This window comes from Nilaparvata lugens, chromosome 4 (genome assembly GCF_014356525.2).
Source record: "Nilaparvata lugens isolate BPH chromosome 4, ASM1435652v1, whole genome shotgun sequence".
NCBI lineage: Eukaryota > Metazoa > Arthropoda > Insecta > Hemiptera > Delphacidae > Nilaparvata > Nilaparvata lugens.
Genome location: NC_052507.1, coordinates 70,488,310 through 70,560,398, shown reverse-complemented (window position 1 = coordinate 70,560,398; position 72,089 = coordinate 70,488,310).

Sequence of the window (72,089 nt, the reverse complement as noted above, 5' to 3'; positions counted from 1 at the left end):
TGCTACCATTTGATTGGTTCATGCAAATTTGTTATAGTATACATGCGCCTACGGACCTCCTACTTCCTTAATACATTAAATTATTTTTATCTTGGGTTTTTAGTACATTTTTTACATGCAATATAATTTTCTAATGATTATAGGTTGTTTCTCACTTCACAACAATCAGCCATGTGCATTTTTGGTCCCTCTAGTTGCATACCATTTAGTTACAATAAATTTCTGCCAAGGTGTCTGGCTAGATTCTACTGTAATAGAACTACATAATTTTTATTATTTGCCATGAATTTTCACAATGAATAGATAAATTGCTGACGACGGTGAAAATTCATGACAAGTAAAATTATGGAAAAAATGAGAGGCTCTAGGCAGTCGGTGGTAAGGACGGGACCTGGAAACATCTACAGCAGATCAACCAGCCCGACTTCTCCCTACTGAGAGGGTCTCCCATTTGGGCAGAGTGAGTGCCAAATTAATTATATTATTTTTATCTGAGGGTATATCTTGTCAATATTATTTGAAATCATATTTTATCTTTTGAAAATAATTCTTTTTAAATTATCAATAAAAATTATATTATTCATTCTACATTTAATTATTTTACAATTAAAACCTTTCTCATGAGATAAAGAGTAAGATCCAAATTTAACCTCTCGTTAGCCAAGCGATATTTAACCCCTCATTTATTTGATCAGTACATCTTATTTATCAATTATAATATAACAGCATTATCTTTTATTAATTTCTGTATCAACTCCTAGAGAATTAGGACCTGTAAATCTTGTTGAATACAATCAATATTAATTATTTTGTTACAATTTTAAATTACATCATAAATCAAATTAGTTCAACCATCAATTTATCAATTCCATTACACTACGTTATGCGACTCAATCGATCATTAGGTCGCCGATCAATAGATATTTTATGCCTAACCTCAAATTTTCAATACTTTATATAATATTATATAAGTAGCAAATTATTTCCATTTCTATTCGGCCGTTATAAATTTAGCCATGATACCTGATATTATCTAATCTTTAAAAACGCTATCGCATTTCGCGATATTAGCCTATTATTCCACTTAGACCTATAAATTTCTTCCAAGTAGGGATTTTTATTTACCCATCAGAATTTGATACGTTACAATCGTTAGAGCTGTTTTCGAGATCCGTTGGACATAAATATATACCCATATAACCACATAACTACCACATAAATATTTTATTATATATATCATATTATTAAATAAATCAATTATTATATAACAATAATTTAATACTAAAAAATTGTTATTATACAGAAATTGCTCGCTTGATATAATAGGATGTCAGAAAACGTCTCCGTCAAGATTTGAGCAAGCTTTGGTTACCACGAATACAAAAAAGGAGCAATCAGAATAGTTCTAATTTGTTTATATGAAAGCATGCTCTACTGATGTACTTATCGTACTCAACATTTCTATTATAAAACCATTCACACTACTTATTCAATAACAAATCTAATATTCATCAACTAATAGCTCTGTGAACAGTAGACTTCACGCAGTATTCTCATCCACAAGAGTACCTGATTGAAACTATAGGCCTTATGGGAAATACAGCGATAGACTGGCTTCTCTACACATCAGTGTAATCACTTGTCAGTTGATTTTGTGATGAATGTTTCTATAGTCTGATTTTTACTCTAATATTGAGGTATGAAGGAGGCTCATACCCTTCTAAAATATCTCGTTGTCACAGTGAGTATTTTCATCATAACTCCTTAGAACACCTTATTAGATACTCTCCATGAATCTTATCCTGTGAATGATGAATCTGCTTTTCAGGATGGTAGATGGGAATTTTTTATAAAACAAATAAATAATACTTGACAAGCGAATACGAGACTTTCTTGTAACGCGCCTTTTTACACTTCAGCCTATACTTTTTAGGGCCCTGTTGCATGACAAACTAGGAACTGATAATAACAGTACAGTACCTAGTCAGCTGGCTATTAGAATAGGAAGTATTGAATTATAAATTTGTATATTTGTATATAAATTATATATTCTACTAGCCGTCAGGCTCGCTTCGCTCGCCATATCCGTCTAGCCAGGGGCTCCGCCCCCTGGACCTCCGACTGGATCGTCAAAGAATGAGATCAGCAGGCTCGCTTCGCTCGCCTGCATTTTTCATTTGTAGGACGATCCAGTCGGGGGTCCAGACTAAACTTCTGGTTAAACGGATATGGCAAGCGAAGCGAGCCTGACGGCTAGTAATATAAAATATTCCCAGGAATAGCTCTGATCGAAGTAGCAGTGCCCAATCAATTTTTCCGCGATAAATGCATTTCAATCTTCAACTTGGTGCCAACCTAACAAAGTCAACTCAACTTAATGCCAACCCTCAAAATTATTAATTTAGTTACCAGTTAACAACTGTTTTGAAAAGGTACTCTCTCTAGATTATAGTTCTATATTATCATATGGTATGGACATTTCAATTAATTATAATAAATTAAGAGATTGGAATAAGAAGAATATACATGCTAAAAGACGAACTTTAAACCATTAAAAACTATCCTTAGAGTTAAAATTTTTCCAAATCCGTTCTTAGTGCGCCTCTAAAGGGCCAACTGAACATAACTACCAAATTTGAAAGTTTTTGGTCCGGTAGATTTTTAGTTCTGCGAGTGAGTGAGTGAGTGAGTGAGTGAGTCAGTCAGTCAGTCAGTGAGTGAGTGCCATTTCGCTTTTATATATATATATAGATATTGCGATAGGGCTCAGGACTGATTCCTTAACCAGGAAGATGGCGGACCTGCCGAAAGATCTCGTTATCATAGTGAGTGATTAATTCATTTTTTGGGAGAAATCTGACTGCTATTAATAGTGAGGTCCACGTTATAATGACAGTATTTGATCAGCTTTGGTTTTGTTATTCTTGTCTATCATTTGACAAAACCGGTGGTAATATCCTTTTCTAGGTCCACAACGATGCCAATTATGTTTTTGACAGTGTAGAAATATAATTAATTAATACAGAGAATCGGCATCGATATACTTTTATTTTTATCCACTGTCATTATAACGTGGACCTCACTATAGCAGTTCTTTTTAATAGCGAAAAGTTATTGAATAATAAGCAGTTTGTAATGGAAAACAACATTGAAGAGCAATCTGTAATCATCTGCACCCAATAGCCCAGTTCATCCAATGTTTGGCTATTGAAGAAGTGGAGTGAACATTGCTAACAGGCCCAAAGCGGATCCGGTAAACTGCCTAAACTGTTAACGTTAACAAGCGATTTACCCATGTCGCAGTAGCTTAGTTTTCCACATCGGATAGCAGCGTTTGAATAAAACCAAGTAGTAGCCATATCAAGATCGACTGCAGAGAAAAAGAGTTTGATAATGGAGCTGAATTGTAAGGGTAAGATTCACTACAGACTCCCAGCATTGGTAGAATGAGAAGCACTGATGTAATAAGTGAGAAATACTGAAAATGTGAAGTGAATGTAGCTGTAGCACATTGGAAGCAGTCCATGGCGGGATAACAATCGCATGTCGAATTGGTGAAATGAGTTGGAAAACGTGGAAAAGCGAGCTGGAAAAAATAGGTAAAGTCGAGAACGATGTCTGGATAAGGATATGGAGTTGTGAAAATGGAGACGTGGAGAAAAAAGGAAAGAGAAGATTCAAAAGAGGAATTGCCAGGATCGCTGAAGACAACGTTTGGTGACGGGTGTGACCGCTCGTACGCGTGTGTGAGTGGCGCAATGCAGTCGGAAGATGTTGTCTTCACCAGATAAGAGTGGAAGAAGGATAAAAGAGTGAGAAGAATGGAGATTTGAAAAGAATTAAAGAGTTGCAACCTATTTATGAGAATCTTACTATTAGGGTAATGTGAGAAGTTAACTTCAATCTTTAAATCTGTCCCATATCTTGTGAACAACATCTTATTTCTAGTGAAAAATTTGAAAAATGTAATATCACTGCAAAGAAATATAATCCAACGACGTTGAATATTGTGGTTATGTTGTTCAGCAGCGTTCCAAGTAATTTCCACGTGAAAATATCTCTCAAACCTGACCCAAATCCATCAATAGATTCCAATCTTGAAGAGAGCTCCAAACAGAGCCTTTAAAGAGGGATTTTAGTTGGAAAATCGAAGTACCCATTATAGAATTCCATTCGAAATGAATTTTTAAAAAAGTTTACTTAATTTCCAATACGAAGTTTTAAAGAAGGATTCTTTGATTTTTCAATATTATTACTTCAAATTCATGTATTAAAAAGCTTTCATATCATATCAATGAACCTATTTATTGAGAGGCAATAGAAACACTGTACTACTTTTTTATCCATTACAATACAAGAATTCCATTATCTTGGAAATTAATATTATCATTCAATAATGAATGAATAAATAATATTAGGCAATTAATACTCTCTGGAAATAATTGTTTGCAGCATTTTAATTGAGTATTTTTCAATTGCATCTTGAAGCCCAAAACATTCACCATTTTATTTTTAAAATATACGCCATTTCGTGTAGGTTATCGAGAACAGCTCAGCCAATCAGGTACTTCAGTCAAAAAATTTAGAACACAAGACCCCTCCAAGAATTCGTATGATTTCTTATCCCGAACATTCACCATTTTGTTTTCAAAATATCCGCCATTTCATGTAGGCTATCGAGAACAGCTCAGCCAATCAGGTACTTAAGTCAAAAAATTGAGAACACAAGAGTCCTCTCCAAGAATTCATATGATTTCTTATTCAGCAAGTACTGGCACCAATTGGCGGAATTCATAGATACATTTCAAACAGTTAACCAATCAGGAGAGAAACGAGGCGGAGTCGAGAGTGAATTTGTCACCCAACTGGTGCTGCCACCTAGTGGCTGAGTTTTGCATTAGATACATTGCAAGCTGTGGAACAATCAGCCCTGGGCCCTAGCGCATGCTAGAATACAAGTTAATAGTTTAATACTTCCTATTCTAATAACCAGTTGACTACTGTTATTATTAGTTTGTAGTTTATCATGCAACAGGACCCTAGGATAAGCGGAAGTGTAAGAAGGCGCGTCACAAGTCTCGTATTCACTTGTTAGGTATTATTAATTTGTTTTTATCAGAATTCCCGTCTACCATCCTGAGAAGCGAATTCATTAATCACAGGATAAGATTCATGGAGAGTTTCTAATAAGGTGTTATATGACGTTCTGATTTCATTCTCAAATTTAACAGATTTAAAACAAATTTACTTGCCAGAGTGTCATTAATCTACAATGCAACTTTATGAAAACACTCGTAATAAATTAATATAATGCTTTTAGAAAAATGAATACTTCATTAATTATGATGTTAACTTTTATGATATTTTTCGTTTGGTTTGCAAAATCAAATATAATTTTTCATATAGTAGCTCGGCTAGTATTGTTGGAAACTTGTGCGCCAGCCAACATTTATTTTATTTATGAACTATAGGACGCAATCCAAGTGTAAATAACGGGCATTCGCCCAAAACTGCTCAGAACCTTAATTAAAAATGAACATTCCAGAGTTTATGATTTGATTTACCTACAAATACAAGTCCAAAACTAGTATCAACTGAAATTATGAATTTATCACCTAATAAAACAAGACACTTTATAACACAATAAAAGAAAAAAAATATTGAAAATTTCACTTTAAGGAAAGATAATGTTTGCCTTATAAGATTCATCTTGTGGATAGTTTTTACCTTTAATTAAATAAAATTAGTAGACACATAGAAAATAATTTAAATTGTATTAAAATTTGAACATTCATTAATATTAATTTCCTGGAAAAGAAAAACTTTCTTCTTCGTCTATTAAGATTTCTATCATAAAAAATTTACTAAATCATTCGAAAGCCTTAATGACATAAGAAAACAGAGTCTGAAAAATATAAATTATAAAATGTCATAAACTCAATATGAACATAATCTTAAAAATGTCATTCCAATTTAAAGGCTATCTTCCTGACTTTCAGCAATACTCTACGATATATATTTCCAGAAACAATAACTCAAATGTAACGTAACTGAAATCTTTCTATACTTCTTTAGAAAAAATTTATAAGTATCTTCCATCACTAATAAAATCAAAAGGATTATTCTCAATCATATTATTAACTTGAAAAATAACAGGCTTAATTAATTCAATACTCTTATGGAAGTTTCAATCAATTAAATTCCCTAAATTATATTTCAACCTTATTTTACGTACCTTAACGGTTATTTGAAGAAACAATTATTCGTACATGATGAAGAAACACAATTAAACCTTTCAGGACATGGCACTACTAGTAAATTTAAACATTAATAAAAATTAAAACTAGCTCCTACATTTACTACTGAAATAAACTTATAAACCTGCCCAAAAAGGGGGAAACATAGTGACTACATCTTTACTCTTGTAGTGCTCCTAGCAAAGTGTCCTCCGGAACGTAATCTGGTCTCTCGACTGGGGAATCCCCACTACTGTATTAGAAACAGTCTCCTATTGGGCGAATGGAATCAATTTGACCAATCGTCGCGTGGCTTCTAGAGCCTTTGGACCAAATAGTAACTGCAAAATCGGTAGTTTGTTATAATTTCAATGCTTGCTGTTTTCCAACTTATCGCACTTTATGTCGCGACAAGAAGGCTAAGTTTTAGAGATAATTCCATATCTACATTCCTCGACGACTCGGAGCCACAATTTTTAAATATCTATCATGGGAAACTCGAAGTCATGGCCGTTCATAATAGAGAGAGAAAATAATTTATTTCGCTAACTCACTTACAATAATGGCTCTAGTCTATTGCGTATTAATTTACTATTATAACTTGGGAAAAGGCCTGAATTAAGAGAGTGCCGGCACAGGCGCGTCACAAGTCTCGCATTCGTTTGTTAGGTATTATTAATTATTTGTTTTTATCAAAATTCCCATCTAACATCCTGAGAGCGAATTCGTCAATAACAGGATAAGATTCATGGAGAGTTTCTAATAAGGAGTTCTATTTTATTTACTGTATTAAATTATTGAAAATAACTATAGTAGCGTGTAATATTTAGTAACACCGTCACAAATGTCACTGTTCCAGTTATTGCTGTAGCAGGTTATTCATAAGTTGTTCCCAACTTACTGCAATAGAGATATTACGAGAGCGGCTTGTATTCAACGCCGTTTTCGTATCCGCTAAAATCCTTCAAATTGAGTTTCACACACTGCAAACTCTAATTACTGGTATCCAACTTGCACGCAGCCAATCTAAGGCCAGCAATAGTAGTAGTGGGTGTAGCAAAATGATGTTCTTTGATTCTGAAAGCTCTAAAAGCATTTCCAATTTTCTACCAGGGCACATCCCTCCTAATCCGTGGACCGTTACAGACCTACTTATGACAGATTAACAAAGTTTGCACTTTGAAACTTTCTGGAAATTTTATCGAGTTGTTTCAGTAAATGTGCGACTTGACTTGTAGGTCATGTCGAAGTTAACTAACGGCTTCCCACGTACAAGCTATTTGCTTGCTCTGCTGTTATTCTATCATAAACTTGAAATTATTTTTCTTCCCTCGTGGTTCATGGAATTTGATCTTGAATGACCGCTTTATTCATTCCAGTTGATATCTTGTTTCTCTTGCCCTCTGTTTTCCTCATTATTTTTTCTTCATTTATCTTGTTTATAAAGATAAACTCATCATGACTCAAATCATTTATTCAAAATATAGACATGTTGTTTACAAAAATCATATAAGCTACCATTATTTACTATGAGTATAAAATACAATAAATTGATTATTTTCTGATTTAAGAAAATGTGAGGCCCCCATTATGTATGAAAATGTGTCGAGATCCCACTAATTTTGCTTTAGTTAAAGATTTTATGCCAAAAAGTAAAAAATTCCAGTCAAGATACATGTTGCAAGTCATTGGAAGTTCAGATTAATCTTCAATTCATTCAGTAATAGGAAATGAAAATTCATGCTCATGCATTACTAATGTAGGGCCGATCATGAATAAATTCATAAAATTAATTATTTTGATATCATTCGAACGATTATTATATATCCACTGGAAAATAGCCAATGATTATTATTCACTCTCAATATCCTATCATATTAAGCAAGCAGTTTCTGTATATCTGTACATATACCTGGTTATTTATATTTATTTGGTTATTCATATTTATTTATGGTTATTTATGTCCAACGGATCTCAAAAACGGCTCTAACGATTTTCACGAAATATGGAACATAGTAGGTCTATGATATAAAAATTCGATTGCACTAGGTCTCATTCTTGGGAAAACTCGCTGAACGACATTAAAAGGATAATTCATCCTTGACTGGAACAGCTGAGACTTTCGTCGTCTGTGGATAGTAGGAAAGTGAGTGAGCGAGTGAGTCTGAGGAAAATATTCTTAAGCTGACTTATAGCCAGCTGTAAAATATAAACGAGATGATTTTAGAGAATTGTCTTCTGTTTATCAATAATTGAAAATAACGAGCGAAGCTCGGTGCCCCGATATTTAAACTACAGTGAGATGTTATGAATCTTATTGTTATTGTTATTTCGTCGTATAAAACCGTATTTGATGAGCACAGCTCAAACGGTGTACGAAATGTCAAAAATATAGTTTCTCTCCATTCGTATAGACTATGTCTGTCTTCCCTGTCTTCGTATATTAAACAAAACTCCCAACCCGTCCTCCCTTTCAGACTACAGACCCATCAGCTTACTATCTGTGCTCTCCAAAGTACTAGAGGTGATTGTCCACAAACAGATGAGTGAATTTATTTGCAGTAGGGGGCTTATTAGCGACTTCCAGTCAGGATTCAGGTCTGGTCACAGCACCAATTCTGCTCTTCTCAAGGTGGCTGATGACGTTCGCAGAGCAATGGATGGCAGGGAGCTCACACTCATTGTCCTTGTTGATTTCAGCAAGGCCTTTGACTGTGTGTTCCATCCCATCCTATTGTACAGACTGGAGGGTATGGGTTTCTCTCGTTCGACGGTGGCATGGGTGCGGTCCTACTTGCAGAATAGACTTCAGTGTGTGAGACTTGGGGTTCCTCTTCGCGCTGGCGACCAGTGGGACGAGGTGTCCCTCAGGGTTCAATCTTGGGTCCTCTGCTATTCAGTGCATACATTGACACTTGACTCATGTACTAAATACTACAGATCATCACTTGTATGCTGACGACTTGCAGCTGTATAAGCATTTCAAGCTTGGTGATGCGGCGACAGCTGTGAGTGACATGAACCATGACCTTGCCCGTGTGATCACCTGGACGGAGAATAATGGTTTAAAAATTATGAGAGCAAATCGCAGGTCATGGTTGTAGGTCACTCAAGACTCTTGACTAGACTAAGCCTTAATGACTTACCCCGCATAAGAATAAACAATGTTCAACTTGACTACAGCACCAGGTGAAGAATCTTGGTTTGACTTTTACAAATACTCTCGACTGGACAGACCATGTAACTCGACCAGTAACAAAGTTGTAGCTGGGATTAACTCTTTGAAAAGGATTGGACACCTTTTACCTTTTCCTACTAAAATCATGTTAGTTAAAACATTGATATTCCCCTTTTTTTCTACTGTGACTTAGTGACTATGGACATGACTGTTCAACTTACTCAGAGATTGCAGCGCGCTCAGAATTACTGTGTGCGCTTCATCTTTGGTTTACGACGTGACGACATATTACTCAATACTTTGGACAGCTCAACTTTTAAGACTGCACGAATACAGGAGTCTCCATGCACTCATGTTCCTCTTGAAATCTCGGTCTCCCAATTGCTTGGCAGCAGGGTTTCGCTTCATGGTTGATGTTGGCAGGGGTGGGACGCATCATGGAGCTTGATCATTGTCCGTTCCAATTCACAGAACTGAGCTATATGATAAGTCATTCCATGTTAGTCGATTAGATTATGGAATTCACTGCCAGCTCATATTAGGCTGCTTGACAGTCAACGCCGGTTCAGTGCGGCTGTCGTGGCGTGGATCAGGGGGGGAGGTCTTAACTAGGCGGTTTTACTCTATGTTCTTTAGAGGTGTGAGTGTAAGTGTGATTGTGTGGTGTGTGTGTGTGAATGTTTTGTGTGAGTGAGATTTATTCACTATTAAGATTTCTTGCTTTAGTTTTCTCTTTTTTTTCCTCTTGATTTATTCAATTTGTAGCAAATTGATTTAGTAGTTTCCTTATAATTTTTAATTATCATTTAATTTCAAATTGTAATGTATATTGTTATTTCTATGTTACTCATCATCGTGGGTTAAATGGAAGAGGGGGCTTCTATTGCCTCAATTTCGCCCACATCACTTTTATTGTAAAGTGTAAATAAAAGTCATATCTATCTATATTGAAGAATAATAATTCTTAGTTCAATTCCACTATTGATCATTCAAATTCCATTATGTTCAATATACTATTTTGAAAATATCCAGATTAGTGAATCTTAAGATGCATCTTAAAAAAAATTAATTCCTTCTTCAACTTTATGATTACATATCTGGCACAATGATCAATAATTCAAGCATTCAGCTCGTTCATGAAATGTTCCATGAGTCTTCAATCTTTAAAATCACAACCTTATATCTATAATCAACTCACTTTCTATGAACGTTTTCTACTATATAAGAATTATAAGTCACCTTCATGGAGACTTTGTCACCTCCATGAAGTGGGTTATCCACGGAGATGACATTTCCTCATTGTTCATTCCAGAGTAACATAACCCTCAAAGAATGTTGATGAGTGAACATACAATTCTCATAATTATGAATTTGTTGAAACTAGATGATTTTATTGAATTCTTAGTCACCTCCATGGAGATTTAGTCACCTCCATGGAATGGGTTATCCACGAAGGTGACATCCATGGAGGTGACATTTCCTCATTGTTCATTCCAGAGAAACATAGCTCTCAAAGTATGTTAATGAGTAAACATACAATTTTGATTATTATAAATTTACTTAAACTTCATGATTTTATTGAATTGTGAGTCACCTCCATGGAGATTTAGTCACCTCCATGGAACAGGTTATCCATGGAGGTGACATTACCTCATTGTTCATTCCAGAGAAACATAACCTTCAGAGTATCTTGAAAAGTAAACATACTATTTCGATTATTATGAATTTGTTGAAACTACATAATTGTATTGAATTCTAAGTCACCTCCATGGGATGGGTTATCAACGGAGTTGATATCCTTGGAGGTGACATTTCCTCATTGTTCATTCCAGAGAAACATAGTCCTCGAAGAATGTTAATGAGTAAACATACAATTTTGATTATTATGAATTTACTAGAACTACATGATTTTATTGAATTATAAGTCACCTCCATGGAGATTTAGTCACCTCTATGAAATAGGTTATCCATGGAGGTGACATTAGCTCATTGTTGATTGTAGAGAAACATTACCCTCAAAGTTTGTTGATAAGTAAACATACAATTTTAAATATTATAAATTTATTAAAACTACATAATTTTATCGAATTATATGTCACCTTCGTGGAGATTAGATACTTTGAGTTTTATGTTTATCTGGAATGAACGCTGAGGAAATGTCACCTCCATGGGTAACACATTTCATGGAGGTGAATAAATCTCTATAGAGGTGACAGATTTCAATAGAATCATGAAGTTTTAATAAATTTAAAATTATCAAAATTGTATGTTTACTTATTAACATACATGGGGGGCTTTGTTTCTCTGGGATGAACAATGAACAAAGAGGAAATTTCACCTCCATGCATGTCATCTTCGTGAATAACCCATTCCATGGAGGTGACTAAATCTCCGTGGAGGTGACTTAGAATTCAATTAAATTATGTACTGTGTGCCGGGCACTCTCTTTAATTCAGGCCTTTTCCCAAGTTATAATAGTAAATTTAATACGCAATAGACTAGAGCCATTATTGTAAGTGAGTTAGCGAAATAAATTATTTTCTCTCTCTATTATGAACGGCCATGACTTCGAGTTTCCCATGATAGATATTTAAAAATTGTGGCTCCGAGTCGTCGAGGAATGTAGATTATGGAATTATCTCTAAAACTTAGCCTTCTTGTCGCGACATAAAATGCGATAAGTTGGAAAACAGCAAGCATTGAAATTATAACAACTACCGATTTTGCAGTTACTATTTGGTCCAAAGGCTGTAGAAGCCACGCGACGATTGGTCAAATTGATTCCATTCGCCCAATAGGACCTGTTTCTAAATACAGTAGTGGGGATTCCCCAGTCGAGAGACCAGATTACGTTTCGGAGGACACTTTGCTAGGAGCACTACGAGAGTAAAGATGTAGTCACTATGTTTCCCCCTTTTTGGGCAGTTTATAAGTTTATTTCTGTAGTTAATGTAGGAGCTAGTTTATTTTTTAATTAAATTTACTAGTCGTGCCATGTCCTGAAAGGTTTAATTGTGTTTCTTCATCATGTACGAATAATTGTTTCTTCAAATAACCGCTAAGGTACGTAAAATAAGGTTAAAATATTTAATTGATTGAAACTTCCATAAGAGTATTGAATTAATTAAGCCTGTTATTTTTCAAGTTAATAATATTGAGTGAGAATAATCCTTTTGATTTTATTAGTGATGGAAGATAATTATAATTTTTTTTTCTACAGAAGTATAGAAAGTTTTCAGTTACGTTACATTTGAGTTATTGTTTCTGGAGATATATTATCGTAGAGTATTGCTGAAAGTCAGGAAGATAGCCTTTAAATTGAAATGAAACTTTTAAGAATTGTTCATATTGAGTTTATGACATTTTTTAATTTATATTTTTCAGACTCTGTTTTCTTATGTCATTAAGGCTTTTGAATGATTTAGTAAATTTTTTATGATAGAAATCTTAATAGATGAAGAAGAAAGTTTTTCTTCTCCAGGAAATTAATATTAATGAATGTTCAAATTTTAATACAATTTAAATTATTTTCTATGTGTCTACTAATTTTATTTAATTAAAGGTGAATCTTATAAGGCAAACATTATCTTTCCTTAAAGTGAAATTTTCAATATTTTTTTCTTTTATTGTGTTATAAAGTGTCTTGTTTTATTAGGTGATAAATTCATAATTTCAGTTGATACTAGTTTTTGGACTTGTATTTGTAGGTAAATCAAATCATAAACTCTGGATGTTCATTTTTAATTAAGGTTCTGAGCAGTTTTGGGCGAATGCCCGTTTTGGCGCACTTGGATTGCGTCCTATAGTTCATAAATAATAAATAAAATAAATGTTGGCTGGCGCACAAGTTTCCAACAATACTAGCCGAGCTACTATATGAAAAATTATATTTGATTTCGCAAACCAAACGAAAAATATCATATAAGTTAGCATCATTTCAATTTGAATTATTTGTGAAGAAAGATCCATTAATTCTGATAAAAGAATCAGTAGTTTAAAGATAAAAATCTATATAAAATGAGGACTCCTGTTTTAGCTTTTGATGAATTGTAGGAAGAGTTAGAAATTAATGCTGTAATACATTTATTTACAGCGGTTCATGTGTGTCCCCAACCAACTTCTTGTACTACCACCCCTTTGGTTCCGCAACTTTATGTAAAACCGCTTCAAGACACCCATTCAGACGACAGGTCTAGGGACGTAAGAGGACGTCGCCGTCAAGCCAAATTCAACCGGTAAAAGCTCACCGCCAAAAACAAGGTACTGTAACCCCGACGATAAAGCAACGTACAAACCAACGAAAGTGCAGTGTAGTGAAACAAAGTTCATTCGAGAATGTCAATAAAAGTGGGGATTCAAATTATTATGAAATGGGTTATATGGGTTACTATCGACGAAATTTGGGTTCAACGGTTTTTTTTCTTTCTTGAGTAATTTCATGTTGAAATGATTGGTTATTTTATGACTGATCTTGTTTGGTTTTGTGACGTATTGCTATCTAAACGGGGATAGTAATGCGCCCCCGAATCAGATGAAGAATGTCAACAAAGTAACATGATATTGTTGTTTCTGTTGTTCGATTTTAGCTGCCAATGTTTATTGAAGCTGTTTGTATTTTTCTATTATTTCAAATTGTAGTGTTATTCTATAGAAAACCTATTAAATCAGGCATGGCAAGATTAATTGAAGTTTTCTTGACTCTAGCCCGTTCACCTGCATGAATTAGGTATAGACTCAGGTATTTTCTAGATGTGTCGGCCTATTTCTAAATTCTAAATTTTTTCAAAATTATCTAATAAGGCACACAACTGCGCCGACTCTGCTGTCTAGAGATATTTAAATCTCTGGAATTCAAATTTTCTAAAAAATTAAATTTTTCATAACTTACTCTAATCATACTAGATCAATTTTTCTGAGTCTATACTTAATAATTCATTCTGTGAACGTGTTAACTGTCAATATTTTGGTTTGGAGTTGAATGAATAATTTATAGTTGCTACTCCAATTTTTCTGAAGTTTAAATAATTGTAGATGAAACAGGAAAGTTATTCAGTTATGTTAAACCATTAAAATGATAATCTTTTGAAGTGCTTAAAGATAAAGTCAAGTATCATTGAGGCTTAAGTTGAAAGTATTCTGAAACTTCATATTGAAATTGATCATTGATATTGAAAGGTTTAACGTTAGAATGAAAATGAGTAGAAGAAACTAGGACATGTGAGAAAAAACTGATTCTAAGTGCTGAATAAATTTTTGTATTCTGTAATTCCGTGAATGATGATAGAAATTATTGTAATGTCAACGTACGTATTCTGGTCTCACGCATCGGGTACTTGAGTATCATCATAGTATAGTAGTAGTGAAAGTGAATTTTGAGATTTTAAAGGTCAACCCAAGTAAATTAGGAAAATTCGGAATTATTATGGGAGAATGTTTGAGGAAAATAGGAAATTTTTTTTTGATAAGTTTAGGTAGATCGAAGGTAATCAGAGAATAAATAGGAAACTGTTTTATTAGTTATTGTTGATATGTAGTTTTGTAAAGTTGATGAGTAGTTTTGGCCTTGAGATGTTTAAACTAAATAATTAGATATTGTAGATTAAAGTTGAAACGATGATCAAATCCTTGGGAATTTGTATAAAAATAAGTTGATTTAGATGAGGTTGTTAAGTCCCTTTATCAGTAATGTTTATTCTCGAAAAGGTGAATCAGTTTTATTATTGGAAATATTTTTTTTAGGGTGTGATTTTTGCGGTAGGCATGCGTAGTGATAGTGTAAAGATCCGTTGTGTTGGTAACGTTTCCTGTAGACTGTGGGGAATTTTTTTTTTGTTTGTTTAGTTGAGACTCAAGATTTAGAGGAGGACAAGGGGATGTCCTGCCTGTGTGTGTTGTTGTTGAATTTAGGTAATCGGCGCGAGTGTAGGTCCGTGTCCAGAGAGAACGGAGCACTGCCCGAAAGTTGTCCATGTAACAAATCAAGGAATTTAGCTGTGACTAACCTTGCAAATTTGTACGGTGGAATTGTATAATTTTAGCGAAAGGCACCGAAGATGGTGTGAGCTAAGATTTTTTTGTATCTAGTAAACGGTCTGGTTCATTCGAGAGTTATGGGGCTCGTCAGTAGAATAACGTAAACCGAAATCTAGAATATTTAGTGAGTCTTCGTAGTGATTGTAAGGAAAACAATCAGCGTAATGCAGTTTAGGGAAGCCCAGTCAAAAGGTTCGTTAATGTTTGGTAGGAAAGTCAGCCGCAAAAACACAAGTAATAATCGAAAAAAAAGGGGTATTATTGAGTTTAAAGTTGCTTAGAAATTTGATACAGTAACGGAAATTGAAGGTTTTAGACAACGAATATTTAAGGTGATTAGTTAAGGTATACAAATAAAATAACAGAGAAACTTTTTCGAGTACCTAGGTAATGTTAAAATGGTTATCAGTGAAAGTAGAAATGAATATTGGAACACTAATGAACGGGTTAAATTAAAATAAAATTAACAGTGAAATTCTTCTAGTTGAATTTGAAATGAAAAGGGAAAATCTCTTGAGTTAAGCATGAGTTTAAATTATTCTGTAGTTGAGAGTTGAAAGGTTGTTAAAAATTTAAATGGGGATATAAGGTAGAAATATGTAGGAAAATTCGTGTCAAAAAGGAAATAGAATTTTGTTGGGAAAATTAAATTGAGGTAATTAACAGTAGTAGGACCTTTAGAGATAAGTAGTCAAAAAGATTAATAATAAAAAAAAAATAGGAAAATCTTTAATGAAATGATAAATTTTTTAATGATGAATAGTAAAATTGCAATCAAGTTTTCCATGTGTATAAGTTGAGATATTTGAGATCTAGTAGAGTAATTGAAACTAGTTGGATATGAAGTTTATTGTTGAGAATATGTGAGGCTCCAGTAAGGTTGGAAATGTCAGTGCCCTTGTAAATCAGTAATAGTGTAATAGTAGTCTATCAATGTGTTGGTAAATTTCATAATGTTGGTAATCAGAAGGCAAGCAGTAGCAGTCCAATGCTAAGATAGTTGTTCCAGCTGAATTTTCATATTATTAAATCATGCCTTGAGAATTATTCTTCCAGTGTTTAGAGAAAATGTCACGTACTTTGAGTTTGCGATAAATAATAGCCTGGCACTCGATCATAGTTTTGTTTTGACTAGCGTTCTGTCGTAAGGTTTCCTACTGGAATATTATAATGCAAAATCACACTCGAGTTATGTTGAAAAAAGATCCGACCAGGATACAGATCAGTCTATTGAAGGCAAGATTTTTTGTCGTGAGTTATAATTGGATAAGTTTTTGTGAGTATGGCGCCACTCTATAGCCTTGTCTCTATACACTCAACGAGATGATTCCTAATGAATGAGAAGGAGAAAAGAGAAAAGGAGTTATGATAAAGATATTTACCGTATTTGTTAGAAGGATTCATTACGGGTTCATGAAGGATTTATTAGTCAAAGATTTTGTTACGTGACAATATAATGTATATAGAAGAAATTCCGGAATGTAAATAACTTGCGCAACTACATTAGTCATTAAATTATGTTATTAACTTCGTAATATTGAATATATTTAGGTAGGTGAATTAGGTTTAATTTTATTTCATAATCGGCTGCATACTCGTGGTAAATGATTGTACAGTTTTCCCACGGTAGTAGATAATTGATTGTTTGGTAAATCGGGTGATGATCAATTTTTGAAGTCATCAACAGTCATAATACTATGTATGTAAATGATGTCTCTAATAATAATAATAATAATAATAAGTTATTTAGCATAAGACGATTTATCATAATATTCTATACTATACCCATTTTCAATAGCTTAATACTCATCCATTCATAGTTAAGAATTATACATTCACATAGTTAGGAGTTAGTACATATAGATAGAATATATTCTCATTCATAAAATAATAAGATAATGTCTAAGGCCTCATATTTTATATTCTATTCGCTTTATATTTCATATTATTTTGTTGATATCCCTATTTTTTATTAGTTTACCTTCCATGATTAATACAATTATAAACTTATCATTGGTGTATTCAGTTTAAACTGATTCCGTTTTAGTTCACTTTAATACAATTCAGTGATAGAGATTTCCTGCTGGAATACAATAATGGATAGAAATTTTCATAGCTACGGAATGTACATCAAGCGTGTGTCATTGCTCTCCGATGACTCGCTAGCGTTGCAGTTTCAATCATTGTTATCTTTGAATCGTAGTCGATGTAGAATAGTATTGCCTACTGAATTGCTTTATATTGTTAAAAATATGTTGCACTCTCAACTCTATAGTAATGATAGTTAGATTTCAATACATTCAGCAGAGTGAAAAAGTTTCATCCTTTACTATTATAATCAATGTGCTTCATATTTTACAACAGCAGAGTAACATAGAACCAATTAAAACTATGATGTCTTTTAAACGTTTTCCCTTGTTAGAGTTTGCCAAGAAAATAACCAGGGACTCTATAAAGTGATTGAAGTATTCAAGATTATTATACTCGGTCCGTCTTTAGTACCTACTTAAAAGGTGGACACGTCCATATTGTTTTGTCCTGACTCTTGCCACAGTTTTAAAGACTCTTGCCACAATCTCATTAGTTATACATTTTGCTGAATTTCGGAATGATTAAAGAGATTTCCTTTGAATAGGGCCCGCTTCAAATTGGATCCTACTATCAATCCAGAAATTCGACTCTCCAAATCATACAGAATGCCTCTATGGTAACATATCCTGATTAGATTTCTTTTTGCGTGTTTCACACCGGAAGGAAGGGGAGTGTGCCGGGCACTCTCTTTAATTCAGGCCTTTTCCCAAGTTATAATAGTAAATTTAATACACAATAGACTAGAGCCATTATTGTAAGTGAGTTAGCGAAATAAATTATTTTCTCTCTCTATTATGAACGGCCATGACTTCGAGTTTCCCATGATAGATATTTAAAAATTGTGGCTCCGAGTCGTCGAGGAATGTAGATTATGGAATTATCTCTAAAACTTAGCCTTCTTGTCGCGACATAAAATGCGATAAGTTGGAAAACAGCAAGCATTGAAATTATAACAAACTACCGATTTTGCAGTTACTATTTGGTCCAAGGCTGTAGAAGCCACGCGACGATTGGTCAAATTGATTCCATTCGCCCAATAGGAGACCTGTTTCTAAATACAGTAGTGGGGATTCCCCAGTCGAGAGACCAGATTACGTTTCGGAGGACACTTTGCTAGGAGCACTACGAGAGTAAAGATGTAGTCACTATGTTTCCCCTTTTTGGGCAGGTTTATAAGTTTATTTCTGTAGTTAATGTAGGAGCTAGTTTTATTTTTATTAATGTTTAAATTTACTAGTCGTGCCATGTCCTGAAAGGTTTAATTGTGTTTCTTCATCATGTACGAATAATTGTTTCTTCAAATAACCGCTAAGGTACGTAAAATAAGGTTAAAATAATTTAATTGATTGAAACTTCCATAAGAGTATTGAATTAATTAAGCCTGTATTTTTCAAGTTAATAATATTGATTGAGAATAATCCTTTTGATTTTATTAGTGATGGAAGATAATTTTTCTACAGAAGTATAGAAAGTTTTCAGTTACGTTACATTTGAGTTATTGTTTCTGGAGATATATTATCGTAGAGTATTGCTGAAAGTCGGAAGATAGCCTTTAAATTGAAATGAAACTTTTAAGAATTGTTCATATTGAGTTTATGACATTTTTTAATTTATATTCTTCAGACTCTGTTTTCTTATGTCATTAAGGCTTTCGAATGATTTAGTAAATTTTTTATGATAGAAATCTTAATAGATGAAGAAGAAAGTTTTTCTTCTCCAGGAAATTAATATTAATGAATGTTCAAATTTTAATACAATTTAAATTATTTTCTATGTGTCTACTAATTTTATTTAATTAAGGTGAATCTTATAAGGCAAACATTATCTTTCCTTAAAGTGAAATTTTCAATATTTTTTTCTTTTATTGTGTTATAAAGTGTCTTGTTTTATTAGGTGATAAATTCATAATTTCAGTTGATACTAGTTTTTGGACTTGTATTTGTAGGTAAATCAATCATAAACTCTGGAATGTTCATTTTTAATTAAGGTTCTGAGCAGTTTTGGCGAATGCCCGTTATTTACACTTGGATTGCGTCCTATAGTTCATAAATAATAAATAAAATAAATGTTGGCTGGCGCACAAGTTTCCAACAATACTAGCCGAGCTACTATATGAAAAATTATATTTGATTTCGCAAACCAAACGAAAAATATCATATAAGTTAGCATCATTTCAATTTGAATTATTTGTGAAGAAAGATCCATTAATTCTGATAAAAAGAATCAGTAGTTACTCCTGTTTTAGCTTTTGATGAATTGTAGGAAGAGTTAGAAATTAATGCTGTAATACATTTATTTACAGCGGTTCATGTGTGTCCCCAAACCAACTTCTTGTACTACCACCCCTTTGGTTCCGCAACTTTATGTAAAACCGCTTCAAGACACCCATTCAGACGACAGGTCTAGGGACGTAAGAGGACGTCGCCGTCAAGCCAAATTCAACCGGTAAAAGCTCACCGCCAAAAACAAGGTACTGTAACCCCGACGATAAAGCAACGTACAAACCAACGAAAGTGCAGTGTAGTGAAACAAAGGTTCATTCGAGAATGTCAATAAAAAGTGGGGATTCAAAATTATTATGAAATGGGTTATATGGGTTACTATCGACGAAATTTGGGTTCAACGGGTTTTTTTCTTTCTTGAGTAATTTCATGTTGAAATTGATTGGTTATTTTATGACTGATCTTGTTTGGTTTTGTGACGTATTGCTATCTAAACGGGGATAGTAATGCGCCCCCGAATCAGATGAAGAATGTCAACAAAGTAACATGATATTGTTGTTTCTGTTGTTCGATTTTAGCTGCCAATGTTTATTGAAGCTGTTTGTATTTTTCTATTATTTCAAATTGTAGTGTTATTCTATAGAAAACCTATTAAATCAGGCATGGCAAGATTAATTGAAGTTTTCTTGACTCTAGCCCGTTCACCTGCATGATTAGGTATAGACTCAGGTATTTTCTAGATGTGTCGGCCTATTTCTAAATTCTAAATTTTTTTCAAAATTATCTTCTAAGGCACACAACTGTTAACAAATTTATAATAATCAACATTGTATGTTTACTTATTGACATACTTTAAGGGTTATGTTTCTCTGGAATCAACAATTAGGAAATGTCACCTCCATGTATGTCACTCCCGTGGATGTCAACTCCATGGATAATTCATCCCATGGAGGTGACCAAATATCCATGAAGATGACTTATAATTCAATAAAATTATATATTTAGTGTCACGGTGAGATTCGCTAAACAGCTTTGATAAGAAACTTTCTATAATAATAAGCTAAAAATTACAACTACCCACCTTTATTGGCTGTTGAAATGACAACAAAATCTATGATATATTCATTTATTGAGATCCAGATTCACAAACAATTGTAAATGGTTTTCAAATAACCTATAACAGCATAATGAATGTTTGTTTACAATAAGGGTTAGTTTCTCGATGCAAACTGAGCTGGCTATCTTATCAGTCAGCTGATAACCGGCGTGTCTGTTTCTGGTTGTTGACTGCTTGCTTGGATTTTCAATTTTATTATATTGTTTATTGTACATTCTGACCTGCTGGAAAATCTGCTCATTGTTCCCCTATATTTGTTTCGCTTGTTTTCTCGTTTTTATTTGTAAAATTATTATTTATTCTATATGGCACACCTGATCTCATTTTCTTCATTTGTAGCCATCCTTTTGGTAGATTTGTTTTTCTGACCAGTGATTGGTCATTAACTGGTCATGTGACCTTTTCTTTCCCAAACCTAGCTTCTCAATTTCGGAGAAGAAGGAAGAAAGGAGAGATCAACTGAGCACACTAATGGAGAGTCGTTTGTAACTCCTATTTGTTATTTTTTGTCGTTTTAAACGTTTCATTGTTAAATTTATGTAAGAGTGCTAAATTCAATTAATGTAGAGTTCCCGTAACGTTAGAATTTTATTTGATTGCCCAGTCTCAGTTAAAAAGGAGTTATCAATTATTAAAATCTCGAGCCAAATAATGAAGCCTAATATGATGCCATGCAGCCTGACGAAAGATGCCAGCCATGCAGTGAACAAATCTTCATGAGTGAGTGCGCGTATATTATGGGCCCATATAAATGTGAGTGATTTATAATATTATTATTTCAAAATCTCTTTGACTCAATTTTTCATAGACAAACTGGTATATCGTTTGTAAAAATTCTGACGTTACACTGTCCAAACTTGAGTCGGGCAACCCTTGGGTGAAAGCACTACATGCTCATCCTTAATAAATTTATAAGTTTGAAAAAACTCTTTGAAATTCGAATTGTATTGTTTATGGGCTTAACCATTCATTATCAAATTCATTTATTAATTATTGAACAAACAATATTCTTATATGATTTAGTAAATTTAAATAAATGCAACTTGTCATCACATGTTGTTCCTTAGTGACCCTGTGTTCGATCTTGCTTATAGCTTATTTATTTGCTAATATCATTTCATTTCAGAGGTCAATAGTAACCCATCATCGAGTTACTTCATCCTGAGGAAATATAGTACAATTAATCCTTTGATTAATTGTCAGGAAAATAATCTAGTATACTCTAGACATTTTTTCCTATTTCGTGTGACAAGGGTACTTCCCAAAACAGGAGTTAACCCTCGGATAAGTGCCGTCACCGACAGGAGACTGGTATAACCATCACAGTAGTTTCAACAAATTTATAATAATCATAATTGTATGTTTAATTATTAACATACTTCAAGGGTCATGTTTCTCTGGAATCAACAATGAGGAAATGTCACCTCCATGGATGTCAACTCCATGGATAACTCATTCCGTGGAGGTCACTAAATCTCCATGGAGGTGACTTAGAATTCAATAGAATCATGCAGTTCTCTGGAATCATCAATTAGGGAATGTCACCTCCATGGATAACTCATTCCGTGGAGGTCACTAGATCTCCATGAAGGTGACTTATAATTCAATAAAATTTTGTTGTTCTCTGGAATCAACAATTAGGGAATGTCACCTCCATGGATAACTCATTCCGTGGAGGTTACTAAATTTCCATGAAGGTGACTTATAATTCAATAAGATTATGTAGTTTTAACAATCAAAGTTGTATGTTTACTCTTCAACATACTTCAAGGGTAATGTTTCTCTGGAATCAACAATGAGGAAATGTCACCTCCATGGATAACTCATTCCATGGAGGTGACTGAATCTTCTCCTATTACCTTGAAGGTTGTTGAAATCTTTATCTGTCTAAATTATATTGGGTCTTGTTCAGTGGCATTCTTTTTCACAGTCTAAACTACTTTTCATCAGTTTATTGTCAATCCACATTCCACACTGATTTATTGTTGTTTTGAAAGGATTAAGAAGCTTTCCGATTGATTATGATATAGAGAAAAGCGATCATCAGTAAGATCATTAACAGACAGGTTTGTTCTGAGCGGATAGGAAGTAAGTTGCTGTATAGTATATCGGTCAAGGATAACGAAGATTTGATGATGCGTACTGTGGCAGATAAAGATCCTCGATAGAATTGTCTGGAAGAGTGAAGAAGGAGAGAAGATCAGTCCCAAAGATAGGGAATGGAAACGGCAAGAATCAGCAAAACGAGCTGAAGAACCGTGAAAATGTGTTTGGCAGATAAGGCCAACAGTTGTGATGGGAATGGAACGAAATAAAAAGGCTTAAAGGGAGATGAAAGACAGGAAGAAGAGGAGGAAGGGAAAGAAAAGGAGGAAGAATGGGAAATCGACTGATGATGTCCCAGTAGACTGATACCCGAAAACTCTTGGCAGAACATTAGGATGGCCTCTGTGTGATTCAAAGATCTTATCAAATGATTCAACAATCTTCTATGGAATCATGATCCAGGCTAATCTTTCTACCGATGCCTCACTATCACTTCAAATGAAGATATCATCAATGATATACAGTTGTTATACAATTAACTTCATTATTTTTTCTTTATTATCTTTTTGATGCTAATCATGTCTCAAATCATTGATTACTCTACAATAAATTCATTCAGTAATAGGAAATTGAAATTCATGTTCATGCTAGTGTCTAGGGTCAGATCACTCCCGTGTTATCGGATGGGCACGTTAAATTGTCGGTCCCGGCTGAAGTATGACAGTTGTAAGGCCCATTTGACGGCTTAAATTATATATTCAGGCGGTGGGATCTTCCCGCAAGGGACTCCCCACCAACAAAAGCCATACGAATTTACTTTTACTGTATAATTACTGTCCCGTACTACCCTTTAGAAAAAAAAACTTTAAAAAAGTTCAACAACTTGGGTCATTTTCAAGTTGATTTCTTCTATTTCAAAGTTTTTTAAAAAATAAAGGGTACAACAAGATTTTTATATTGTTTTTATTAATTTGTTCAAAAGTAGCCCATGTGAGTAGTGTTTTTAATTACTGTCCCATACATGGTGAAGTATATAGAGCTCCAGAAATATATTGAAATATCCTAAATTTTCGTGTCCGCTTTATATTCTGTGACTGTCTGGAGTAAGTTGATCGTTGATGTGAATCGTCATGTTGTAACTGAATTGTATTGAGTGAATTCAATTTCTAACTTTGGAAAGTGAATCTTCCTTTCAATTTCGAATTATTATGAAAATAAACAGATCAAAGCGAGCAAAGTTCGTCCAAATCTAGTAGTATAACAGAGGTTATAGTTAGAGTTAACAGAGTTATACAAAGGTTTTCCTAGTACATGGATATCAACACTTGGAAAAACCCTTCAATCTTCCATCCTTTTTTACACCTCTTTTTATTTTGTTTTAATGTGTATTCTTTTTGTTAATCTCTGTATTGAACTTGTATGTATGTGTTAAAAGAAATAAATTGAAATTGAAATTTGAATCACTATCCAAGTCACCAACCACTTAACCACAAGTCCAAATGCATTATATCCTGTATAGCAGAACGTACTTCGGAATCAGCAAATCTATCGCCAAACTTGAAAAAATAATTTCTCTCTTTGTAATTCTAATTGTGAATGATTCAGGGGATGGGACTTGCCAGAAAGGTTGCCAAAACTATTCAAGCTAAGTCTTCATACCAAAGAGCTCTGACTCAGACATCAAAGCAAATCCGCTTTGGAACTCAATCTCCAAACTATAGAGACGTTTTTCTCCATACGAATAAGTGATATTTCACATTGTAAATGATAACAAGCATGATTATACAAAGGGTGCCAAAATCTAGTATTCCTTTCTAGTATGTAAAATTGTATACTTCATAGCTTGATCTCCAACAAGCTATGAAGTATACAATTTTACATACTAGAAAGGAATACTAGATTTTGGCAATTTTATGGGGAAATTGCAGTCTTCCTGAGTGACTACATACTAGAAAGGATCTTGTCCAAGATTCTAGATCTACATACTAAAGGATCTGAAAAGATCTTGGCACCCTTTGTGTAATCAACCAAGATCTAGTATTCCTTTCTAGTATGTAGCCACTCTGGAAAACTGCAATTTCCACATGAAATTGTACTTCGTAGCTTGATCTCCAAGCTAATGAAATGTGTCTCAACCATCAAATATATTTATTGTTGATTGTGAGAATGTATAAATCAAGGTCGAGATCAAGTACCCTTATAGAACCAACCACTCCGGAAAACTCACCAATTGTCTGTATAGCAAATCCTACTCCGGAACTTAATCTCGCGCTTCAAGAACTTACACGCTAGCATTTCAGTTCCCACTTGGTTTCTTGTCGACCACAACCTAATTCAGTTATCGACTTCGAGGCCTCTCTATAGTACTCGCTTCTCTAAGCTCTTTGGGCGATCATCACTTCGAGTGCTGACTGTCTCCATCTCTTCCTCCATCTATTTCTATCTCTTTCCCCAATTTTCTGCTCTTTTCGCCACGGCTCCAAAACATAATCCGATTAGCTGGCAACGAAATGAGCTCTAGAATTGAGCCTACAAAGAGGATTGATTTCAATTAGTTACATTAATTAAATGCGGATATTGCAAACCATTTCAGAGAACTGATGTGTGTGTGTGTGTGTTGTGGCCCACTGAAATAATTGTAATAACGATAGGCTCCCGCTCTTTGTTAAAAGCCGGTGTGATCTTCTTATATAAATCGTCGATGCCGTCATGAATGGTGACGACCTGAAAAAGAGGCGATTAATTATTCCCGAGCTCTTAGTGCGACCGAAAATAAATTGGTAGGCCAAGAGTGGTGGAAATGTTTCGCTACACTTACGGTATGGTATCTGTGGAGTTATATTCTTGAATCATCCAGGTGACAATTTTGGTGACAGAGAGTGAAATTAACACTTTTAATTATTAGGACAGTAGATTAAATTTCACGAAATGAAAACTATAATTTCTAATTAAAATTAAACGAATAAATACCATGAGGTACAATTCTTGGTTGAGGAACATAAGGCTGGCAACTAATGGTAGATAATCAATGATAAACATGCATGACATGGCATATTATACACATGTTCATCATACATGTTCAACATCAGCGCGAGGCTTCTAACATAAAATACAGTGCAATACTTCACTGAGTAACACTGATAAACTTTTTCTCTTCGAAATCTTGAACAATGTTTCTTTCCAGAATCAGATAAACGTATTATGGATGTAATCCTCGTATTCATAATATATGTTTTCATGTATTATAAATCATTACGAACAAACCTCATGAACTACAAAAAAATTGATGACCGTTATTTGTAAAGGAAGTTACAGATATGAGAAAAGTAATATAGAGAATGCAAATTCTGGATGAGAGATACTTGAATTATTCATGACAAATGCAAGGCTATTTATGATATTTATGATACGAGCATTTGCCTGACAAACGGTTGTATTCGGTGTTGGTGAAGTATTTCGCAAGATTCTTCCGAGCAACTACAGGCTTTATGAGATTGTGTGGCTACTTGGAAATGAAAAGATCAATCGACCATTATTTGGTCTGAATAATGAAAATAGATAGTCAATATTGGTCAAACTAGATCCGATATAAGCTCAAACAACCACGTTGTTGGTACGTCAAATACTCTGGATTCTACTGTGTCATATTGTTCTTGCTGATGAATTTGTAATGCTGATTTGCTGAATGAAAAGGTAATGAGTTAATTGGTTCAGGAACATGGAATAAATACTTGCCATACATGGACAAATACATGAAAAAACACACAAAATGAATTTTACATTCGAATACTTTACTGTTGTAATCAACTTGCAGTAGTGATTGGTGACTGTAAATTTGATTTGACTTGTATGGTGGGGTAGCATTATGCTATATTTTCTCCATGGTTGTATACAATAATTGTTAAGTTGTATGTATTCAGTGTCATGTTTTCAGATTTCGTTATGTATTCAAATAAAGCACCTATCAAAATCTAGATTTATCAGATTTATTTATTTATTTGTTGATATAATTACAAATCATATAAATATGATCGGGATAGAACAACAGGCATAGCCCAAAACTATTCTGTTCCCAAATTTTGATAAATAATAAAATATGTCCGAAAAAAATAGGTTATGATCTTACTGAGGAAAGTTAAAGTTCAAAGTTCTATATATGAGTTAAAATTCGTAAATTATTAAGGTTTTATCTTGAGGTTTTTAACAGTATATTGTTGTCGAAAGGTAAGCCCCACTCTCTGGTTAAACAGGACGTTTAATGTTACCTGAAACTACAGTACAGTACTCTCCTTTGACACCTCTGCATAAGAAAGGCGTACATCTATACATATCTATTCAATATTAGTAAGAAAAGATTTGGCTTACACACGTACGGTAAAGGATATACACGAATGACGCATCATCAAGTCTAATGTACTGGACTGATTAACTTGAAATTTCTAGATTTCTAATTTACCGAGGATGATTATAGACCTATTTTGACATCTCAAAGATATCAGTACTTCAAGTTTTCAATAAGACACTTGCACAGCAGAGGTTGCCTTCCAGTTCTTAATATTCAATTTTAGTTCATTTATCCCACCAAATTTATTCTCAGAAGCATAACAAACTCAAGATCTGTATAACCGGATTCAAACTGGAATACTATTTCCAATTTGGAACTGTTCTATAACAATCAAGTAGTGTCATCACCATGGTTATTAATACCAAGAGCTTCAATCACGGGGAGTCAGGCTCTCTGAGTCGACTCCGACTCAGTTCCATTGCCGAATCCTATCTACGTCTGTGTCAAACTTGGCAAACAATGCCCGCCTAATTTAGTTCCGTTCTGTTGTATCGCTGAGGTTTATGATTGTTGAACAGCAAGCGACAGTACAAGAAGCATCGCGCTGCAAGCTACAAAGTAGTAGAGCTACTCGCTACTTTGTGTAGCTCTAGAAGTATCTCCAGTGATAGAACTACAAGATGTGGTAGTAGACTCCTACATCCTGCGAGACACATGCGAGACAAGAATAAGAATCATGCTAAGCCTCAATAGAACTGATTCTGTAAAATTAGCTTTCTCAGACCTAGGAATTTTTCACAATATATGGACAATATATGATGTTATAGTATTTTTCAATGATTATAATACATTTTATAAAAAATTATAATTTTTTTTTTCAAAATTTAGTGACACAAACTTGAGAAATAACACTCACGGTTATAATACAAGGTTTGGTCGTATAAAGAGAGGCACAGATTAGATCTTTTTACGAAAAAACTATATACTATATAGTTTTATATATATAGTATATACTAGATCTATATACTATATAAAACTATATAGAGGTAAGAGGTGTTTTGTAAAGTTATCAAGCAGTCTCCAAATATTAGAGGATCCAAGAATGTTTACAAATAATTTAAAGGAATATTTGGTCAAATTATTGCTGTATTCTTTTCTAGATTTCTAATTTACCGAGGATGATTATAGACCTATTTTGACATCTCAAAGATATCAGTACTTCAAGTTTTCAATAAGACACTTGCACAGCACAGGTTGCCTTCCAGTTCTTAATATTCAATTTTAGTTCATTTATCCCACCAAATTTATTCTCAGAAGCATAACAAACTCAAGATCTGTATAACCGGATTCAAACTGGAATACTATTTCCAATTTGGAACTGTTCTATAACAATCAAGTAGTGTCATCACCATGGTTATTAATACCAAGAGCTTCAATCACGGGGAGTCAGGCTCTCTGAGTCGACTCCGACTCAGTTCCATTGCCGAATCCTATCTACGTCTGTGTCAAACTTGGCAAACAATGCCCGCCTAATTTAGTTCCGTTCTGTTGTATCGCTGAGGTTTATGATTGTTGAACAGCAAGCGACAGTACAAGAAGCATCGCGCTGCAAGCTACAAAGTAGTAGAGCTACTCGCTACTTTGTGTAGCTCTAGAAGTATCTCCAGTGATAGAACTACAAGATGTGGTAGTAGACTCCTACATCCTGCGAGACACATGCGAGACAAGAATAAGAATCATGCTAAGCCTCAATAGAACTGATTCTGTAAAATTAGCTTTCTCAGACCTAGGAATTTTTCACAATATATGGACAATATATGATGTTATAGTATTTTTCAATGATTATAATACATTTTATAAAAAATTATAATTTTTTTTTTCAAAATTTAGTGACACAAACTTGAGAAATAACACTCACGGTTATAATACAAGGTTTGGTCGTATAAAGAGAGGCACAGATTAGATCTTTTTACGAAAAAACTATATACTATATAGTTTTATATATATAGTATATACTAGATCTATATACTATATAAAACTATATAGAGGTAAGAGGTGTTTTGTAAAGTTATCAAGCAGTCTCCAAATATTAGAGGATCCAAGAATGTTTACAAATAATTTAAAGGAATATTTGGTCAAATTATTGCTGTATTCTTTTCAAGAGTTCAACATTGATTTTTGATTAGACTTTTTTGTCTATATACGATACTAGGCTAGCCTAGTTATTTATATTGTAATTTATTGACACTGTTCTAATGTTATTTATATTGTAATTTATTGATACTGTTCTAATGTATTTCTTACATCTGATGGATAAAGTATTTTTAAAGTATTGTATTCTATTCTAGATTGGATTGATTGCCATGTTAGCAGGTTACGAGTAGTCAAGAATTGCCGAATACAATCGAGCATAGTCGAGTATCTTCCAGGCCCAAAATATGAGCAAGCATTGTCGAATATGTTCGAGCAAAGTCGATTATGATCGAGCATAGTCGAGTATCTTCCAGGCCCCAAATATAAGCAAAGATTGTCGAATATGTTCGAGCGAAGTCGATTATGATCGAGCATAGTCGAGTATCTTCGAGGCCCCAAATATAAGCAAGCATAGTCGAATATGTTCGAGCAAAGTCGAGCATGATGGAGAATAGTCGAGTACGATCGAGCACAGTCGAGCTAAGTAACTCCCGTTTATAAGGCACTTGATTCCATTGTATGCAATCAGTAGCAACAGTCAAAAGCCTGCGGCTATTGTGGATTTGCTTGAAACTATGAAACTCATTTATCAACTATGGTGAAATCCTCTCCAAACTGTCAGCATTCCTTGTGTATAACATTCATGCTTCTCATTCAATCAATGCTGACAATTGTCAACTGAAACATAAGAACACTAATTTCGCTCCAAGTGAGTGCTCTATACACTTCATCCACCTATGTGAGTACCTTTATACACTGTCATATACCGTATTACCCTTCATTGTTCCTGTGAGCTTTGTTGTTTGATTCGTAATCCCAAAACTTGCATAATTTGAAAGCTTATTGAGCGTTTGATGTGTCAATCACAGAATCTCTGAGTTTTATTTGTTATAAATTAATTATTATTATAATTAATTGAACAATACAATTATTACAATGAGATGTCATAATTAATACAGTAGAAGATGTCATAGTCTAAAAGAAGGAAACTAAGCTCAGCTTGGGCTAGTCTATCATTATTTTCTGCATTAAGCATGTTACATGAAAATACATAAGACAAACACAGGATAGATGATAATCTGTACTGTGATTATCCTTCATGATGAATGATTTAGTCACATATATGTATTCAGTTTAGAGTTAACCATATTCTCAAGTTCATTGATCGAAAATTGTACGTGATGAATGTATTTTTTGTTGTATACTCTTATAATTAACAAAATAATGTAAAATGGAAAATGGAGCACTTGAGTATCAAATTCCCAATTGAATATTCCACAGTACTTACTACTGTGTTTCTAGGGTGAGAAAATTGATTACTGGAATAAAAACTGATCTTTTCAATCGATTGTTTTTAGTTATCAATTATAGTCCAGGCAATGAATGCTCAAAAAAGGGTATAGAGGGAAATGTTGGGGAGACAATTTTTTACCCCACAGTTCTGTTTAGGGTAGTAAGGAGGTAAACATATCAAAAGTGGTTCAAAGGTGATTCCATTGTATGCAATCAGTAGCAACAGTCAAAAGCCTGCGGCTATTGTGGATTTGCTTGAAACTATGAAACTCATTTATCAACTATGGTGAAATCCTCTCCAAACTGTCAGCATTCCTTGTGTATAACATTCATGCTTCTCATTCAATCAATGCTGACAATTGTCAACTGAAACATAAGAACACTAATTTCGCTCCAAGTGAGTGCTCTATACACTTCATCCACCTATGTAGGTACCTTTATACACTGTCATATACCGTATTACCCTTCATTGTTCCTGTGAGCTTTGTTGTTTGATTCGTAATCCCAAAACTTGCATAATTTGAAAGCTTATTGAGCGTTTGATGTGTCAATCACAGAATCTCTGAGTTTTATTTGTTATAAATTAATTATTATTATAATTAATTGAACAATACAATTATTACAATGAGATGTCATAATTAATACAGTAGAAGATGTCATAGTCTAAAAGAAGGAAACTAAGCTTAGCTTGGGCTAGTCTATCATTATTTTCTGCATTAAGCATGATACATGAAAATACATAAGACAACACAGGATAGATGATAATCTGTACTGTGATTATCCTTCATGATGAATGATTTAGTCACATATATGTATTCAGTATAAAGACACACAACGAATACTCCGTGCAAAGATTAGAGAAGCAAAGGAAGAGTATTACAAACAAAAGTGTGAGGAAATTGAGGAGTTACAAGCAAAGCACGATAGTTTCAACATACACAAAAAAGTTAAGGAACTCACTGGTACTGGTAAACAGAAGCAACTCAATGTATTATATGATAACAAGGGGAAAATAGTGGCAGAAATAGAACAAAAGCTAGAAATATGGAAAAGCTACGTTGCACAACTCTTCAAAGACGAGAGAAAACAAATTGATCTTGAAAATATGGAAGGAGAGTTGGGCCCTGACATAATTAAAGATGAAGTGGTATATGCAATTAACACAATGAAACCCAGAAAGGCATCAGGTCCCGACCAACTGCCAGTAGAAATCCTTAAATTGATAGAGGAGGATCAGATTCATATCCTGTTAGAACTAATGAACGAAGTATATAGGACAGGAAGGATACCAAAAGAATGGTTGTTATCAACTTTTGTAGCCCTTCCAAAAAAGAAGAGTGCCAAGCATTGCAATGACTACCGAACCATAAGCCTTATGTGTCACATATTAAAAATCATGTTGAAGGTTATCCATAATAGAATATACAAGAAATTGGATGAATGCATCAGCAATACGCAGTTTGGATTCCGTAAAGGACTAGGAACAAGGGAAGCTCTGTTTGCACTCAATGTCTTATCACAAAGATGTCTGGATATGAATCAAGACCTACACGTATGCTTCATAGACTACCACAAAGCTTTTGATAGAGTTAGGCATGACCAACTCATGGAAACCCTAATAAAGAGGAGAATAGACCACAGAGACATAAGAATTATTTCCAACCTCTACTATAGTCAAAAAGCAGCAGTACGAGTAGAGAATGTAACATCGGAAGAAATTGAAATACAGAGAGGGGTTCGTCAAGGATGTATACTGTCACCAATCCTCTTCAATCTCTACTCTGAAGATATAGTAGATAAAGCACTTGGTGATCAAGACATAGGCATTAAAATCAATGGTACGGCAATAAATAATCTGCGATATGCTGACGATACAGTTATTTTAGCTGGAACACATGAAGAACTACAGACACTACTTGATAGAATTGTCGCAGTAAGTAAAGAATATGGGCTGTCACTGAACATAAACAAAACAAAGTACATGCTAATCACAAAAGCAACGCAAGACAATCCTATGGTATATGTAGAAAACCAACCTATTGAGAGAGTAAGAGAATATAAATACCTAGGAACAACCCTCAATGCAAACAATGACAGTACCCAAGAAATACGAATCAGAGTCGAACAGGCCAGAAGTGTATTTACAAGAATGAAGAAGCTTTTCTGTTGCCGAGATCTAAACCTTGATTTGAAGATAAGAATGATGAGGTGCTATGTGTTATCTGTTTTGTACTATGGCATGGAAGCCTGGACGCTGAAGGAGATTGATGTGAGGAGATTGGAGGCATTTGAGCTATGGATGTATCGAAGAATACTACGGATTTCATGGGTGGAGAGAGTGACCAATGTAGAAGTGATGAGACGCATACGCAAGGAAAAAGAAGTAATCATGACAATTAAGAGAAGAAAACTGCTATACATGGGACATGTTATGAGAGGAGAAAAATATCAATTGCTTCAAGTTATTATGCAGGGGAAAGTCCAAGGAAGGAGATCCGTAGGAAGGAGACGAAACTCATGGCTGAAGAACCTTCGGGATTGGTTTGGATGCAGCAATAATGACCTATTTCGATCTGCGGTCTCAAAAGTAAAAATCGCCTTGATGATTGCCAACCTTCGAAACGGAGACGGCACCTAAAGAAGAAGAAGATAATATACCAGGAAAATGTAGAGTGTAAATAGACACTTGAAATGCCCATTCCCTGATTTCCTCTCCACTGAAGTCTATACTCTGATTCACCCGCCAGATTCATTCAACTACATCTTGCAGCAGTAGCGTAGTGGCTAGCTGTTTAAATTGTAAATTCTCAAACAGAGGGTTCAGTTTTTGTTTGTGTTGGGAGAAAGAGACCATGCATCTGAGTTGAGGGGCTTACCACCTATGTAATGTATAACTATATATACTCTTTACTATGTATATACGGTCAGGGGCTATCTATCCTGACAGTAGGGTTGTTTAGAGAGAAAGGAAGAAAGAGAGAGATGGAGAGGAGAGAGAATCAGACATCCCTGGTCCAACATTTCTGAATCGCATCTACTTTTTATGTGGCCTTTCTCACGAGTTGTTACAGTGGCGAAACAGACCTCAGCGCCGCGTGAGAGGCCCCATGTTGCAAGCCTAATACTGGTTTTAGACTCGACAAGAGTGGCCCAACTTTAATTAGAGCCTCTAACCCCCCCAACAACATTCCCGGCCTAAATCTGTTTTCGGAATTCGATCCGTTCATTAGTCGACGCGAAAAAGTTTGAACGGATTTACGAGGTGTTAACGAAGTTAATGCTGTGATAAGACGGTGTTAAACCTTGTAGAAGGCCCACTCAATACTTGAAATAAAGCTTGATTCAATAGGATTGCAACACAGCTCATTAATACAATGGAAACTAGTTTTAGTTGGAAATTTTAGAGAGATAAATGTTTGTTTACAATTCGCACATCTTTTATGTTGATCCGTCCTTCCAAGAATATCAATAAATAACTGAATTTTGCATTGTGATGCATTTTTTGAAGAAGATTATCATTCACCATAGAGAAGTGAGGCTAGCTACACACACATCGATTTTTGTTCGTACGGTATTTTGCCGTCCTTACAAACTCTATTAGATTAAACAGATGATGTTTGTCAAGCTCCTTAATCTGATAGAATTCATAAGGACGGCAAAATATCGTACGAACAAAAATCGATGTGTATGTGTATGTGTGTGTGTGTGTGTGTGTGTGTGTGTGTGTGTGTGTGTGTGTGTGTGTGTGTGGTGTGTGTGTGTGTAAAGGGCTTGAGGTATTACTATTGTATTGCTATCATTATCAAACGAAATTCCAATTAAATGCTGTAAATCACCCCGAAGACTTCTGCTACTGCAAAAGTAGAATTTCCATCTAGCTATTTAACCTGTTGTCAATATTTGCAGTACCAAAAGTCTTCAGGGTGATTCACAGTATTTAACCCCTTTGGAATTTCGTTTAATAATAATAATTCATCAATTAGCATTTGAACAAATGCAGCTTCTAATTTATTTCCATCTATTACTATTGTTTGTGCTTGACAAACGAAACTATGTCATTCATGTAGCGATCATGACATATCTGTCAACAATGAAATAGAACTTTCTGTAGTTTTCGGTGCTAAATTTTATGTTCACAATATTTTAATATGAATTGAGAGGACCTGATATATTTATTCAATTCTGAAAAAATTCAATGGATCAACCTCGATATTGTCTTTGATAGGACAGGCTATAAATAATTTCAAATTCAATTGATTTCAAAACATAAAAAGCATTTGACTCTTGAAAGCCTAGACTCCATCGCCATGCACCATTGTTGTGCTTCATTTTCATAATTCAGATGGATATATATATGTATATCAAAATAAATGTCTCTTTGTTTGTTTGTATGTTTGTTTATTCGTTTGTTTGTTCCCTATAGACACGAAACTACTCAAAAGAACAGCATGAAACTTTGGGAATATGTTGTGTGAATATTGGGGATGGTTCCAGAAATTTCAATAGGGAGGCTAGTAATAATTATTTATTAATCCATTTCACATACCTATGTTTTCGAAATTTTCGGCCGAGCGGCTACCGAAGAACAGAAAGATGATAATGATACAAGATCATCATTGTGATAATATGATTTAGCATCTAAAGCTACCAGCTGTATAATAAACACGTCATCCTATGATATTGTGTACTGGTATTAAAACGGAAGTTTGGAGTTGAAGTTAGTGTAGTTGATTGGTACCAGCTGTAGATAATGGTTCCTTAGAAGACCGTTTATACAAATAATAAATTATAACTCCCCTATCATTGAGAAACTGGGAAATGTTGGGAAAAATTATACACCTCATGAAAGAGAGTTGCTCATATTGCATTCATTAATAATTACTGAAGGATGACATACTAATTTACATTTTTTTTCAAATTTAGCTTACCTTATATTCATAGTATAATGGAAGATGGAAAGAATATGGAATTTTGTGTAATTCATCGTACATCGCATATCTCCTCGACCATCTATTGGCAATCAAAAACTATGAAAACATTAAATTCATCTTATAAACACTAATTTAACCTATCTATTTTTTTCTGATCCAATACTTTACTGATAGATATTACTACCAATTGATTGAGAAGAATAATATGCTTTCGGAATAATAAATGCTGCATGACTAAGCACATAGGAAGTCCGTATTGAGATGAAAATGAAGTATTGATTGTCGGACAAATTTAATGATTGTGTGACATGATAGAAATTGGATTTTTGGCGGTACGAAGTTCGCCGGGTAAGCTAGTTCAAACTATAAATCGTTCTATCGTTTATCGTTCTATAGCTACACATTCCGAAAGGCTTGTTACTCCTACACTCAATTCGAATTATAACTACATGATCTCAATTTAATATGTCAGTTTGGTTGTCAACTAGATTATCACAATGTACTAGACGTATAATCAAAACTCATTGAACATTGAACTTATATACAAATAACTTGATGGGATTAGGAGGCTGAAGGCCATCAACACGTGGGTAGTTCAATCCGAAAATCAAATTGTTGCCAGATCCTTGATGATAGAATTCGTTCATTTCGATAGTCGATCTAACACGATGTCGATAGCCGATCCAAAGCGATTCCGATAGTCGCGCCGTTATCATCGCGTCTATTGAATTATGGCGCTGTTTTGTCGCTGGTAAATCGCCGATAACGATGCGCGTTTCAAGTTGGACGTCATCAGAACGCTGAAAAGGTTTTCCTTTGGAAGCGATTCCGTTTCGGCAAACAACAGAACTCTGTTCCAATTAAAACAGATCCCGATTGAATGGCTGGCCTAATTGGACGCGACGCGGCGCGATTCCTAGCATCGACGTTTGTTTATGACGTTGCAAAAATGAGAGAACATCCTCTATTTTCTATGTTCTCCTCGGTTCTTAGTTACTAGACAACAACTCGCTCTCATCAGCTGCACTTCGGCCGAGTTTTTCAGGGCGTTTGTTAGTTGGACTCGTTCCGCCCAATTTCACGATCTAGTCTGTAAAGATGTTTAAAAACGAGAAATCTATTGATTGTCCCATAGAATATTGAAAGTACATCAGTTCTGTTCATTAACACAAACATAACATGAACAGGAAACGGTGGAAATTATAATTGTAGGAGTGGAATCGATTGATTCGACATGAAAAGTTCCATAAAAGTTTTGTTCATAAATAAATGTCAATCTTCAAAAACAGAGTAGATCAAATATACAATTTTGGTTAGGAACTGCAATCTCAAAATAACAAACTTTTGACCTACACCAAGACCAAATTAACGCTCATATACTTTTTGAAATTATTTTTATTGTTAAATTTCATCAGTAAATGAAAACAGTCGGAAACGGAGATTATGCTATCTAGACATACGTCTATATATCTACGACTAGCCTACTGTATTATCTATTATCATTAGGGGTTCTCGACTATTATCCTGGATTATCTGGGTGAGTGTTAGGTGTCTGTTCACATTGACACAGCTTCAGTTGTATGATTAGTAGCTTCTTTTCCCAAATGGGATCTTCAATAATCTGCAGTTTAATATCTCTATTCAATTGTGCAGTATGATCCAGTGAATTTCTCTATTACATACAACATAAGAACGCGTGAGAATAGGTGAATAGTAGAGCCAGAATAGAGGTTATGGAGTGAAGTATTAGATTTTTTTCGATTTGCTGGAGAGTGAAAGTACCTACTCGATGTCGTATCCACACATATCCTCAAATGCTGACATAGTGACCCAGAATTTTAATGGTTGACTGGTTAGGTCAGTACCTGCTAGAATGATGTGTCACGGTCATAAGTTCATAGATGGATTTGTCATGAGACCTGAACTCGCTCACCCCAACTCACACTCTTAACTCACGGAGAGCGGTCAAGGGTTGTCAACGCTAGGAAATGTAGGAAATCTAGGAAATATTCAGAAGCGGAGAGCGGTGCTTTTTCTCGCGTCACGTGAATTGATGATGAGGGATTGGATAAGTTGACCGCAATAGAACTGACTAAAAAGCTGTGAGCTGGAAGAAACGCTGATAAAGATGGGTGGAGGGGGCGGCGGTTTGAGTAGGGGAGAGGGAGAAATGAATATTGTTCTAGGTTTAGGAAGAGAACAGCGGTGAGTTGGCAACAATGAAGATTGATTCTGTCCGAATGAGATGCTTGCAGCTGATTGACTGGACACCACATGAACGGGAAACAGCTTCAATTTTCCGGCGAAAAATAGGGTGAAACTCATTGGGATACTGTTCTCTTGTTCCCGGCGTAGTTGGGAATGGATGTTGCCTACCGATCTTTTGTGGCCTTCTTCTATATTTGGAAAATTAAGGACAAAATTATGAAATTGAAGAATTGTGAACAATAGCCTGTTCTTTTGTTTTCAAACTACTGTATTGTTTACTCTATACAATAAATAAATATTGTATAGAAGTGTATTTTGAGACTCTAAAGACTCCTAGAGAGTCTTTTTCTATAAATGTAGTGTCTCGGAAACGTATGACCCCAGCTCCACCAATGTGTCTCTCCACTTGACACTAACAAAGCATGTCCTTGAAAAAATGAGAATATTTTCAAATTCGTAGACTCGTTTTGATGTTCTATGACTTCTCCATAATAATTAAAACAGTTGAAAATTGCACTGCAACCAATGATGTGTTAGTTTCAACATGAAAGTTCCATTGTTCTGAAAGTTGAAGCTTCTAGAAATTTGAATTTACTTTTATTTTATCAACAACATTCATAATTATGGATTTTTTTGAAATCTGTTCATTACCCTGTATATCGCGTCAGAATCATCCACGCAACCACATGTTCCATAGTTCTGGATAGGGGGAAATATTAAAAATAATAGCATTATAGGTCTCTGTTACTATGAAGTGAGTATTTTTACTTTCCTTGCTCTATTACCATAGGTAAGGTAAAAAATTAAATTGCTTTCCGGAAAAAATTAAGGTACACCAATCTCTAAATTTCTATACGTTTCAAGGACCCCAGAGTCCAAAAATGTGGTTTCTGGGTATTGGTGTGTGTGTGGTGTGTGTGTGTGTGTGTGTGTGTGTGTGTGTGTGTGTGTGTGTGTGTGTACACACGATATCTCATCTACCAATTAACGGAATGACTTGAAATTTGGAACTTGAGGTCCTTCCCCTATAAGGATCCGACAAGTACAATTTGGATCAATTGCAATTCAAGTGCGGCTGAAATGGCGTGAATGATGTCAAAGACAGGGTTTTTCGCGATTTCCTCAAAAACGGTTCCAACGATTTCGATCAAACTCATACCTAAAATAGTTATTGGTAAGCTCTATCAAATGCTACAATTCCCATATCTGTAAAAATTTACGTAGCTCCGCCTAATCTATGCAAGATTTGTTTGATTTTAGATTCCCAATTATCAGGCCTCAGATACAATATATTAAACAAAAAATTTCAAGTGGAATAGATTGAGCTTAAAAATCTCTACACTTAATATTCAGTAACATTTTTCACCTAAAATTGAAAATAAGCTCGAAATTCGAGAAAATGTGATTATTCAATTGCAAACTGTTGGAAACTGTTGATTCTATTAAATAGTTCACTATGAAGAGATAGCAGACCTCGTGTGTTGAGGCCGATCTCCTGGTGACAAATGATTTTGTCGGAGAAGGCTTAGTTGTTGAAATTGTGCTTGGCCCTGAGGTCTGCCGATTTGAATCTTGTTAATAATGTGATCCTAATTCTAGTGGTTTGAGGGTCTTGGAAATAAGAACATAGATATGCGGTTGACTGACTGCTCTTATAATAATGCAAATATTATTAAATACATCTTTACATGAATATGCGGTTGACTGACTGCTCTTATAATAATGCAAATATTATTAAATACATCTTTACATGAAAATCAAATAATCAATCTGTCTTTAAGAGACCAACACAACATGTCTTTAAGAGACCAAATACTCATATCTTTAAGAGACCAAATTTACGGGGGGCACATGTGATATTGTAGTGGGGGGTATCAAGTACTTATCTAAGATATGTCGTCCTCGACCTCGAGTCCGGTGTCCAAAGGGTGATGGATGAGGATGAAGGGTGATGGCCTCCAGGCGATGTCAGGATCGATGGTGGTGTCAGATCGAAGATCGTCTTTCAGCCCCGCACGGCAAGGTCAGATGTCCGATATCACCGGCCATCTCGGTCGGCGAATTCGTCAGCCCTCGTTCGACAGCAAGGCATATTTACAGCTCGATCCTCGAATGAGTATTCAAGAATACACACACACAAACAAAAAAACCTGCAACACAAGTAGGGATGTCAATCCCGGGACTGTTTTCCAATCCTGGTATTTCGGGATTATCCAATATCAATCACGGGATCCCGGGATTGGCAAAAATCAGTTTAGTGCATTTTAACCAATTGTTCCTCCTCAATTACATGTTCAATAACAGTGTGTGGAGATGAAAAAGGGCCCATTAAAAAGGGAGAGGCTATTATTAACCTTTGAGTCGTGACCCTGGGTCCCAGTGACCCGAGCGTTTCTATTGTAGTTCATAACATCACCACTAGTCGCTTGAGGCGCTAGTCACTGGCATGTAAATTCATTTCAGTGCAGCCTTGACTGCGGTGTAAGACGGTAGATTCGTATTTGTCTCATTACCGGAGTTATTGCGTTTTCGGGTCCTAAGGACCCAGGGTTCACGACTTATGCTACATTTTTGCAGTACGTTTTTTCGAGTGTTTTGTTGAGTTACACGTTAATTTCCATTACAATGAATGTTAATGACAGAGACTTTGAAGCAACGACAGAGCAACTTTTAAATGAAGATCTTAGTGATTTGGAAGATGGTTTAGAAGAAGATGACTTTGACAGTAATTCCGAACAAGATCAGACTGAAGTTGTAGCTACTGTTGAAAATTTCAATGCGGAATCTAGTGATGAAGAATCAAATGAATACAACCGAATACAGGAGCTACGAAATGTTCTGCAACAAGTACGTGATGAAGACTATTTAGAAGAACGCCCAGAAGAAGACATCCCAGGAGAAGACAACCCAGGAGAAGACAACCCAGGAGAAGACAACTCAAACAAGGACAATACAAAAGAAGACAGCTCAGAAGAAGACAGCTCAGAAGAAGACAACCCAGAAGAGGATGTCAGACCGCTCTACTTCTATGGAAAACCTGTGGGGAAGAATAAAATACGAATCAAATGGAGTTCAAAGGAACCATCTAGAAGAGGTAGGCCAGATGCTCATAACATCATCAAAATTCCTCATAACCGAGGTAATATGAGAGTCATGGGGAATTCTGCTACTTCAATTGACATTTTTGATGCTTTATTCACTCCTGGGACATTGAATGAGATTCTTGTTCATACGAATATCAAATTATCAAAAATTAGACCAAAATATGCAGATCAAAATCGACCAGAGATTAGGGATACGAACTTGATTGAACTACGAGCTCTTTTAGGTCTTTTGTTCTATGGAGCGGCATTCAAAGCCAACAAAGAAGATTTGCGTAGCCTGTATGCTACAGATGGTAGTGGTAGGGAAATATTTCGATTTGTTATGTCACAGAAACGTCTTGAAGTTTTATTGTATTGTTTGAGGTTTGATGATGCAACCACCAGGGCTACAAGGAAAGAGAATGATCCAGCTGCAGCAGTCTCTAAGTTGTTCTATGAACTAATTGATAACTTTCAGGTTAACTTCTCTTTGGGATCAAACACTTGTGTTGTTGAAATGCTTGCCAATTTTAGGGGAAGATGTAGGTTCAAAATGTACATGCCAAGAAAACCAGCCAGATTTGGTATAAAAATTATGATGCTTTGTGATGCTCGCAGCTCATATTGCTACAATGTGTATATTTATACTGGCAAGAATTCTGATGGACATGGACTGGATAATGAATACAATAGTTGTAGTGCTCCAACTAAGTCAGTAGTTCGTCTGAGTAAATGTATTTTCAATACCAACCGCAATGTGACGGGGGACAATTGGTTTTCATCAGTTCCTTTGGCAAATATTCTGATGAAAAAAGGTTTTACATACCTGGGAACTCTTAAAAAGAATAAAACTGAAATACCAACATCATTTCAAGCAAGCCGAGATAGGGAAGTAGGCTCTTCATTGTATGGATTTTCAGGACAAATGACACTTTTGTCTCATGTACCAAAACCTCAAAAGGCAGTCATTCTGTTATCAACGATGCATCATGATAAAAGTATAGATGAAAACACAAAGAAGCCAACCATGATATCAGATTACAACCTTACTAAAGGTGGGGTTGACAACCTTGATAGAATGATTGCTAACTTTTCAACTGCACGAAAAACTTTGCGCTGGCCAATGCGGATTTTTTATGCCATGCTTGACATCACTGGAGTGAATACGTTCATAATTTATAATTCATTCAGGGATAATCCAGTCTACAAAGCAAGAGGAGCATTTTTGAAAGACCTAGCTATGGGTCTTGTCAAACCACATATGCAGAACCGGTTGGCAAACATTGCACTTCAACAAGAGCTGAAGATGGGTATAGGTCGAGTTTTGAAGGTTGAAATGTTGAAAAATACCCCACCAGTCGAGCAAAATCCAAAGGAAAAGAGTAAAAGGAAGAGATGTTACACTTGCCCTTCAAAATATGACAGGAAAACATACATTTATTGTGAAAATTGCAAACAACCTATTTGTAATAAGTGCTCTCATGAAATTTGTTCAAACTGCATGGACTAATTTTCAAGGGTAGAAAAAAACTCACATTTTTGTGTTTTATTTTGCATACAATATTTTTCTGAGTTCTTTATATCATATGAGTTTGAAAAAAACATTGAGTGTATCTTGAAATAATCATCTTTCATATATTTCTTTATATTTAAAAATGCACTACAATTCTAACCTAAAATTTTGTACTTTTTTGAATTTCATATTACATGCACAAATAAAGTAATTATATTCACATTAACTATTGTAGCTGTCTTTGAATACCCAAAACTTGTATACTGGGTTAAAATTGCAATGAAAGTTAACCTCTAAGTCATATTTTTAGAGTAGTTTCAGAATGGGTCCCTGGGACCCACAATCACGACTTATGTGATTTTTTGAGGGGGTCACGACTCAAAGGTTAAAATGAAAAAAAAATACTTGGGAATAATGTTAAAATTGAACATTCTATTTCTATAAATGTTTTCAAGATTAGGAGTAACTGTTTCATTTCATGTCCTACCTCAAATAATGTGCTGTATCCCAGATGATAGTGAGAACTGAGGGAAGCAAGATAACTCATCAGAGTATTATTTATGTAGAACAAAAGCATTCCTATCCTACGGGATAGAGCTCACACTTGAATTACGTCAAATACTGTAAAGTTAATTAATATCAATTGAATTAATAATGAAATAGAATACTTTTTGTAAGACCGTAACGCCATACCAACCAAACAACGCGAAAGCTGAACCACTACACTACTAAATGAAATTTCGTAGAGCCAACTATAATATTCACTTCAACTAGATATACTACTTATGATAGAGAAAGAGAAGAGGTGGGGAATAATTAGACAGAGAGTGAATCGTTAGTGCTTTTTTATTTCTGATTTCTGAAGTCTTTTCAAAGTTCGGAATGCAATTCAAGGAAATGCCATCAGCAATATTGCAAATATTGCGCCGTCTAGACTGTTAATTGTGGTGCTGTGTGAACAGAAACAAGTGTAGAGACATAACAACCGATCAACAACCATTCTGCCAATTATGCGAACTGATAATGCGAATTCTATTATAATGTGTTTCAATTTACTTCGAACTTGGATGGATACGGTGAGTAGTGAAAAGGTGGGATGCAGCTGCCGCGGTGTTGCCATATTTACACGGTCATTCACGAGTGAGAATAATGTTGCCTATAAGCTCTTATAAGCCTAATGTTGCTCTTATAAGCCTACAGACGGGGAAAGAAGAGGCGGTCAGTAGGTACTTTCCATCAAATCAATTTTGGGTACAAGAAAACTCTATAATAATGATGACGGTTCCTTGCTCCATTCCGAGCTGCGATGTATTAAAACACTTTTTCTATATGTATTTAACACGACATGCAGTCGAAAGATAAATTTTGACTGCATGTCGTGTTAAATACATAGAGAAAAAGTGTGTCTGTAATGAAGAATCAACTGATTTACATAACACAAATGGACACAATATGAGCCTACATAGTCGACATTACTTATTTTGACCTTAATGAGTATAAATAATATTCATAGCTGAAGTAGGCCTATACGTCTGTGAGACGTCTTAATAAGACGTCTCACATAATATGTGAGTATTTCCCTTCAACCACGGAGTAATGAAGAGATTAATAAGTAATAGTTTGTGAGTCAAGAGATGGAATTTAATAAAAAAAAATGCATTTGCCAATGCTAATTAAGTAAGTAATGCTAAGTAATGAGCAATAAGCACTTCTTTATTCCGTGCTTCTATGAAACTTACTATAAAAACTAGCTGAAGTACTCGCTCGTGAGCTATATCATTCTGATTTTAAAGTCTGCAGCTTGTTGGCTATTCTGAGAAAGATTTTTAAAAACCTATAGAAAATGTTTTGCAGAAATAACACAATTGATGTGGAGAAGTACACAACATGCAAAGGCCAAGAGCCCCCCAGCAGATGAATCCAACTGCCGTATTAACTGCTTAACAGGCAGGGGTCGCATTGGCGCCAGCCAACTCATTGTAGCTCCTTTCTTGTCTTGCTTGTACACCATTGATTATACGTTGACAATTCAATGGCTTCTGAGGTGATCATGAAACAATACAAAAAACTAATCTATAACCATCAACCTGCGTTTTGTTTTACCTAATGACTAATACTGTGACAAATCTAGGACGTTCTGGTATGTGGATGTCGATGTCGACGGCAGTGGATTTATTCCATCAAAGGCATCATCATCATCATCATCATCATTTGCTTCATCTTCAACACAGCTTTGGTTGATGTAGATTTCGTGTGTTTCTTTGATGGTTTCAACATTGCATTCATCAGCCAAATCGTCGAGGTCACTAGTTTCACTGTCACTGTCATTTTCATTCAAGTGAATTATTAGCTCTTCGACAGCGGCTTCATTCAGACCATCTTGTGTACTAGCGTTCAATATTGTCTCTCTAGTATGTTTTACTACCTGAGCCCATTCTCTACCTGTCACCTTCCCAATGCCTTCTTCAGTTAACCTTCTAACTCCAGTCAGGTTGAATGCCTTATTGTTTTGAGCAACGTGTCCCTTCACTTGAGCCCAAACCAGTTCTATCGCATTGAAATGACAATGGTAGGGTGGGAGCCTAACAACTTTATGCCCTTTCGCCCTAGCCATCTCATCAATGAAATACTTGGGGACTGGCGTTCTATGAATTTCACAAAGTTGCAACAACTCCGCTTTTGACATGCATTCTTCGAACTGTATGCTATGCTCACTAAGCCATACCTTCATTTCTTGTTTGTTGTTTGCAATTAATTGTTGGAACCTTATCCAATATCTTTGAATGATATGGGGCGTTGTCCATAATAATAGTGGAAGGCCTAGAAAGATTGGGTAAAAGGGCTCCACTAAAACATTTTGAAAAAGTTTCATGATTCATTTCTTTGTGGTAATCGGTTGTTTTTTTTTTTTTTTTTTTTTTGAAGAAAACAATAAACAACAATTGGGATTTACCCATGTTTCATCCAACCACACTATTTCATCAAAATTTAAGTCCTTCACCTCCCGAAGAAACCGACTACGCCAAGCTACAATGTCATTGTGCTCCAGTAGAAGTTTTCGTTGATTTAAACGTTTGTACTCAAACCCCAATGCATAAAGTACTATTTTCAGTGAAGAGCGGCTTCCCTTAAATAGATCTGAGTCTTTCAGAGAAATCAGCAGTTTGTTAATTGTAGGATGAACTTTCCTATGCATATAATCATACATGTGACGTCGGATTGCTTCCTGTTGAAAACCATCAATTTCAGTTACACGTTTTCGGCCCCTTCTCTTCTTAACTGGTGTTTCCAATGTTGTCTCAGTATTAGGAGTCTCATCAATTTGCTTCTCCTTTTCCTTACAAATAGAATTTACAGTACTTCTACTTATGCCTAACGCAGCTACAGTTCTGTCTAATACTCTTTCAACTGGTATTAATATACCCCCATTTTCCTTTTCATGCTGGAAAAAACGTCTCACTTTCACTACAAGTTCACGTGTTTGACTTCGTAGAGCAGTTCCTTGGCCGATTTTAGAATAAGGAGGTGTTTTAGCTGGCTGAACACTAGAGTGACCTCTCTTTCTCCTAGCTTCTCCACTTTCCATCATGGATAAATATATTGAATACACAATAAAATGATTTGTACACTTTAAAAATTTTAGTTGTAACTTATATTTAAAAAAACACACTCACGCACACTGTACAATCAAAAGACACACTCACAACTCTATAAATCTAATAATAGTGATTCTTTTACGCAGAACACTGACCATACGCAAGACAAACGCAAAGCAAACCTTCTCTGGCGAAGTTATGGTTCAGAATGCACGTGTGCGATACTGTGCGTGTGGGTGAAACAATCTGGCATCTATGCCTGTTGCCATGACTACCGCGTGGTTCTATTCCCGTTCCAATTGGCTGAACTGGTTTGTCAGCTCCCACCAACGTTAGTTCGCCCCTCCAGGCGAAGTATGAAGTAGTTTTAAACAAACTATAAGCCAGTACAGAGTACAGTTTACAATCAATATTATGTATAATATGCAACTGTAGGCTGTGCCTGTAGAATAAATTAGTCAAACACTTAGAACAATAAATTAGTTATAAAAACTCATATTCATCACCGTAAATGAATTGTTTTTGGAGAAAAATGATTCACAATTTCAGGTTTACAATCCCGAAAATCCCGGGATTTTTAGGTATCAAAAATGGACCGGGACTCGGGATCCCGGGGATCCCGGAATTGACATCCCTAAACACAAGTCACAACTACTTAGTAATGCTAGAATCAATAACATACTAAATATTGTATTCAATGAATGATTTCTCATGGAATCATCTAATGAATACAATAAATACAATTTGCAAAAAAAAATTGAATGACAAACGAAATAACTATTATAGGTTTTAATTGTAGAATTTGGAATCTAAGTTACAGAGTTGCAGTTGATGTACAACCAGTGAGTATTTCAAACTTTACTCACAATTACAAAATGCCAGAGATCTAAATGACTGTACCAATAAAATAAAGAGTAGGAAGATGCTCCATTTAGTATCACTTTCTTGTACATTAGGATATCGTCATACATCTCAGATGTAAGGTGCGATGCACTCCAGAGAAACGCATTTCGTGAAGCCCTCTTTCATGAAACTTGTTTCATGCAATCCGTTTCACTCGCGCACGCATACAAAAGAAACGTTCCCTGCTTAATCTTATCAGTCGATTTCAAGCAACTTCCGTTCCACGTTTCCTGAAACTTTTTCCACAAAACGCGTTTCTCCGGTGTACATCCCGCCAAAGACTACAAAATTGAGTAAAATTTGAACATTAAATAATTGATTAATCCATTAAAAAATAAAAGATAACAAAAACTGTTATCACATGATACATACAAGTAAAATTATCAAAATAAAGACAATACAACAATACTATAAATTATTCATTACTCACCCTTGAATGGGTTTTCGAATGTTACTAATCCATATAGCCTAATATAAGTATATATTACAGCAGTCAACCGCTCAGAATGAAGTCAAATTACGTCATTAATAAGTCAATGGTAGAATAAGCTATTACAAAACTGACGGGATATATGATTCCCAATAATAATAAATAACTTTAGTCTCCAGGAGAGAATGAAAAACTGTCTGGAAAAGACATGATTCAATCAGGTCAATAAATAATTAAACTCAGAAAACATGTCTGTACTCTACAGAATCTAGAAGCGGTATCTCGTTCAGCTCTTCAAGTCGACCGAATCAGGCTCAACAAATAGGTATCAGGCTGAGCAATGAAGCCAATAAAACAAAGCATGTGGTGAGGACGCCAATAATTCCCCTCAATAGAACGAGAAAGGAATACAACTAACAAGGACAGAATACAGGAAAACTCCCTCAATCGAAGTAGAAGACTCAGCAATAGAATGGATGTTCAACTGATTTCTTATGATGATTATGCGTCTACAACAATTTTAATTACTCAAGGAAAACGTTGGAAAACAATAGAGGAAATATTAGAATTTAATTAAGTAATGTGCTGAATTACATTATGAAACTACTCCGATACTGTGAAAATCATAACGTTAATCCAGCACTCTAATAACATTTTATCTTGGAGGAGTTATAATTTTGAAAAAAAATTAATTTCGGCACAGTGTCTCCAGCGTTATTGTCCTGTCACTAGCTGACTCAGATCTTTGAATAGTAGACTTGAGATGCGCGTGAACACTAGCGTCAGGTGATCAATTTTCATAACGGCAAGGAAAGTTGTGTGAGTGCGCCACACCAGATTTTTTTAGGAAGATTATAGAAACTATGTGCAAGATATTTTATTTCCTTAAAAGTTAATTTTAAATCAATCTCTGAAAGGATAATATCCTTTATGTTAGTTGGGTTGCAAACTGTGTATTTCGACACATTTATGCCAAATAATATAGAATACTTGGATATTTTGTTCTATAGAAAATTATATCCTCTCCAGGAATGATCCCAATTGTTTTCAAAATTTGAGATATCATTCTCTGGGGAAAAATACATTGAAATACAACATAATAATTATGATATACGTCAGCTTGAAGGGATATCTCAACTCATTTCTCAAGAATTGCCAAATTGAATATAGTGAACAAAGCATCAGTAATGTTGTATTCTGTATCCTTGAATCTTCATGCTATATTCAAAGAGATATCCAATTGGCAACGTCATCCAAGGAATTACATAATTCAATAACAGTGTTGCTGTTGGGAACTAAGTTTTTGTTCAAGAAATTCAACTCCGCCTCTGTTTTAAATGAAAAAAGAAGATGAGATATGATACTCATTGAAATAATGATATTAATGTTATAGAAATGCAAATCAGTGACAACATTTCTTCAAGTAACATTCTCGTGTCTTGAAGACGAGAAATGTGTAGTTACTTTCCACCACAAGAAGCAAACAAAAGTTTGGAAAGAAAAATGAGCTTTAGTCCAAAAATGTGTCAATTACCAGTACATTTGTCATAGAAGTGTATGCTTTATTGTTCGAAACGAATGCAAATAAAGTGAATAATCTAATTGTTTATTCTTCTATGCTATAAAATTGGCATTGAACTCTTCTTGGTTGCGCACTCCATATCCGCAATAAAAAGTTTGGCGAGTTATCAATCTTCACTTTTATGATATTATGCTTCCTCTTCTATAGAAAATATTCAACAAAGAGGATGTTTCCACATTTATTCTCTCAAGTACTTTGTGTATTCATGAGACATTCCGTTTATAGCTTTATATTCTTCCATTGGAGAGAATTGTTTATAATGTGTTGAAGTGAGAATAAATGGACATGATTATGATGAGATTCACGTTATGAAGTTAGTGAAAAAGATAGAAACACATTGTTGCTACTTTTCCATTTTCAACGCCTTCTATAGCAGTGATTCAATTATATTGTTATCTATAATGTTTAGCTTATATATATTTTTAGACGAAAATTGAACTTGAACGTTTCACAGTAGAAACATAACCTATTTTTTGGACATTTTATTAATTTATCAAAATTTGGGAATGGAATAGATTTTGGCCAAGCCTGTTGTTCCTTCCTAATCATATTTACATGATTTGTGATTCTGTCCACGAATAAATAAATAAATAAATAATATGATAAAGGGAAGAATTATTGGCTTATACACGTAAGCGATAGGAAATTCACGAATCATAAGAATAAATAAAAAGGTAAATAAATACCTTCGTAAATCATCACGTCTGAACTACTGAACTGATTAACTTGAAATTTCAAATATAAACTCTTGATTTACTTGAAATTTTGAATATAAATTCTTAATTTACCGAGGATGGTCATAACCCTGTCTTGAATTCATTGAGATTACAGTTGGTCGAGAGGTCGAGTTTTCAGTTTATCGAGTTTTTAATTAGGCCCTTGCGGAGCACAGGATACCTGCCAGTTACCAATAAAATATATCCTTTCATGATTTGATAATATTATCTTGTTGTTATTGAAATAATATATTTTGTTGGATTATTACACTCATCCATACCCAAAAACAGTTTGGCAGAGTTGGAAAAGAATAGAACTACCTGCTTTGCATAATTACAGATAAGGATAACCAATGTTTATAAGGTTCTGACTTTATAACATGAGTATAACTATAAGTGAATGTGATATTATTGGATTATGACCAGATGATATTTTGAGATTGTCTTCCTGGGTGACATTCTATCCTTATAAACAGAATTTTATTTACAAACGCGTGTATCAGGATGAAATATATCATTTTCTGAAGTAAATTGTTATATTATTATTTTTATTTGATTTAAGTGAATTATAAATATTATTCCTTCTTCAAGTACAACTACTATTGTATCTGAAAAGCCTCACTCGAGGTAACCGAATTCTCAATTACAATAGTGAGGTTCTCTCTGGAGACTCCTCATTATTTATTTCATAATTTTTTCCAAAAATCCCTCTCTTGAAACTCCAGAGCACATAATATTATCGAGAAGTATTTCACTGATTGAGTTTTCCCTACAGCACAAATAGAACTGGCTCAGGGAATCGGGCTGAGCTCTCAGATTTGAGATGGGCTAGTCTATTTGCTATTTCTTAAGAAATCTCAAGATAATCATTGAATAAGTAAGAGGCTCATCGTGGATTCTTTTGAGCTGGATGAAGAGCTCGAGTAGTTCTAGTGATTGAATTGATTGATTCCTCAGGTTGGAAATCCTCAGTTGACGAGAGGGTGGACTTGAGAATTTGAAGTGGTTAGTTGAGGGAATGGCAATATCAATGAATGACCTATTTGTCTATCATGACAGAAGAAGGAGAATATAAGAAATTATAAGGATGAAAAAGGATAATTTTCCATTGATTACTTTGTTGATTCAATTGAGACTGTACAGCTGTGCTGATAGTGAACGTTTTTGTGATTTTTCCAGCTTCAAATTTGTTAACTTTTCAAACGTTTTTCAATTTATTATACATTTTCAACTGTATTGATAATTTTATATAATCTTCCTGATGATCAACCCAGATACAAAATATATAGTATAATGTATATTAAGACTGAATTTTTTTGTGAATTTTATAAAAGTGTTCTATAACCTCATTTTTGGACAATTTTCATCAGAATTAGGAACAGAAACAGTTTTGAGTTCATCCTGTTGATTCTCTCCCAATCATCAATTTATGATCATCATCTAATTTGATATTCTGATTGTGGAATGTTATAAATAAATAAATAGAAATGCTTATAGAATGGATCTTTTTAATTTTATATTCTGATTGTGAAATGTAATAAATGAATAAATAAATAAAAAAGCTAATAGAATGGATCTTTTTTTATTTCATATGATTATGTTATTTGAATAGAAGTTGGAAGAAATTAAGAGAGAAAATCATAGAAAGAAATGAAAGTAGAAGGATTGAACAAGAATAGAATAAATAAAACAGTCAAGAGATCCGCTAATCCAACTAAATTGATCATTTTCTGAAGGTGTGTTGCTAAGATCTTTTTGTGAAAGAATGTTCATAATCAAGTTCACGAATAAATGAAGTTTTCTGATATCTAAAGGTGCGTACAGACTTTCGCTCTGCTCCGCAACCGAACGTCACTCGAGCAAAGCGTTTAATGATCGACCGGTGAGCAAGTGTGGAACGCGAGAAGAGCTAACATCTCCCGTAACGTTCATGATCGGTGTGACTGCGGAGCGATGGCGGAACGAGGGCGGAGCGTACGCGGAGCGGGTTGGAGGCGCGTATATCTGTACGCACCTTAAAACTTCACGTTTCCGTTTCTCTTCCTGGTGAGTGTTTGCCTCTTTTTACAGTATCATTGTTATGTTCATCAGGGATTATGACAGATATAATGCAAGATTGTTGGATATAATGTTTTGAATTTGTAAAATCGTCATTTAAACTGTAGTACAGGATTATGACAGATATAATGCATGATTGTTGGAGATGTTGTTTTGAATTTGAAAATCGTCATTTAAACAGTACATAGTACAGTAATTTTATATTATGGAGAGTTGGGGGTGAGTAGAAAATGAGCAGAGTTGAGAAGAATAGGATGGGAATGGAGCTACACAGAATAAATTGCAAGAGGTAGTGGATGCGTAGCGAGGTATAATAGTAGAAGGATTACTGATAAAAATGGCGTAATTTGTGTCGGATGAATAGAGCAGTCAAAGCGAGAGAGAAAGAGAAGGATGATAACTTCAAAAGCTAAATTAATTGGAAAGCAGTGGAATAGGAAAGCGAATGTAAATAGAGAGAAATTGCCCCTTCTGCTTTATAATGGTTAAGAATGAGATGGGAAAACAAAAAGGGGATTTCTGTTAGCAGCGGTGGAAGGGAAAGTACAAAAAGAGGAAATACGCGGATACGCGTGCGTGAACGTGTGGGTGTGTTTGAGTGGCATGTGTGGTGCAGCTATTACCCAAAAGAACAGCCAGTCTACATGTGCACACATGCACACTATCACACTATCCACCATCAAAAGATTTAGTAGCTAGTGGCTTGAATAATGTCTGAAATCTGCAGTCAAAATTAGAATCCTAAATTGCCCGCATCGCACTGTAAATAAGCTCTTTGAAAGTGTCTGCACATTTTCGAAGCGTCCAGTGGTGGCTTTTCTGCTCCTCCTTCATGAGAACGGAGCCGCTTCCTCTCAATAGATCTCGTTTCTGTACAAGGGAGAGAGCCACACTACAAGAAAAAGGATCTAATTCTACGTGAATTGAACGGGTTGAGCGGTTTTGTACAACATTCCAAGACGTTACTGTTAGAAGTGGCTCGGTAAATTAACTGGTGTTGATTAACTGATCTGTTCAACCCAAGGAACTCAATGAAAGTTTCATGATTAACAGTTGAATCTATTCTTACTACTGTAAGTTTGTTTGTCTTCTTCAGTTTCTATCATACAATCAATTGGAGTATCTCTAGATTTATTGTAAGTCTGTATTCAGAATGTTTACATCGTCTACCGAACAAGAGTGAACATAAACAACATATAAATTATCATTCATAACAGAGAAATAATAGAAGAATTTTGAAAATTATTTCTATGAATGAAAATCACAATAGTATAGATGCATTTTATCAATAATTCCGTCCTTCGGAGGAGACGAGGAGACGAACGGTCCCGACAACCTAAAAAGTAGTCATCTCTCATCATCATCATCAATCTCAATCATTACCCACCACGCACAAGCCTATGCGCTTATGTGGGCATCACCCTCAGGATAATAATAATAACTCTTATTATTATGTATCAAAAATTATATCTGCTACTCAAGATTTACAATTATTTTTCTTTTGATATGATTTGAATCAAATATAATTATTTCGAGATCACTGATCAATTATATCAATGTATTATTTCTATTTTTTTCTTATAAAAATGTAATGTGAAACTTGACCCCTCCATTCAAACCTCCTTTAGAAAGTTTTGGAGAATTCATATTTTTTTTCTTATAAGAATGTAAAGTGAAACTTGACCCCTCCATTCAAACCTTCTTCAGAAGGTTTTGGAGAATCCATATTTCGTCTGGTATATAATTTTTTTGAAATTTTCCACTGAAAAAGAAATTGCTTTGTTTATTAGCCTATTCTTCATTTTTTATTTGTAAGATTTCTCTTCATAAGTGTATTTTCCATTTTTGTTTGTTATATTTTCTTTCATAAACTCCCATCTTCTGGGAGTACCAGGACAAAAAAAAAGGAAAAAAATGTTATTATTTTTATCCGATACAGTGATGCTTCTTTGCAATTTGGACACAAATTTTGTTGAATAGCACATGACCTAATCAAAAACGAGCACCTTGGATAATTAATCAAATTCCCAACTATCGTGACACAACAATTAATTAATAGCAACAGCATACGAGCAGCAAAAGACCATATTTCACATGCAACCGGCACTGATCCAGTTATCACAGCGTAGCAAGTGTGACGAGTTGGTCATATATATAGGTTGTGACATTTGCGGTGTGATTTAATGTTATTGCGGTGTGTGATTTTTAATCATCACACACCAATCAACATTAGAACATGTCCCGACCTGGCTGTGATCTGTCTGTGGTCTGCATACGATCTGTCGATGATGATAGTAATTTATGTCGACCATTATGACTTCATTGTTGGAATGTTATCTATGATTTATTGGCTGGAGTGGGACAAATTTCGGTCGCATATCTCTCAGTTTATTGATCGAGTGTAGTGAGATTCAATTCACCCTGTCATCATTAATTGAATGAGAAGCATTGATATTGTTCACAATTGATACTGACAGTTCTAAGTGTTATCTAAGCAGAGTTGGCGGTGACTAGCTTTGCTAGCAAAATGAATTTCGTATTAATTTGACTACGGGCTAGGTTCTGGGCAGATGCATTATTTGCTTTATGCAGATTGTGTGTTTTCAGTTGCTGCATACATATTCTTGACCTCCCCAATCTCAGGGTGCATGGGAAATGCATTATGAATTGGATGGAATGTATCCGGATATCAATTGAATTTGACCAGTGCTTAAGTGGAGTATTTCATAAATCGACAATATTTGATAGTAATACATCCATATTCACTGCCAAATACAAGAAATATTTTTACAATAAAATAATCATAAAATTACGATAGTTTTTGTCGTAACTGAAAAAAAAGCCTTGAGCTCCAGCCACGAGCTCTAAAGATAAGAAATACATTTTTTAATGTAATAACATCAGTACAAATTATACGATTCTGTTGATGGATGATAATCTATGGATGTTGAATTTTATAAATTGATTCCGTAGACTTGATCATAAGAAAAACAATGAACAATACGCTGTATTGCAATTGAAATTTTGAGTTGTCAATTCCACTTTACGGATCTAATTTACATTAATAATGGATAGAATTCAAATGGTGATGCACAACTGGTTCTACAAATCTCATTGAAGTAGAATTTGGAAAACTGGCAACTCAGTCAACTTGATATCTTTAAATACCCTAGAATAGTAAAGCACTGTAAATGATTGAAAAAAAACACAGTTTTATTTTGTCACATCCACATTTATTAGATATTAATACAGGACTGAAGTTTTGTGTTGAAACCAACAGATCTTCAGCTGTAGTGGAGGTGAAGATGAGTGATGCTGAACGTGAGTTGCATTCAACAAGAAACTGCAGTCCTATATTGATGTCTAATAAATGTGGATGTGGCTGAATAAAACAGTGTTTCTTCAATTATGGAAAAATTCCACAATATCAATTATCATTCAAATTTTATCACTCTGAATGAGATGTGATTGATCTAGAACCTCTGTAAATTTGACTAATTGGAAAATAACTAAACAACTATTACAATAAGTGAGTTCTTCCCTTGCTTATATTCTCAAATTAGTTAAGAGAAAAGTTACATTCTTTATTTCTTACAACTACATAATTGAAAAACTATAGGGAAAGAAAAAGTAAAATCAACTTCCATTCAAATAAAAGTTGAACAACATTAAGGAAAAAGTCGTTTCTATTTTTCTTTGGTACTCGATTACTCCCAAATGGCCCGAACAAGCTGGAATTGGAACAAACAATAAAGTGTATATTTTCATTGTTTGGTGGTTGAGAATGGAGTCGATGATGGTCTAAGGTAATGTTGGTATTGATGAGAAATAGATGGGAGACTGGAGAACGTGTATTAGGATTGGACGACGCACTTTGAGGGTGGAACTCAACCAGGCAAATGCGGCAATTTTCCCCACCAGGTGCTTCTTCTCACAATAAAACTCAGAAACGGTCAAGCATACAATTTTCTCCTAGACGGAATGTTATTGTAGAAAATTCCAAAAAGTTTTGTCTCTTAGAAGCTGACAAAATAGTAATGTAAAATGTGATGTGGTTTCATTTTGCAATATTGGATTAAACTTTTATTCATTTTGTATAGGCCAACTAAGGACCACAGTGTTTCACCATTAACCATTATCATAAACGCTATCATTATTATTATTCACGTTGGACTCCCGCTTCCGCCTTTGAATATGTTAAACATATTTTAAATATGTTCCGATTTAAATATATCATTAGACCTTTAGTGATTATTAATTAGTATTTGGTGATGATAACATTATAAGGTCATCATTATTCATTCAATTGGAAAGAATTGCATAAGATTTCAGGAACTTTTTCAATTGATTAGGAGTCAAACTATGACAGAAATGAGAGATCAAGTTTCAGATCCATCATTATCACATCACACTGGATAGTTCTTCAGATTTAGAATGAATCCACTCTTCAAATGAATCATTTAAGAATTCGAAAGTATCATTACAAATTGAAAAAAACCACGCTTGGTCAAAGTGCTCCAAATTTGGAACAGCTTGAAAGCTTTTTTCTGTACAATTGAAATTCGCATGAATCATTTTCAACGTTTACAAAAATTACGATGCCACAGATGCCACCACTTCGGTGGTTACAATCAGCCATGATCTCTCACAATTTGCCTCTCTCTCATGAAACTCTTCTTTTCTTTTAATATTTCTCTCTCACTCCTCCTTTTCCTTCCCATCTCATTTCTTACTCACACACTAGCTCCCCTCTCTCTTCCATTCTACACTTCCATTCATCCTCTCTCCCTTTCAACATAGGATAAATTCAGTTACAATCGTTGGATTCAACAGTCAAAGTTATGTATCTCACTCTTTATTCTTTCCTTTTCTCACTCTTTCACTCTCTTTGTTTCTTTCTCGAACACTCTTCTCACACTGTCTCCCTTGCACGTAGAATCTCTCTCACTCTCTATCAATATAATAATGTTCGTATAGCATGTACCACTATACCTTACTTTTTCCCTCTTCCTTCTCACTCTATCGGTTAACATAGATTTGATTCAGTTCCAATGGATTGGTTCCAGTTCAACATTCTCTCTCACACACTCTCTCTCTCTCTTCCATTTTCTCTCTTTCTTATTCTCCTCCGTAGCTCTAACCCTCTCCTCTTCTCCAATTCCCAAGTTTTCTCACTCTATTACGTGGTTTTCCAGTTCAACATTCTCTCGCACACACTCTCTCTCTTTCATTTTATCTTTAAGTTCAATATTATTATCAACATTTTTATAGTTTTTGCTTTTTAAATGTGATTTTGTGTTTGAAAATAGTTTTCTTGATTTTAAAATTTACAAAATAGTAACTCAGGAAGTGAAAGTGCAAATTTTTATTGAGAAAAATGAAGAACCCAAGACATAACCTATAAACTTGAGTGTTGATAGGAAATGACATTGGGTAATATACGGCAAGGCAGAACATCCGAAAGGATCTCTCTGCCGATAAAAGCCATAAGAGTAAATAAATAAATAAATAAATAAATTTTCTCTTTTCCTTCATCTCCTCTACAGCTCTGACCGTCTCCTCTTCTCCAATTCCCACGTTTTCTCTCTCTATTCAGTGGTTTTCCCACTATTTCTGTCTCTCCCACTCTCTCCCCGACAGCAAAATCAGTTCCAGTGCATAGGTTGTGTTGGTCGGGAGAGTATTTATATGTAGCGCTAGGTGTTCCAGGGTTAAAGGATGTGTGTATTTGAAACGCGCGGTTTTTTCGGCAGTTGGCGAGTCTGTTGGCAAAAAGCGCCCGAAAAACATTTCTCATAGGTCAATTAGCGGTCGGCAAATTGTTGTTGCTACTCTGCCTGCAGCCTGAGGACCACCGACATTGGAAAAGCCTGTTGGCCAGGTTATTTTAGTACGGTCCTGACAGCTGGAGAGTTTTCCTGGAGTTTGGGGGACAGGGTAACAAGGGAGAGGCGTGACCAGGTTTTAGGGGAAGTGAATACCCCCTATTTGGGGCAGGGGTACAACCGACTCGGCCCATTAAACCCTCACGTAGCTGTGAAAAATTCAGTCGGCCTGGAATGCTAAGTCCACTTTGTATTCACTGCGACGTAGCAATACGTCTCCCCGTCATCCCCCCCCCCACAACCAACAACCCCTCATATCCCCTACAAAACACTTCTGAATTAAAGCAGGTTCGAGATTTTCCACTACGCTCCTCTCCTGGATGCTCAATATTGGACTGGATTTATTTTGGGAATAAAATACACAAAATACATTACTTCAATTTATTAAATTGACAAAGAATAACTGTAACAAATTGAAAACAATATCGTAGACCAATCACAACAAGCTGCTCATGCATTCTGGTTTCCTTTTCTTCCATGATATGAAGTGTTGGAATGGATTTTTTTGAAATTAATTCACAAAATACAGTGTATCAGTTCAAAGTGACAAATTACTGTAACCTAAACTCTATTAAAGATCTATCACAACAAGCTGTTAAGGCATTCATGCTCTTTCCTCTTATCTTATGAGGTATTGGCTCAATTCATTGTAGATTTATCAACTAAAATGATCACAATTTTGTACTGTACCAGCTGCGGGAGCATTTTATACTTTCTCTCTCTAACTCTCTCACTCTCTCTCTCTTTCTCTCTCTCTCTCTCTCTCTCTCTCTCTCTCTCTCTCTTCTGATCAATTTTTCAATTTTTTATTCATGTTTATTATAGACAAAAGACGTTGATTGAGTCGATAACAATATTATCAACTGAGCATTTCTGACAAATTAATCAATAGTAGAACCTACAATATTATTTTTTATATAAATATACCATCTTAATATGACTCTATTGTGATGTGGATCAAATAAAACTTTCTCGTACCATATTGAGCATTTCTCACAGCATTACAACGGAAGATGTCCGATATTCTTATTATTCGATACCATCGTTGTATCATATCAATTCACGAGTTCTGTATCAATAATATTCAATTATACTGTCCTCATCAAGGTTATGCTAATATATTAAATCCCATGATCACTGCAAAATTCCATGTTAGAGTCATATTGATACGCATAATCTTTAGAATCAATCATGATGTCAATATTTTGAGTTCTAATTGACGTATGAAACCTCTTAATCAGACACTTAACCAGACAGAGATGTGATTAAGACACACTTCTTAATCAGGACAGTCATCAATGCAGGAATAGTATATTTGAATATCTCCTAACATGGAAATGTGGCATTTTCCGAAATTCTCAATAATATTATCAAATGTAGTCCATTCCCCAAATTAATAGAAACAATATGAAGACTTGTAGTACCCTTTATTAAAAACTTCAAAATATTTTAACGACTTGTTTCGACCATTGGTCATTTTCTTGAACTGAATAACGAACCATCTCATATTATAGGGATATATGTCATTACACAGAAAAAACAAACTAAACCATAGGATATAGCAATATACATAGAATAATCAATAATTTATTGAAAATGAAAATGACCCATGGTCAAAATTAGTCGTTAATAGTATACTTCGCACCTAGGGCCGAAAATGAGACTTTTCCGGCTCGAAATCGATATTCAAGTCCGAGGCCGTAGGCCGAGGACTAGAAAATATTGAGAGCCGGAAACACATTTTTGCCCGTGGTGCGAACGCTTTTGGAAGTGCCTAATAAACAATTATTCCAAAAGCAAAACTTCAAGGTCATAGCTCTAGCAAATCTGAGGTAATCTGAATATCAGGAAATTCACCAAGTATTTTCATTTTTTTTAATTTTCAGTTAATACAATTACAAATTATATAAATATGATCGGGAAAGAACAATAGGCATGGCCCAAACTATTCTGTTCCCAAATTTTGATAATGAATAACATGTCCGAAAAAAGAAGTTGGTTTTAGTAGTTTCAAGTAGTTCCAAAATTATCCACCAGGTTTAGTGGTAAACGCAGTACTTAAGCTGGGTAGATTTTAATTTGTCTAAATAACCTAAAATATTATGTTTAATTATGTTTTAATGTGGGAGGTTGAGTTTATTCTTTTTTATTCTTTCAAATTGTAATAAGATGATATTTTATGAATGTTATGATTCTTGAATAATAAACACGAATAATGATAATTTTTTGGATCAGCTGTTTTAGCGCACTTGAAATTTGGACAATCTGGATGTCAACAATGCTTGTTATCAGAAGTTGAGGTTAGAAGTTCTATCCTACTCTGAAAATCGAATTTGAATAGTTTATAATGTATCTTATTTGTATTTCATTCATACAAATAGAATGATAGTATCTTTTTGCAAAATACTTTATTCAATCCTAGTTGCATAAACTGATTCCGTTTCATAAATTATTTTGTGAAAACGTACACATCAAATCAGAATCAGCTGACTTCAAGGTTATTTTACAGCCCTAGGGCCGTAAAACTTTTACCGGCCTGGTCAGAAAACAATCACTTTCGGCCTCCATATGACGCACGTAAACCAGCTCATTACATCCAAGTGGGGCGAAAAATATTTTAAAGCTTTTAATAGATTTTACTACAAGTTTTTATATTGTTTTTATTAATTTGAAAAAAATTAGCCCATATAAGTGAAGTGATTTCATTCCTCAAGTTTACTTTATTTACCAAGGAACAACATCTATCGCTACGCAACCATCATCTCATTTTAATCATTATATAAGATGATGTTCCAAGGAAATTGATGAGCTACTCGTCAATATCTCCTCCACTTTCAAAGTATCTTCATCCTCCAATCGATATATCGCAATTGAGTATCAATACTGAATTCGACGGAAGACTGAGTTTGACATGGAATTACACCCATCTCAAGCCGCATACAGTTCTCTGCATTAATCCAGCATCCATGTGTCATTCGAACGCTGGTTTGGTCTTCCACAACATGTCCCGTATTGAACCATATATCAGTTATTATCACATGCATTGGAGAACCAAGGAGGCGAAGAACAGAATTGCATCCATATGTGACATTCTAAGACAGGCTGGCGGATTGTGGTTGGGCTATTCAGGGGTGAGAGGGTATCTTTGAAGGAGTGAAGGGGGATTTCATGGGAGTTGTCAAGGGGTGAGACAGATTTATCATTGTGGGGAGGGGTAAAGAGTAAGCGAGAGGTATTGATTGATTGATTATTCGTCTTTATTAGGGCGGAGTTAGGACTCCTGGTCCTCTCTGCCACACAATCCTTTACAAAATAAAAAAATTACATAAGAATACAAAAATAATAGATTATAATATTACATATGTAATAATATTAAAAAAGATCAATAGGAAGAAATAAAAATATAATCACATCACAATCAGAGATTGATTGATTGATTGATTGATTGATTGATTGATTGATTGGTATTTTATTTATGTAGATTACAATATATACTGGCTTATACGCTTATATACAATAGCTTACAATACAGCAAAAATATAGATGAATTTACATAATATAGACTAAGAAAATTATTATTGAACTGTATATGATATGAAAAAGTATTTTGTAATATAATAACTATAGATAATGTAAAGTATTAAATCTGGGTAGATAAAAAGCCCTAACAGAAACAGTAATAGGTCTGAAAATAAAGTAACTGGCTAATATCGCCAAATAGATAATAACTAAGATTAGATAGCATCAGCTTGTTCTGGCTAAATGGTACAAAAACCTAAAAAGGATTTGAAGGAATTTTATTGCTCATAAATAGATTATTATATAAAATATTTGAAGATTGAGGTTATGTACATGTATTCACGGATCGGTGACCTAGAGATCGATCAAACCGAGAAACGTAGAATCTGACCAAAACCCCTTGGCAGAGCTTTATTGCAATCAGATGGTGTGCAATGTGAAAAAACATCTGATCACGTGGCTAATTATTAAGTAGCATGGAATTAATATTAATGTATAGAATATTAGCTAGCATGTAAAGAGCATAAATAAAAAACCAAATAAAAATAATTTAATGTATTCAGGAAATAAGAGGTACCAGGCGCATGAATACCGAATAAAATTTGCATGCACCAATAGTAAAACGGCAGTTAATAGGCGGCAACTGTAGGCCAATTCAAAAATATTTCTATATATTTATATAAATGTACTAGATTTTATGTTAAATTGTTGTATAGTCTATGTTATCGATATGGCTCGAAAGCAAAGAAATTATTAATCATACAATCTAAGCAATATTTTGGTATTTTTTGTAAGATCTATTGAACCTAAATGGCGGAGGACTAAGATATTTAAATTTTATGCTAATTTGAAAGTCGGAAATAGGATCTGTAAAACTTGAGAAAGGAGAACCAGCACTCGCCAACCAAATGCCACCAGGAGAGGACCCCAAATATTTTAGAGCGTAGTACCTTGATAATGATTTTGTAAAAGTTAAAGTTAAAGTAAATTATTAAATTTCTTAAAAGACTTCGTGATGCTATTGTGAAGCAGAAGTCATTTTCATTTTTAATTAAATTTATAACCCCTTGGAGGAGACGATTCCGGCTACCATATTCCCGGACCACATGGAGTTGGATCGACATCGGCGGATTACAAGAAGATTTTCGACACGTGAGTGATAAATTTGAATTAGTGATGGGCGCCCTAGTGCTTCGAATTAATCTGATGATCAAAGCTAGCTCGCCGAAAGGGTTTTTAATATAAATTAAGAAATTAATAAGAGTAATACTTGCGCAAGTAAAAATTAGTATTAAAGGTATTTTATTGAAAGAAAAATATAGATCAATATTTCAGAAATTTCTATTAAATCAAAGAAGTATAAAATCTAGGCTATTAAAACATATGCATATGATATTTAATTTTGGCAATATAATTTGCGATAGTTTATTATAGCTCTAATTCACTAGATGAATGGCTCTACCTATTCCGTCAGGTGCCGAATCTTGCACCCTGAGATAAAAATATATATTCGATACAAAGAAATCTGCTAAGCACCAGAGATTTTAATATATATATATTTGGATTATTAGTGGCTAATTTATCAAGCTGATCTTAAAGCACACATTTTTAATTGAATTGTCCAAGTCGACAAGTATTAGCAAGCGCATATCGCAGCTACATGCAAAAGAATGCATATGATTTTAAGATAAAGGCACATGGTAATGATTCGTGCCATAAATCTAGAATATAAAGTTTAGCCTGTGATATTTTATTGATTTCAATTATTGTTCTATTTTTATATTATATTTTTTATCGCTCTATATATATTTTTGCCTCGATTTATTTTTTTTGCATTATTTGTGTAATATATGTATGAAACGTTTATGGTGTGCAATTATTTATTATTCCTCAACACTATTGTATAAGTATCATATTTATATATATTTATTTTTTATTGAATTACAAGAGTTATAGGAGAAGCCATACCTAGGCCTAGGAAGATTATGAGACTGAATACTATTAGAAAACCACGACCTAATTATATAATTATATCAAATCTCATGCTTTACCGACTGATGCCAAGCAGGAGGCTAATCGTTATTTAAATATAAAGAATAACGTGACAATAATTATTTTTGAGAGATAGATAGAGTGATATTGATTGATTAAATGCGGAGTTATATTCATAAAGGCGAAGTTGGGACTCTATGTTCTCTCTGTCACAAAACACTCAGAGAGTAAAAGAGAGCAAGTCGAAGTGGGTAAAAGGGAAAGAGAGAAAAATTAAGAGAGATTGAAAGAGGGAGAAAAAAGATAGGGAGAGGATGAGATAAGAAAGAAAAAGGTAAGGGAGAGCGATAGATTGATTGATTGAGTGCTTTATTTATGTAGATTACAATATATATTGGCTTATACACTTATATACAATAGATTACAATACAGCAAAACTATAGATGAATTTACAAAATATAAATTGAGAAAATAATTATTGAGCTGTATATGATATGAAAAAAAACAATTTGTAATAACCATAGATAAAATAGATAATATTGTTATACATCTACATAAATTGGCGGAGCTTTGGACATATCAATGTCCATTCTTCGGAAAGAATATTCGGAGTATCCTTCCCACTAACTCTCTACCAATAGAGTGAGAGAGACACGGAGAGTGATGATAGATAGATGGATAGAGTGAGAGAAGAAAGAGAGATTTTAGTGAGAGTACAAAAGAGAGAAAGTGAGGGAGATACATAGAGAGAGTTAGATCAATTCATGAAAGCAGTCGAAGATTGTTATGTATAAACTTTGCCAACGATTAGAAAAATAATTGTCTGATAGTATTCATTTTGCAACAATATGCCTTCATTAAGGGCAAGCGAATAAGAGTGTGAGAGAGAGAAAACGTAAGAGAGAGTGAGAGATTTTGAATGAGAGTGAGAGCTAGATACAATGAGATAGAGAAATGAAAGAGAGCTAGTGATTGAGTGTAAAAGAGCGTAAAAGTGGGTGAGAGTGATATTGATTAAATGCGAAGTCATATTCATTAAGGGCGAAGCTAGGACTCCATGTCCTCTCTCCCACAAAACCCTCAGTGAGTAAGAGAGAACAAGAGGAAGTGGGTAGAAGGGAAAGAGGGAGAATTCAAGAGAGATATAGTAAGAGGTAGAAAAAGAAGAAAAGATAAGAGATGCAAAGTAAGAGAGAGGATGAGAGGTCCAGACTTGTCCAGTCCTGTCCCCTGTGTGTTGTAACCGATATCGACCTACCTCGTACTACGTATGCCAAACCGCTGGATGTGTCACATGTCAAGACACGTGTTCATATCATGTGATAGCAGCCGGCCGGCAACTGTATGTGATATCTATTTTGCAGATGCATGTTAACATGCCGACAAGGTGTCTGGCCGCTGTTCCTTTTCAGTGCATCGCGTGTCGCATCATATTAGTCAACATTTTGTCTGTAATACTTCCTCGATATTCCTACATTGATACGGGAATATAAATAGTATTTCTGATTCAATATATCGTGCTTGGATGTTTTGAGATATCCAGGGAAAATCCCTTTTTTCCTAGGAAACTGGAATTCTCTAATAGAAAAATTCGGTCAAGTCATTTTTGAGAAAATCGTGATAGAAATTCAAAAAAATTTATTCTTCTCAGGAATATTACGGAGCTCCTGCAATTTTTTCAGAGATGAGACTCATTTCAGTTGATAGGGCTTATAAATAGCTATCTAGGGTATAAATTTGAAGAAAATCGTTTGAGCCGTTTTTGAGAAAACCGTGAAAAACATGGTTTTTTAGCTATTATCCGCCATTTTGAATTGAATTTTATTGAATTTCTTATTGTCGGATCCTCATTGTATAAGGACCTTTTGTTTGAAATTTCAAATCAATCGGTTAATTAGGAATGGAGTTATTGTGTTCACAGACACACACACAAACCAACACCCAAAAATCATGTTTTTGGACTCAGGGGACATTGAAACGTATAGAAAACATGAAATTAGGGTTCCTTAAATTTTTTTGGAAAGCAATACTTTCCTTACCTATGGTAATAGGACAAGGAAAGTAAAAACTAAATTTCGATTCAAATCAGTATGAACTTACTCAACTTGGATTTTATTTCGCAAAGATAATATGTTGTGTATCATTTCTTTCGAATCAAGTACAAGGTATACTGCATACTGTATACATACTGTATTTGTTCGCTGTGTATTTTAATTGAGAAAAGCCAAGTCAAATCAAAGGAAATTTTCTACCACTTTCTTATCACATACCCATTTTTCTATAACCTTCCCTCAATCTCACTCCATCCTTCTCGACTTAATTCATCTTCTGGCTCCCTCTGAAATCATATCCTATGAACCACATGCCTTCAAATTCCAAGATATATGTCCTGATTCATTCATTCTCAAATCAGCTGTGCTGAATAGTTAGTTGTGTTTTTTCTGGCTCTAAATTTTGAAAAATTGCTCAAAAATTTTCCAATCAATGGTGATTTGAGTGTGATTTTTTTGTTTTTTATTCTGTTTTCAACCATCAAAATTTAAAAATTTTAGTATTCGTTGTTTTTTGAGTGAAAATGAGCTAAATTTTAGTAGAGTGAAATAATAACCCTATTTTGGACTTTAAAAATGTTATCCAAATTTGGGAGAGAAATAGTACAAGAAGTATTCTTAGTTTTTCTCTCCCAATCAGTGCTTCTTTGTAAAAAATATAAATAAAAAAAATATATAACTTGAAGAATTGTATGTATTTATCATCTTTTAGTTCATCATTTCCAACATTGAAATTTAGACCGCCGACAACCTGGATGGGTAACATTTTCCAAGGATATGTGGACGACGGATTTAGAGCCTGAACTGACTGAGGTTAGGGCCACACGAGCGCACAAAGTGCGTCCGTTGCAAATTACTTTTGACGTCCGTTGTAGAAATACATAGAAGTGAATTGGTGAAGTCGTAACGGACGGTAATTTTTTAACTGCGCAGAAATGCTACAATGCACGTCGAGACATGCAAAAGTTATTGCTTCGTCTGGTTCCATTGCGTAAAGCCAACTGACGTTGACGCACGACACTCAACGCTCATGTGGTGTCATTGGCTACGGCCGTCAAAAAGTGAGTTGCAACGGACGCACTTTGTGCGCTCGTGTGGCCCTAGTAGCCTCAGCAGCGCTGGGAATGGCGGAAAAAGATTAGGAGGGCCCCAAGAGGGCTCAGGAGAAGAGGAAGAAGAAGAAGAAGAAGAAGAAGAAGAAGAATGAAATTTTCTGCTTCCTCTCCAATTAAAATTATTCTAAATGATTCATAGACCTACGACACTCCCTACTCTCTTTAAAATAACTATTTTTCAAAATTATTAGCTTAGTAGAAATCGTAATCTACTGTAACTTCAAATAACTACACATTGAAATCTGGACTAACATGATAATCCAATCAGTACTTGTACTCAGTGTTGATGTTTCAAGATCATCCAGATCAAAACTACTTTTAAAAAAGAGGTCTCATGCAGTAGAGTGGGAACAACAATCTGTGTAGAAGTATATGTGGAGAGTTTGTATTGGTATGACGCTGTGTTGGTCACTTTTGGCTGCATTCCCGGAAACGTGGACATTGTAATCCTCCTTCCTCTTCCACACTGCATCGCTCTCCTTCTATTCTGAGTTATCGCCTCTCTCTCGTTCTCAGAATCTCTGTTTGTGCTCTGTTTGTGCTCTGTTTGTTACGCTCTCTTACATCATGGCAAAGTGCTCGCCAAAAACTCTTTAGAAAAATGCCTTTGATTGCTTCCGCATAGATACGAGACCGAGAAATAATCTTCATGATACACTAGAATGGATACTGTTGAAATAACAATCGAACTGATGCTCCTTTTAAGAGAAAGTCATAGTAAGTAATTTTTACCACTACAAGGGTTCCAGTCTTTCCCGCGAAAAGTCTCACTAAAGATCTCTCAGATCTTTCGATCACTAAAGATCATGTAAGGATATCATGATCTCATGTGAGGATCTCATGTAAGGTTCTCATGTAAGGATCATGTAAGGATCATGTAAGGATCATGTAAGGATCTCATGTAAGATACTCATGTAAGGATCTGAAATCTTGTAAGACTTCTCTGCATCTCTGGACTGTCAATACATAAATAGTGACTCACGCACATTGTCAAGTACAACTTGACAAGTACATTGTCAACTATACAGTACAATCTAGACTTGAGATTTGGGTTGAGAAGCTCCTGAATTTATTTGCTGTATTCGAATCCTCAGATCCTTAGTATCCTCAGATAGAAGCTCGACTTGAAACTCGCATTTCGATTTCAAACAGTCTGCAATTTTAATAAATATTCTACTGTATTTGACGTTTACTTCAGACTTACTTCAAGATAAGTCCACATGAATTAGGCCCGCCGCAAAGTAGACCCACGCTTACTTACTTACTTACTCCTCAGCGCTACAGGTCGTTACAACCCTTGGCCTCCCAGACATAGCCCCTCCATCTCTCCCGATCCTGTGCCTGCCTTCTCCAGTTACGAACTCCAAGCGTCCTTAAATCATTCTCCACATCATCCGTCCATCTACTCCTAGGCCTACCTCTTCTTCTTCTATTGTATAGCCTTTCCCTCCATATACATTTTGCAACTCTTTCATCATTCATCCTTACCATATGTCCTATCCATCTAATCCTGCCAGCCTTGATAAATCTGACGATATCCTCACTGCCCAAGAAACGCTCAATTTCACAATTTTTTCTCCGTTTCCAGTGTCCATTTTCACACACAGGGCCAAGGATCCTTCTTATCACCTTTCTTTCAAAAATTCGTAGCCTTTCCATGTCACCAGCATTAAGTACCCAAGTCTCAGAGCCATAGCATACTACAGGCCTGACTAATGCCTTATACAACTTCACCTTTGTAGCTCTTGATAGTAGTCGAGACTTGAATAACTTTATACTTGCATAGAATGACCTGTTACCTGCCATTATTCTATTTTGTATCTCAGCTGTGATCTTACCACTACTTGTCACAAGCGTTCCCAGGTATACAAAGTCATCCACCTGCTGAAATGTGTAGGGTCCAATTTTCATATTTCTAGTAGCTCCCCTAACTACGGCTGGTGACACTCTTAAATACTTTGTCTTGGCCTCATTGATTTTCAAACCCATTGGCACACTATTGTTCACCAGTAGAGTGAAAGCTTCTCTCAAGGCCGGCACAGTTCTTGCTATTATGACCAAGTCATCTGCGTATCCACAGACCTGCCACAATCTATTCACAACAGTACTTTCATGTGCAATGTCCTTTACTGCCTCGTGCAGAGCTAAATTGAACAACAATGCCGAGAGAGCGTCTCCCTGCCTTACTCCATACTTCACAGGAAAACGCCTTCCAACAGACTTGCCTATCCTTACCCTAGAGTATGTCTCGTTCAGGGTAGCCGACACCAGCTTAATTAGTTTTGTAGACCCACGCTAATCCACAAAAAGCAACCCACGCCGTGGGATGCTTTGTAAACTATTGCCAGGCTTTTCCAGACATCTGTGTAATACATGCAATGAATAATCCACTTGTCAGCTGATTGATTATGGACAATTCTACAGCAACGGTTTACAAAACATCCCTCAGCGTGGGTTGCTTTTCGTGGATTAGCGTGGGTCTACTTTGCGGCGGGCCTTAAACTTAGCATTTGAATTGGAACTTGAACTGTAATTGAGCTAAAGGATCTCACTGACTAGAAGCTTTCTATGATCAGCTTGCTGACCTTCTATAGTGAGGTCCACGTTATAATGACAGTAGCCTATTTGATCAACTTTGGTTTTGCTATCCTTGTCTATCATTCGACAAAGCCGGTGGTACTATCCTTTTCTAGTTCCACAACGATGACAATTATGTTTTTGACAGTGTAGAAATATAATTTATTAATGCAGAGAATCGGCATTGCCATTCTCCTATCTTTATCCACTGTCATTATAACGTGGACCACACTATATATATTATGCGTAGTTGCTTAGTAGATGAATGAACAGTATAATAAAAACATGGGGTAGTTTCCTTAAGTTTTATTTCAAAAAAAATGTCAAATAACCCTGTCCAAAACTAGTGATGAAGCTGATCAGTAACTCATTCAATAGGATCAAATTTTAAACTCATCCAAAGGAAGATTTTTAGACATGTGATTTTGGAAATAACATACCCGAATGACAAAAGTAATCAATTAGTCAGTGCTCTGTAAACAGCCTCAAAATAAGATGTAGAGTGTTTGAATAATGGAGTTCTCAACTCAAATTCATCCAAGTACTATTAATTGAGATGAGATGTACTATATCAATAATTGTTGTTGCATTTATAGTGAAATAATAGTATCCGTATTCGAAATATTTTGCCAGTTCATCTTTCTTCAATTAATAGAAATTCCACAACTTAAGTCTTGACGAAATATCGTTTGAATATCTTGAAAGACATTTCGCGGCCATTTGCACAGATGGTTGGCGGGAAAATTACCAAGGTGCTGAGAACCAGAACGGAGCCAAAAAATCCCTTTTAATTATGAGAAATGGAAGCAAAAAGATTCTGGCCACCTCTCGACTATACAGAAGAAAAAACACTCTCTTATCTTTTCTGCAGGTTGACTCGGCTATTAGACCCGGAAGGAAGAAGTAAGATGCCAAGGAGGAAGGACCATAATTTCACTCTTCCTCTCCTTCTTCCTTTTCCCTTTCCTCATCCTCCGTCTTGCTTTCTCATTCTCCTTTCCTCCAACTATTAAATCTTGTTTCCACCCTTGCAGTACATAAAGCACGAGTTTCTTTCGCAGCCAAGAGACCCTCATCTCTTCTTCAATGAACTGCAGCACTTACCAGTGAAGCACAGACTTAATTTTATCAACCCGAGATACGATATGAAACCTCTCCCATGTGGTTCGATTCAATTATTTTGCTACTACCTTATAAAATGTATTCACTACTCTTCTAACGTGATTGAGAATAAGATGTGGAAATCAAATTTATTCTGAAGTAATGTGGTACTCGATGTGAAATAACAGTGAGGAATAGAAAATATCAGCACAAACTGAGAAACAAGATGAGCAAGATAATAGGAAACTATAATAAAATGTGAACAAAGAATGATGAAACAATGCCTGGGGAAGAAGGATGAAACACTGCGTATTATCCAAAGTCTGAATAAAGAAACTGTGACTTTACTACAGAATATCAAAACAAATTGATTGAGAAGTTAATGCTGATGGAAAACTCACAAATTATCTTCATGAGGTCAATAATCAAGTTGTTGCAATTATTGATAGAAACATTTGAACTTGCAGATGTGTTCACTGCTAAGCCCAGTATAAATAGAATTTATAGACCTAACCCACATCTGGCTGAGTTCCAAACTCTCTTATGATTATCGTGATTGATTAATACGGCTTAGTTCCACATAAATCTAGACTTCACAACTTATGATCTCATTATTTATGTTCAAATACAACAGTCAAAGCAATTCGGAAAAGAATAGAGAATCATAGAAATTACTGAGCATCTAGTCGAGAACAGAGAGCTGTGGGAGAGAAAAAAGATCTACGATGGTGAGAAAGACAACAGAAAAATGTCTATTCACAAAATAAAAAGATAGGTCTATAGTTTATTCACTGAGAACATGGAAAATATCCAAAAAATATGAAAAGACGCTTTAAAAGTTAAGAATTTTCTACCCATGAAAATTACAATACTGGACTTCGCCTAGCTTATTCTGTATTCTTTGCTCAGTGTGATAATTTGCCTAACTGGGTAATTGATCAATGCCCTGATCAATCTCTCAGTAGCTTACTGGCCACCTTTGGACTTGGTACAACGAGACCTCACAGGTTGATAACGGTGCACCAGCCACTCAATAAAGATATCTCCGAATATCCCTTGTCATGAATTTACTTTGTGACAAGCTCATATAGAAAAACTAATGCCACCAAAATAAGACATGATAAAACAAAAATAGAACATTCTATCGGATGAATCCAATTTCACTCTTATAAAATGTATTTAGAACCACAGCAAATCGAAATCCATCTGAAGTTTGAGTTTGAACGTCCAGTAGCAGTAATTGAGTAGATGCCTGTGAGACGTGGACACCCAAACCAGCCCTAAGCCTCGAAGGGTGGGACAAGCCACAAGTTTCTCACAGGTATTTACTCAGTAGAAAGTGTTTACAGCTTTGGCAGACTGAGGCATCTGTGGAATCCTTGTGCAGCGGTGTTGGGTGTTGGGACACCTGACGACATCAAAGGTCAACTGTTGTAGGCCAGTTGAGTGAAATTTCAGGCACCAACTACTGCTAGGAATGTTGGACACGATCTTCCTGTGTGGCCTAATTGATTCTTCTCACCGAACTTTGGCAGATGTCATTTTCTTTTCCTACAGTTACGTTGAAAAGTGGCCATTGCTGCACTGATTACAGAACGCAAAGAATCACTTTTCCGCTCTAGTGCGGGAAAAATTTTTCTGCACTCCAGATTTGCAACATGGCAACGCAAAATACTTAGTAGGTTATATGGAGCAACAGTGCAGCAAAATCAAAATGAAGTTGGTAACAGTGACTGCTGTGGCTGCTATAGTGAGCAGAGGTGCAACCAAGCACAACGCGCTAATTATTATTCATTATATATTATAACCAAGGACAACGAGGACTTTAGGATTTTAGGATTTAAGGTTTTTATCAATAATAAAATTACACAGAAAAACATATGATGGATTTCAGGCAATTTTACCCATAATTACCCACTTTTCATATTCAATGGTAACTGTAGGAAAAACTTAATGTGAAATACGTGCGCAAAGTTCCTCTGCTGCACTCAAGAAACCATTCCGCCCTCGCCTACGGCTCGGGCGTAAACGTTTCTTTCGGTGCAGCAAACTGTCACTTTGCGCACTAGTTGCACAAATAACTATTCGAACCCTTCTTAGTTGACTAGAGTCGGTAATATGTTTCATAAATACCC